Here is a 72,089-nt window from a genome sequence, read left to right as displayed (position 1 = left end):
TCTCTAATTCTTATTCTGACGGTCACCTAGCTTCATCTCACCTCTTTTACCAAAAAAGAAAACAACAAAACAAAAAAAAAATTGTAAATAGTGTAAATAGTCCCAGCGACAATGAGTCGAGATGACTACTCGATGATACCCACCCGCATCTTTCGTAGCAATCAGGGAATCAAAACACAAGTCGAAGGTAACCAACCCTCGAGGCGTGCCCCATTGTCACGGGAGATACGGGTTTAATGCTCTCACACGAGAGGGGGACTGGGAAGTCATTTTTAAGAACTACGCATGCGCATTTTTTTAAGTTACCACATGGATCGGAAAGATCGAAACGTGACATATATATATTCATTCGAACCTAATCCACTTTTAGGTTGTCAGGGTGATAATGATGACGTCATAGGATCAAAAAGTCAATACTCCTCACTGGAATTGATGACGTCATAGGTCAGGTTGTTATGGTGATAATGATGACGTCATAGGATCAAAAAGTCAATACTCCTCACTAGAACTGATGACGTCATAGGTCAGGTTGTTATGGTGATAGGGATGACGTCATAGGATCAAAAAGTCAATTCTCCTCACTAGAATTGATGACGTCATCATTGACGTCATAGGTCAGGTTGGGAGAATTCGAAAAAATCAGCCCTGAGTGAGCGGATACCACTACTCTCCAAGTAGTTGCATGGGCAAATGATGGGAGGCCGTTATGTTTGTACGGCGACCCAGCATATCCTTTAGGCATCCATTTACAAGCTCCATTTAGAAATGTTCCCCTCACCCCACAGATGGCAAGATTCAATGATCATATGAGTGAAGTCAGAGTAGCTGTAGAATGGATGTTTGGCTGCATTTCAAATTACTACAAGTTTGTTGAGTTCCAAAAACAGCTAAAGATTGGCCTTAGCCCTGTTGGCAAAATGTACCTGGTTTGTGGAATTCTTCAAAATGCCCACACATGCCTATATGGGAACATCATTTCGGATTATTTTGGTGTTGACTCCCCAGACCTTCTAACTTATTTCTGGTAAATATACACGAGTGTTGTTTACGATATTTGTGATGGTTAACGTTGTTCAAAGGTTATTTTCATTATAGATAACTGTGTTTGGATGTAAAGATACACTGAGACACTGCTGATAGCCAGGTCTTTTTAAGTAGTGAAAAATGTAATCATTGTTGTTTAAATTGTTTTATATATACATTGTGAGAAATAGTCTTAGCTTTCCACACCATTTTGTGCAATATAGTATTCAAGCAGTGTGGAATAAAAATAATTAAATATCATTGTCATTGTATTCTTTAATTGATGCATTCAACGATAAAACACCCTATAGGGTTCAAAAGTAAGCCTTAACGTTGCTGGCAAAAATGTCTTTTGTACCTAAGATTATTTAGGTTTTAACTTTAATATTGTTAGGGGTAGGAAAGAGAAAATTCATGTGTACCAATTTTACCAGAGGACTTTTAATAACAGCACTAACATAGCACAAGCTCACCATTAGCATTTACGTCCAAGACGAACATGACTAGCGTTAAACATAAAATCTCTTGACTTCTGCATTAAATAAATGGTGAGATTGGACTAACTGTGTCACTCACTATAGGTAAACTGACTAGAAAAAATACATGCATGTTTTAATTTTTCTTTGAAAATACAACAGCACACAATCCACATATCAAACTTTTATTACTAAAACATCCCCATTAACTGATTCCTTTTCAGTACCAGCTGTATAATGTTTTGAAATATGAAAATTGGAAGCCAAAATTTAAGGGCCTATAATTATGTAGTGTTCAGGATCAACAGGCCATGGTCACATTAAATTATGCATAACCAAGTAACAATTATAAATGACGAGAAAAAGTAATTTCAACTAAATGATGAGAGTTAAATCAAAAGAAACACTCCTTTAAGAGGATTATTTCACCCCAGTTTATGACTAAAACGAGCTCTCAAACAGTAAACAACATTTTCGAAGAGTAAACAATGTTGTACCTTCTCTCAAAAACAAAAGATAAAATTTTGTTATAATGGTACTAACCATAATGCAAACATCATTTCAAACTTTATTTTTAACAATGCATAAGCAAAAGTAAATTGAAGTTTAGTCTTTATCCTGTTTTGAAGTGAAAAGCTGAAGCTGTTGTTGCTGTTGTTGCATAATACTCATCATCTGCTGCATGAGCATCATTTGTTGTTGTTGCTGTTGCTTTCCTGGAGCTCATCAGATTTTGTTCTTTTTGAAGTTTGGCCCATTGTTTCCATTGCTCTTTTCCTTATATCAAGAGCCAATTCCTTTTCTGCACTGATTTTTTCTTTGGCACTTTCGGCTTCTGCATTAGCTTTCTTGTCGGACTCTTCACTTAAGTGAGTTAACTCTTCCAGTAGTAAATCGTATTCGCTTAGTTCGTCTTCGCTACCTTCGCCGGTACTTTTTAGTTCTTCGGCATTTTTCGCCTTATACCTTCTTAAAATCAGAGTAAATCTGTCTCTAACACCTCTCGAAGAGACAGAATGAAAGAGATCTTTGTGACCATTCAGATTTTTGGCGATAGCTTGCCAAACAGTGCCTCTTTCTCGATTTACAGACTTGAATTGAAAAATCCCTTGAGCGGCCATTTCTCTCATGAGTAAAACATCCTTTTCTTCTGTCCAGCTCATCACAACTCTAACAAAAAGGGACGAATTAATACTTAAGAGACTTCAAAAATTTTGTTTGCCACACAAATCAATTAATTTACTTACTTTTTCGGTGCACTTTCCATCGTTGAGGCGAGTTGAAGTTTACGTTCTCGACAAGACGGCAAACTGCTTGGTTTCACGTCCACAACGCGACGCCAGAACCCCAGGACGCGGGAATTTCACTCGGTACCAAGCCCTTATACCGAGCTCGACGTCCTAAACGAAGGCCGCGTCTTCATGCTAAATCAGTCTAATGTGGGAGAAAATAAGCCAGATATAGCCTCTTCTTGGAATGAGTAAGGATGAGGTGTTTATATCGTTTCAGAACTTGAAACTTCCAGCGAACCTTTCTTATGGTGATGATGATGATGATGATGATGATGATGATGATGATGAAAACTTTATTTAAAACACGGTAAAAATATTAATATGGCAATAGAAAACAAAGGAGAAATTTATCTTAAGTAAATTTTCTATTAACTGGTTTACATATTTGCCGTGTGGGAGTCCGATACAGAGAGCCATTTATCAATTCTTCTCTTGAAGTTGCGTAGAGATTTTGTAGTGCGGATATCCTCAGGAAGATCGTTCCAAAGAGAAGCTCCGCTATAACTGAAGCTACGCTTCAGGTAGTCAGTTCTTGGTTTCGGCAAGTACAATTTTTGACTTGCGTCACGAAGATCAAAGGGCAGAGTTCTCGGAGTGAACATGTTACAAAGATAATTTGGGGCGAGCTTATTAACGCATTTGTACATTAAATTTGCCTTTTGCTTCGTCCTTCTGACAGATAAGTTATCCCAGCTGAGAGAGTTGAGAAGATGGCTAGAGTTCGTATTATAACTTGATTTAGTAATTACTCTAGTAGCGTGATTTTGTAGTTTTTGTAGTTTCTCACACAGCTGTTGAGACAAGCCATCCCAAACAACACTGCAGTAGTCAAAATGTGGTTCGATAAGACCTTTATATATTTTAATAGCGGTATGCATTGAAATAAAAGGTCTGACTCGCTTAAGTGCAACGACACTGGAAGCGAACTTTTTTGAAGTTGCGTGTATGTGTTCCTTCCAGGATAGGTTTTCATCTATGTTCAGTCCGAGAGCTTTGCTATGATCTGTTTGGTTTATTTTGACGCCCTCTACATTAACATTTATTGTCTTGTCATTTGAAGACTGCATTTTTTGACGCGAGCTAATGACCATAAACTCAGTTTTTGCCACATTGAGGCTTAACTTGTTAGCTTTGAGCCAGAGATTAATGCTTTTCAGTTCAGTATTGATTTGGATCTCAAGACCAAGCATGTCAGATGCAGCAAAGGTAACATTCGTGTCATCAGCATACATTCTAGGGGAGCCTAAGCTTAAGCAATTTGGTAAGTCATTTATATAGATCAAAAAGAGTAGAGGGCCAATTATTTTTCCTTGGGGAACTCCACAGTTTAAAGGGCTTGTACTGGAGAGGTGATTGTTTACGTTGTATCGTTGTAGACGGTTTGCTAGGTAAGATTTAAACCATTTCAGTGCATCTTGATCCACCCCATACTTAGCAAGTTTTTGCAAGATGATTTCGTGATCTATAGTGTCAAAGGCTTTCTTTAAATCAATGAAAATTACACCATTGAGTAGACCTTTGTCAACATTGACACACCAGTTGTTGCTTGTCTCCAGCAAGGCAGTAAGCGTACTTTGTAGAGAACGAAAGCCAGACTGGCAACTGGTTAATAAATCATTTACATTTAGATAGTTATATATTTAATCATAGATAATTTTTTCAAAGATTTTGGCCACAGAGAACTGGTCTCCTTAACATGAACGTTGAAATTAAGATCTTTATCGATACTGACACCAAGAAGTAGCATTGTAATAGCAATAAAGGTGACAATGCCATTAAGTGAAACAGAGAGATCATCAGTGTCAGTTCCGAACCACATAGAGAGACATTTGTTTGGATTAGTTGTCATACCATTACTCTGAAACGAATCAGATGCTAGTGTCAAGCCACTTTGCAGGGAGGTCTGAATTTTACTTGGTTTTAATCTACGGAGAAAAAGTTGAGTGTCATCAAGAATAGCAAATTCATTGAGGAAGATGTTAAATCCCAAGGGTCCGAGAACAGACCCTTGAGGCACACCCTTATGAAGAGATAGCCAACTGAAGTAGGCATCACCAATCTTTACCCTAGAAATTTTATACAGTTCTCTGATAGGCCATACGCCTTGAGTTTGGATAACAATAAATCATGCAGAAGGCAGTCAAATGTCTTCGAGAGATCAATGCCTATCATGGCTACATGCTCTTTACTGTCCAAAGCGGTCCTTAACCCTTTAATTCCCAAGATCTGATTGTCAATGATCCACTCTAACTGCTACACATTTCCTTGTAATTTAGTTTTGAGAATTTGGTGTTAGAACAAGATAACAACTTTTTCGTGACAGCTTTAAGTATTCTCATCACCAGTCTGCTGGATAATGTACGGTTATCATAGGAAGAAGTTACATGTCAATCACCTCTGGGAGTTAAAGGGTTTATTCCTCAAGTAGACGTAGAAACGCAGTCTGGCAGCTATAAAGCTTGCGATACGCGGATAAGGTGATAAGTTATCCTGAAAATTGTCACAAAGTTGCATGAAGAGAATACGCTCGAAAACATTGTTAAATGCAACCAGCACAGTAATTGGTCGATAATTAGATTTAAGATTTTCATATCCCTTCTTGAAAAGTGTTTCATCTCCCATCTTGAAAGCGTGGTTTATCTCCTTGTGTGTAATGGGTAACGAGTGAGCTAGACGTTCTTCCACTCTATAAAAAGCATCCTCTTCGTTAAACGTGGAGGGCAAGGGCAGTCGTGATAACGCGTCAGCCACTGCATATGGCTTCGATGGAACAAATCTGATGCTGTAATTAAATGCTGACAGTATGATGGTCCAACGCTGAAGACGCATGGCTGCCAGTGAGGGAGTAGATGTCTTGGGACCAAACATTTGCTCTAACGGCTTATTATCAATGAGGATCGTGAAATGACGGCCGTAAAGATACAAGTGGAACCGTTTCAAGCCAAACATAATCGCCAAAGCCTGTTTGTCTATCTTCCCCGTAGTGTTTTTCGTGTTCGTTCAGAGTTTGTGACGCGTAGGCAATCGGGCGACGGTATCCCGTGGGATAACGTGCATCATAGCAGCACCCAAACCACATGAGAGGCGTCAACTGATGATTCCATCAGGAATTCTGCGCCTTCAATCTGCACGAGGATCTTCACAGCAGGTGCTGAAAGTCGTGACCTACGCGGCTCTTATTTCTGACTCTCTTCCGTGGCGAAAATGGACCCAAGATATTCATCTGCCGTGTTGTCCTGCAGTCCAGTCTCTGAATCCTGTTCTGTGTGATACACATGTTGTTTGCTCGCCATCTTTTTCGGTGGTGGTTTTGCATTGCGACACTCAGACTGTAAATGACCCGTTAAATGGCAGTTAAAACACTCAGAATCCTTGTATTTGCATTTGTCTGGGGTGTGGATGGTTGCCCAGTTTGCTGAGATTGTTTTCCACGCCCGCCGTGACGTCGACCCACCGAGCGACCGCATAACCACATGTTGTCGCGCTTGACCTGTTTGGGCGACTGCATCTTCCGCTGCTTCTTGAAAAGTGAAGTTCCCTGATAATAACTCTTCCACAAACTTTACGATACTTTACCCCGGTTTCTGATTTGCAGAATGAAATCGGTATCTCTGCGCGACTTTTAAGCGAATGGACTTGTAATGACCACGCAGCAGCGTTGCGAGTTGGTCAAAAGTCTTCATATTCGGCGCTTTGGGAATGACAAATCCTTTAAGACTCGATAAACACCACTTCCAATAGATGTTAAGAGTATTGTTCTTCGTTTAGATAGCTGAGAGATAGCTTTTTATATCTTCAGACTCAGCACTGAAGACATCAAAAGGAGGTCTTCCCACCATGTGGTTTGCGGTGGTTTGAGCTGATGTCGTAGATTTAACAACCGGATTTTTCCGTGATGCTCCGCCGGAGCCGGCGGTCGTCGGCGTTGGCTGTTCGTTCTCCAGTTTACCTCGTCGCCACTGTAGCGTATAACGTTGGAATAGACTAAGGCGTGAAGAAAAAATCGAGAGGTTCCTTTTCGTACAATATCCCAACTACCCTGAAACATGAAAACGAGGCTGACAAGCGACAGCGTGAAGACTTGCGTCATACACCACACTAACTTTAAGCAGTTTTTGTGGGATGGTCTCGAAAAATTCTTCAAATATTTTTTCTCCAAATTACTTTTGGGGCAAAGCCTGACTTCTGAATGAATTTCAACACAAATCAAACTGTTGCAAAATTACGATGCCGCAAATTTTAATGTTCTTGATCAGCATACAGACATATCTACGTGCCTTCATGTTATCGCGAGTTTACAGAATAACTTTGCAGCTAATAGCTTCGAGAAAAATAAGACTGAAAAAAAAAAGAATCAGCCACGACATGGTATTTTTTAAGGAAAAGAGCATTTGATTTTTGATTTTTGCAACAGATTAATTGATCAACCACATAAGCACAAGCGTTCATCATATGCCGATTCAGGAAGATACCCATGAGCCAATGGATACACGCATTACTAATTATGGAATTGAATCACTTCAAAAGATTCGATACAATTCTTCAGAAGACTAAAGGATACTTATCTCTACGGGAGCCTGGTTTTCGGAAGATATCTACACCCAATTTCAGTGAAGCAGAAGATTCTAATATGTACGTCGCTTAAACCTCTTCATTGTGCTTTTCATCTTCCGCCAATCCGTGATAATGCGAAATTCTTTTTTACGATCTCCATAAATCAACGAAGAGAGGAAGCCAGTAAGCCAAACAAATTAAGGCAGAAAAGGTGTATATTTCTCAAGAAACCTGGGAATTTTCGCTATAATTTTCATGCATCTTCTTTTCCTTATTCTCATTAATATCGTCATCAAATTTGTGCGCCCAAATTCTATAATGATATGAAGATCACCATCAGAGCTGTGTACCAAAAACGCAGCGACCTCAACAAACAGATTCTGCAGTGTCGCTCTGAACTTTGCAAATCTGCCCTGAAATCTGTCTAGAAAATCAAATTCAATAGCAACACCGACTTCGGAAGAGAGGACGGCATTGAAAAGTAGAAGAGAGCGAGAAGACATGGCAAAGCGGCCGACAAAGAGGGCACAGCAGTTGTTTCGCTATATGAAATATATGATAAAGATGTCGCTTTCACTAACCGAAACATTGTAAAAAAAACACGATTAACTACCTTATAGCGAGAGAAGAATTCCCGGCTAACGAAAATAATATGAGTATCACCACTTTTAAAACTTTGTCTTTACTGTTTAACTAAAAGCTACAATCCCACGAATCCTGGTAGACGTATCGTCTCTGCTTGTGGTTTTCCTAACGAACTAACTTCTAGCTATTTAGACAACAGTAGGGTAACTATCGTCAAATCTTTACCATCATACATTAAAGACAAGCAACACGCACTTGAAATTTTTCGCGATTTTAATTTCCTGGGATAAGACAAATTTATTTATACTATCATTCCCAATTACGAGGATCCTGGCTCTTGCACATTTCGCTCAACATTAGTTTTAAGAACAAGTCTCTGTAAGAATCAAACATCTTGGGAAATGAAAATTTTCAACCCTCCTTCAAATTTTGCATGCAGTTAGGCACTCAGGGGGGATGCACAAAAATGCCCTTTTAAAGGTCGCTGCATTCTTGTTGCCATGGTAACAACGGCTGCTTGTTCGAGGCTCGGAGCCTCATTTTCATACAAAAACGTCGCAAAAAAAGAGTGAAATGTTTATTTCTCTATCTCAAGCTAAATACAACATTACAAATTGGCACTTCTACCATACATAGTGACATCATTCGTCTTCCTTTTGATTTATTCAATTTTCCCTGAGAGTGAATGTGAACACACCAATAGATTATTCATCTCGGTATAGTTTCGGTCATTTTTGTTGTCGGGTAAAACAGGGAAAACGTTTATCTGAATGTCTCCAAAAATACACTGATTCTGGAACTGAAACTACCCACCTAGCTGGTTATAATATTTTAGTTTTTAAATATGTAAAAATCTCGGCGGGCCTGCCTCTACTTTTAATAGGGGCTATACGCGAAGAAAGCTCAAAATCAGATATTGCATAATTTGGTGATGTTTACATCTAATGTTCTCAACAACAAATGTTTCAGACAAATGAAACATGCACGGCTTTGGAAGAAATTTATCTTATGAGTAATATCCCAAAGAGAAATCTCGCCTCTGGTTGTCATCTTTTAAAAAAAATTGATCAAACTTCTTGGAGGACTACTCGACATAACTACAAACATATACCTCAAATCGTGTGCATAACATCCAGATTCCGAGTGCTGCACCTTCTTTCATGGGAATTTGAGCGATCTGAAGTCCTCTGAAGATACACTGATATACCTGTATGTCATTTGAAACAAGTTGAAGTCGGCTGATCTACACGAAACTATCCTCACACCGGTCATTTGTCATAAACATGTACGTTGTCACGATGGCGTGATGCTGTATTTCTCTATGAAGTTTCCATCGATCGCCCCAAAGAAGAAGAGAAATGGACATTTTTGGATATATCAGCAGATTTCCGCGCTTTCTAAGTAAAAACAACCAAAAAAAAAGAAGAAAACTTCAATTGAACGCTCGTAAACACTGAGAATCTAAGAGCAGAAATCGCAGCTTGTCAGCGGCAGTACTACATGTACAACCCAGTCGTCACAATAGCAATTTGTACTACTCGCGCGAAAATCATCATAAAGTGGAGATTTTGAAATACTCAGTATCCCTGCAGTACAGAAAACGGAACAGGGATTTCATCGCAATCAATTTCCAAAATTTTGCTTTTTTCAGGGAGTCTTTCACGTGCTCGAACGTTGTATTGGCTTTGAGCCTTGAGATTTATTTCCCTTGACAATAAAATGCTATAGAAAGTGCTTACAAAATTACAAAGGAACTATTTTTGATGTCGCTTGGACCGAGAAATACAGATTTGAAATAATTAATGCTGTCACTGATCAACCAAAGGGCACCATCTTCTCAGCTATTAGCTTAATGGTCTCCACAGACTAACGTTATTAAACCGAACGATCTCCTTTTTCCTCCTGGTGAGCCGGCCACCTCAGGGGAAAATTAAAGAGACCTTTGACTTCCTCTCGTGTAAATCACTGGGAGATTGCGTTATATTCATCTTTCTTTAAGCTTGTAAAAGATGTCCGGGAGAAAAGTATGGAAAATAATGGTGATGAAATCGTTGTTCTTTTTCCTGAAGGACATGAAGCAATCCGGATTACATATTAACCATGGGGAGTTTCGTTCAAGTGACAAGTTACAATTTGCGTGTCGATAATAAGTTGTTTGAAAGGTGGAATTATGACATTATGATTTCATTAAATCTTTTATTTCGAACTTTGTTATGATTTTTTTCTTTGTAAAGACATGGAAGGAAACATTGATTGACTCGATAGCACTGCGGCGGTGATAAGTCTCTCCTCGTCATATCTTATGCAAATTTTTTAACAGTTTTCTGACAGTTTTCAGATGATTTGAAATATCTTAGCTCCTGTCACAAGGAAATGATAACTGCCCTTATCTGCTCTTTGTAAGGAGATGCCTATGTCGTTCAAATTGATTTGGTTGCAACTGGGTTTTACCTGTAGTACTGTCGCTGACAAGTTACGATTTCTACTCTTAGATTCTCAGTGTTTACGAGCGTTCAATCAAGGTTTTCCTCTTTTTTTGATTTTTTTTTTGGTTGTTTTTACTTCAGAAAGCGGAAATCTGCTGACATATATGAAAAATATCCATTTCCTTTCTTCTTTGGAGGGACCGATAGAAACTTCATGGAGAAATACAGCGTCACGCCATCGTGATAACGTACATGTTTATGACAATTGATCGGTGTGAGGTTACTTTAGTGTAGATCAGCCGACTTCAACATGTTTTAAATGACATATAAGTATATCAGTGTATCTTCAGAGGACTTCGGGTTGCTCAAATTCCATTAAAGAAGGTGCAGTACTCGGAATCTGGATGATATGCACACGATTTGAGGTATATGTTTAAGGTTACGTCTAGTAGTCCTCCAATAAGTTTGATCAATTTTTTTTAAAAGATGACAACCAGAGGCGAGATTTCTCTTCGGGATATTGCTCATAAGATAACATCCTTCCAAAGCCGTGCATGTTTCATTTGTCTGAAACATTTGTTGTTGAGAACATTAGACGTAAACATCGCCAAATTATGCAATATCTGATTTAGAGCTTTTTTCGCGAATTGCCCCTATAAAAAGTAGAGGCAGGCCCGCAGAGATTTTTACATATTTAAAAACTAAAATATTATTATCCAGCTAGGTGGGTAGTTTCAGTTCCAAAATAGGTGTACTTTTGGAGAAATTCAGATAAACGTTTTCCCTGTTTTACCCGACAACAAAAATGACCGAAACTGTACCGAGATGAATAATATATTGGTGTGTTCACATTCACTCTCAGAGAAAATTGAATAAATCTAAGTGAAGACAAATGATTTCACTATGTATGGTAGAAGTGCCAATTTGTAATGTTGTATTTAGCTTGAGATAGAGAAATAAACATTTCACTCTTTTTTTGCAACGTTTTTGTATGAAAATGAGGCTCCGAGCCTCGAACAAGCAGTCGTTGTTACCATGGCAACAAGAGTACTGCGACCTTTAAAAAGGGCATTTTTGTCCCCCCTGACTGCCTAACTGCATGCAAAATTTGAAGGGGGGTTGAAAATTTTCATTTCCCAAGATGTTTGATTCTTACAGAGACTTGTTCTTAACACTCAACTATTTTTCATTCCGGAACAGAATGTTACCGAAGAAAAAGAAAGATCGAATTCTATTCACCCACTCAGTAAAAAACAGTCATAAAGAATGATCCGAAACTGGCTACTCTTCTTTCGCAACCTCTACTAAATCTCGACAAAAACATTGGGAAATTTTGGCTGAAAATTTTTCTAAATTCAGTGGGATATCTTTCTAAATTCCGTGAGTAATTTTTTACAAGTAAGTTTACGACGAGTCACATGGCATGTCATGTTGCCTGCCACAGTCTATTGTTCAGCCCACCTGGGTATCTCTAAAGAGGATACTGAAAATTAAGAAAAACGAAACCCAACAGAAAGTGAAATATTTATGTAATCATTTCTATAACGTCCAGACTCAAAATCATATTTTAATGTAAAGTTCTGTGCAAGAAACTCGAGAGCAAAAGTAAACAAACGTTCGTTGTTTTCGTTGCACCGTGATTTTTTTACATTGTACCATTTCGCAGTTCAAAGTACCATTCCTTTAAGTAACATTGTGTTTGGTTTCGTTTCGTTTCGTTTCGTGTAAAGAAGCATAAGCCACTTGTTTTGAGTGAAACATCAGGCAATCTAGAATCAACATTATCAGAGGTGTGATGTGAATATATCGAGTCCTGACCGAACAATTTGTCCGGTGTTCGCTTGTAAATTATTTCGAGCCCTGTTATTGAGTTTCTCCAACAACGCTTGGGCAAACAAATGTATCCCAAAATTTCTTATTCATTTCTTGATCACAAAGCACGAAAGCAAAATCCACACTTTAATTCAGGTTCCATGTACAAACGAACATAGATTATGCCGTTTTTATCTTCAAAGAGATTTGTGTGCTACAGAAGAACCTCGAAGAATAAGTAATTTAATCCGCTCTTAGCAAGAATCTGAACAGAAATTATGGAAAATATATATCGTGTACTTTTCACTAATCCGCGAGGATTATTGGGTTACTTTTAACTTTCACACAATAACTGATTTGGACGTAACTTAGATTTGAATATTCTGTTTAATGTTTTTAAGATTCATCATCATGGCAGTCCATTCTCGGAAATTATACACACCTATTTCAACCGACTAGACAATACACGCATATATGTGACTAAAACCTCTTTCGTTCGTCATCTTTCATAATATTAAATATCTATCTAATCGGTGCTGGTGCGAAATTTGTTTTTAGGATCTGAGAAAATCAGCTCAGAAAAAAGGCTAGCAATAGATATCTTTTTTATAAAAACTCTTTAATAGTTGAACTGATATATATAAGTTTCGTAAAGGACAATTGTAATTTTTTTTTAAAAATGACGTTATGAACGGCTTTTCAGCGTCACTTTTTGTATCCTGCTCACCTCACTAGCCATACCTTATCCACAAACCTGTGTTCCATCTCTTGGAGGTCTGTTTGAACTATTGGGAGCCATGATAATTTTGGGTGATAAGTCACTGAGTTGTTTTTTTAAAATGACGCCCTCTATAGTCGTATTCTTAGCATATTTGAAGACAGTGTTCGATAAGCAAGGTTACTCCTTAGAATCTCAGAACACACAAAATCGTTTATTTTTATAATTACTTTTATGCAGCAGAGATAACAATTATTTGGTTCTGGAGGAAAGGAAAACGGGTAAGGCCGTAAAATGACTTGACGGAACAAACAGATACGTGTATTTGAGGAAACCAACTCGAAGCACTCCCTTGGCGAACGAGAGAGTGGAAATCTATCAATAAATTCTGGATACCAAAAATCTGCGGCAAATGTATTTTAGAGAAACCGCGCGATAACCACGTAACCTTAAAGTTGCTCATTTAATAAAGAGGTAAAATTTCAGTTTAGCTAACCTAGCCAGGAAAAATGGTGCCAGCAATCATTTCATGCGTCGTCAAATAGTTAACAAAAAATTATCATCAAAATGTGTAATACTCAAGTAATTTCTGTTCTCCTCGGATTAAGCAAGTTCCCAATAATAACTGGGTATTAAGAGATTTTTAGAAAATTGTTTTCACGTATGCTGACTTTCAAGCCATGCCTATTGCAACAATGTTTTTATTATGTAAACGAAAATACTCAGTGACAAGTTTCAGGAAGTTGTTCTTTTAATTTTCTATCTCCTAATGAAGTTCCTCTTTTTCTAATATCACTTCCAACAGGTCGTGTAGATATAACTTATGCGCTAGGATTATTGGATCAATAATGACTTAGTTTTGATTTAAATTACTTTGAAAAAGTCTGCTCAATTTTTGAAGGTTGTCATCGTCATCTCCGGGGCGGTCGGATTTTCGGAAAGTACGCAAGTTCTTTTACAATGGAGCAGAAGATACAAATAGATACGAAGAGAGGTAAGTCCGCCTTTTATCACTGTACTTATTCTCTAACCAATCAGCGAACGTGCTCAATTGATTTTTCCATCTGCAATTTCGCTCTCTCTTTCTCTTCAAAGGTTATGAGGGAAAATATATGTTAACAAATTCTCTTTTATCAGTGTCATTGATTTAAAACTTCCGTGAACGTTATTTGTTAAGTTATTAATTTAAAATAACGCTGTAAACGGCTTTTAAACGCCGCCACGTATGTTCCGAAGAGATCAATACTTCAGGCACTGACAGTTTGATTTCAATTTTTTATTTCAACTCTCGGAGCCTTTTTATCTGTTTAATCTAAATTTATTATCCTCAAAGCAAAGGCTGTTATCAATTTCCGACTCATCAAGATTAACCTATTTTGAGATTCAGTTGTGATGGAGGAGGTCCATAAAGAAAGTGATAAAAGAGGCAGTTGGTATCACTGGTTATGAAACTATCGCTGAATACGATTGCGTGAAGAGAGATCCTGGTCCAACAAGGTAAATTTTGAAAGCACTTTGCTTATAGAAGTATTTCTAAGGGACTACCGTCGAAATTGTATTAAGCGGCACCGTATCAAGCAGTCACCCTATATGAAGCGGTCGGTTGCCAAAGTTCCGAATTTGTTTCCTCTCAGTCACTGGTATTTTCACCTCTATTAAGCGGTCTCAGTCACCCTTTACTGATTCCCAACGGCCTGATTGTGATGTCTTCCACTTGAACTGAACGGTCAGTTAAAGCCGAACCACTCAAATGAACTAATACTAATCTTTCAAGTAATTTTTAATCCATGTTTCTCTCCAAAAGTCAAAGTGAGAAGTATTTTCGAGCGAGATTCCGTACAATAAGTTTCAGTTATGCCATAAAGCGGCTTTGTTAGTTATCGTTTTTTGTAATGTACCAAATCTGTGGAACCAGGCGGTCAACCTGTATTCAACGGTCGCCCTTCCCCGTGGGTGACTGCTTACTACAGGTCAGACGTACTTTGAAGTAAGAGGAAGAAAAAAGGGGGTAGGGTGGGTAGGGGAAAAACAGGCATTGTTATATACCTAGACTTTCTTGGTCACGTGCCCCTGATTAAATTCAAATGTATCCCGACCTGGATACATTTGCGCAGTTGTTGCACGCGCGCCGAATACAAAAGCACATGATTGTTTAAGGGAAACTCTAAATATATAACAAAGCACTTAATGTATGGTCCCTCGGCAAACTAGTTAGTTTTGTTTTCCCTCGAGTCCTGATGCTTCTTCTGACTTCGTCTCGGGGAAACATCAGGACTCTCGGGAAAACAAAACTAACTGTTTCCCTCGGGAACATAAATTAAGTGTATAATGTTTCTTAAGGAAATTAAGGTCACAAAATTTTGGCCAGAGCACCCGACGTTGTTAGGGATGATAAATTGGAGCTTAAAGTGGATGAAAATTGTTTTTATACCACCCGAATTACCAAATTAGTTGTTGAAGTCCATGAAGATTGTCACTCGCGTTGTCCAACTACGTTCGTTGAAAAAGAAGTGCTTGATTCTTTTTCGATGATAAAGTCTCAAATTTATCGAGAGACGTGATTGATGGCACCTGTTCCCCCCTTACAGCTCTATTAGTCTCCGTAAGCATAGAATGTCACACATTCTCTTGCCTTGTAGACACTGGTGCGGCTGTCACAGCAATAAAGGCACATGTAGGGAATGAACATTTATATAGCGTTCACTCTAATTTTAAGAGCGTCTGCTTCCGGAATTATCACCTCGGTGGATGGATTTCCTCTGAAAATTTTACAGTTAAGTTTTCTTAGGTAAAACATGATCAAATTTGTCATTCAAACGAGGAATTTTCCTTGTAAAGCACATGTGATTGAAGGTTCAACATATGTGATTTTAAATAGAGACTTTCTCAAGAAATATTCTTCTAAGATTGACTTCGATTAAGTCTTCATTGAATTGTCTTCAGAAGAAATCCGCTTCCTCTTTATGGTTTTGAAGCTGATGATGTTCAGACCATGCGGATTTTTCATTTGTTACCCCGCCGGAATCTGAGGTAGTTCTTCCTACAGCTTTAAGTACTTTGCCAAAAAGTCCAAATACAACTGGGATAGTGGCTTTCAGGTTCACATTACCTGAAAAATACTCTATCTTCGGAGCCACAGAGTTAGTTTGTGTTTCAGACGATTTCCAGTTCGAATTATTAATCCTTCTGCTCAGCCAGTCAAAGTGTATCGTAGAACGAATTTTGGTAGTTTTGAAGAAGTTCACCCAAGCATAGCGAATTTTGAATTGAAACCATCCGAAAATATCCGCACCCCAACCGACCTAAGTAGTATTGAAGTAAACGTGATTATTGCGAGTGTCCCAGAACATGTCATTGATTCAGGCGATACCCATTTCGTTAAGCAAAGGCCTTATCTGACAGCGCCTGAAAATAGGGAGGAAATCTACCGCCAAGTAGACAATATGCTGCAAAAAGGAATAATGCAAGAATCTTTGAGTCATAATAAGAATAACAGTGGTGAAATGAGAATTTGCATTGATTCTCGCGCAAAGTCATGGTACAAGACTGCTTTCCATTGAGTGCCTTTAGTGGCTTAAACCTTTATCAGGAACAAAGTATTTTTCTACTCTTGATCTAAAATCGAGTTATTGGCAAATTGAGATGGATCCTTTATCTTGTGAGAAAAGACAGCGTTTGCTATTCAGAACGTCTTTAAGAATTTTACTCGTGCTTTTTGGACTTACAAATTCTGAAACAAGTTTCACTCGTTTGATGAGCCATATTTTAAGAGGTTGTATTTTGAAAGTCAATAGGGAAACATTTGACTCATCTGGAAGGAATTTTCAAGAGAGTAAGAGGAGGCAATTTAAAACTTAATCCGAAGAAGTGTTGCTTTGCGAAGCAGACAGTTGAGTGCCTAGATCACGTAGTTACACCTGATGGGGTGCAGCCAAACCCTGAGAAGGCGTGTGTTGTTCGTGAATTTCCTGTTCCCAAAAATCTGAAGGAATTAAGAACTTTCATTGGGTTAGCAAATTATTATAAGACCGAAGCTGGTTCAGATGCCTTTGACAAGCTGAAGCGCGCCTTGGTTTCTGCTCCAGTTTTGACGTACTCTAATTTTAAACAAGAATTTTTGTATGAAATTTTTATATATTCTTTGTTGATGCAAGCTCAACCGGAATTGGCTTTACTCTTGCTCAAAAGCAGAGTGATAGAGAAGTGGTCATTGCTTACAACGGTCGCGGTTTGAGCCAAGCTGAAAATAATTGTAGTCCAACTAAGCGCGAAGCACTTACTTTAGTAGAAGGAATTAAAAATCTCAGCCTTAATTGTTTGGTTGCAAATTTACGGTGATTGCTGAGCATAATTCGCTTAAGTGGCTCCTAAATGTTCTGGACGCAACAGGTCGTTTAGCGAGGTGGTCCTTGCCGCTTCAGCAATATGAGTTTGAGATTATTCACCGACTTGGTAAAGAGCACAGAAATAATGCTGGCTCATCTGGGCGTCCTTATGAATCAAGTCATGTTTTGAATTCACTTCGTAAAGAAGATCCCTAGGTGGCTAAAAGTAGAGAAGAGGCCTTGAGTGAAGTAAAATAATCGATTTCTTCGGAAATGCTGTAGTTCCTTTTGATGACAAATCGGCTCGAAACTTTCTCTTACAAGAGATAGCTTTTACATTGGTCGGGATGGTTTACTGTATCGTAATCAGAAACGCGGCAACTAAGATTAGTTTTCACGGCTTGAAGTTCCTCAGTCTCCAAAATTTGAAATGTTATCCAACATTCATGATCACGTCTCTGGCGGCCATTTTAGGATTCACAAAACTAAGTTAAGGTATTGATGGAAAGGAATATACAAGGATATTGAGCACTGGTGCAAGCCCTGCCAAGATTGCTCAATAAGAAAATCGCCAAGAAATTTTAAAAGAGCCCCTTACTTGCTATTCTCGTAGAAGGGCCGTTTGAAAGAGTTGGTGTTGATATCCTGGGACAACTTCCACCACTAAGGAAAAATTACAGATTTATCGTTGTTTTTAATGATTATCTTACTCGATGGGTAGAAGCTTTTTCAGTTCCTAGTGCTGAAGCGATCGTAGTCGCTCGGCTTTTGATTGATGAAATGATAGCTCTTTAAGTTTTGCAATCGGATAGAGAATAGAATTTTATTTCAAAATTAGTTGCTGAGTTTTTTAAGATTTTTTCAAATTCATAAGGTAAACAGATCGTGTTATCACTTTCAAACTGGTGGTCTGGTGGAAAGATTTAATTCGAACTGGGACGAATACATTCCGATGGTTTAGAACTTCTATTTGTGGAGCAATTGGAGTCAGCCCTTTCTACGAAGAAATCCGTTGAGAGCCCCCGCCTACCAATCGATGTCAAACTATCGCCTAGTGCATCCGAAGATCTTGCAAGCTATGTGCATGAAGCTTTGTAGAGAAGGTGGAATCGGTGCAGAATATAGCTAAAGAGAACCTGCAACGTTCTCAGCAGAAAATGAAGGATTATTATGATAAAAAGTCTAAAAGGCCAATTTTTCAACGCTAGTTTCTTTGGAATGAAAATAAGCCTTGTCTCGTGTCCTAAGGTCCCAGCTGTATCTCTCTGTCATTCTTTCCTATCGACACGGTTACATATGTAACGTTGGTATCAGGCGCAAGAGGAATGATCGTTTCTTTGCTTTGTTTGTTTTGCTTTCATCGCTTTTCTTTTGGTTATTGATGTTATGCAGCTACTGCTATTATACCTTTTGTGTGCGGTATTACTGCTTTAACCTTCGGACATGCGGCAAGGCTTGTTTTCAAACCAACACTGCATGGAAAGCTGTAAATGCCTAAGGGAGTGATATCAAGCTTGCCAAAGTCTAAGTCGTCCCATAAAAAACAGTACATAACAAACTAAGGCTCGCAAGACTCGCATACGGATTTCAAGATAATCAGAACATTCCTGATTTTAGTAGTTGCTAAACACTTCTAATTTTAGTATTTCATAAAAATAAGAATCACGATTCTGTTTCTACTTCAGCATTCCTTTCTAATCTTCGCACTTATGTCCAGAAACGCACGCAGTAACGAAAATGGCAGAAATGACGAAATTTCGTCAAACCGAGAGAATGTCCATGGAATTGACAATTTGGGCGAATTTTAGTCAAATTCGTCAAAGCAAAATCAACTTCGGGGAATGAGGATTTTGACGAATTTTTCGCCATTTTCGTTATTGCATTAATTTCTGTACATGTCTCAATCTTAGTGTCTTTGCATAAATACGGCAATCTCGGTAAACTGACGTGTGCTTGAGTCGTCTCGAATTTTTTTTCTTGTAGTGACACACCCAGTGCTCTAAGGTCACCGTAGAAAGAGGATGTCCTTAACTTGAATTCTTTTAATTAATTTTTTTTCTTTCAGAAATACACAGGTGATAGCAAGAATATAGCTATCGAAATATTAAGAGAAAAAAGAAGAGAGTTGAAGCTTTCGGAAGTTCAATTGAATTAGTAACTATGAATCTGTCTTGGAACAATTTTACGAAGGACACAACTACCTCGGCTCCTACCTTAAGTCAGGAAGTTGCTCGACGATTACTCCTGTTCTATATTATCCAAACCACTGCTTACATTGTGTTGTCCTCAGTTGCCCTCTTTGGTAATACCTTAGTTATTCTGGTTTTTGTCTTTGATAGGAGACTTTTAAAAAAATCCTACAACATTTTGATTCTGTCGTTGGCGGTCTCTGATGTACTAAGCGCGGTCATTGTGATCATGACTCATGTCGCCAACCATTATTTTCTCCCGTCAAACCCTGTTTATGGAGCGATCTTTTGTAAACTTATTGCGACCTTCTTCTTTCCATGGCAGCTCTTGTTTTTCTCGGTTTACATTTGTCTGCTGTTGTCGGTCGAGCGATGGATTGCCATCGTGAAGCCACACAAATATAGTAGTATTTTTAGAAGAAAAAAATGTTGCTGGATGCATTTTGGCGTCGTGGGTATGGTCGTGTCTACTAATGTCCTCGGCCATATTGGATATGGAATACAATCCCAACTCGGTTTTCCGGTGCAGAGTCAACATCATTGGCAAAGGCTCCTCGGCCAGGCTGTTTGTCGGTGTCTTCCAGGTGATGATGATGGTTTTCTTTCCTTGCCTTGTCATGATTGGCTTGTACATTCACATGATCGTTTCTGTAAATTCGTCAGTGGTTGCGTCAACGGAAAGCAAGGCTAAACTCCGTGGGAAGATGACCCGGATGGTCGCAATTGTTTGCTTTATTCTAATCATTTGCTATACTCCAAGTCGAATCTTTCTCTTCCTTGCATTTACCGGAAACGTCAACATATATAGTACGGTAAATGGTGTTCTCTCTCTGTTGACATTTTTCTCTAACTGCATCAACCCCTTTGTTTACGGATTCAGCAACGGAAACTTTCGCCAGAGGTACAAAAATGTTTTCTCTGGCTTGTGTTGAAGATATCCCTGATAGACTAACAGGGAAGGTCATAAAAGACAACAAATATAACTCAATTTCTGAGGCGCGAGAACATTAAAAAATGTGTTTGTAAGTTATGTTATTAGTTTTGTAATCAACAGTCAGTAAGTCAGCTAACTGTAAGCTAGTCAGCCAGGCAGGCGGTGAGATTTTTAGTCTGTTAGCCACACAGTCAGTACCTATCTGCCAGTCTGTCTGTGTCTTTCCGTTAGCCAACCAGCTAGGCAGTCAGCCCGTCAGTCAGCGAAACAACCAGTCAGCCAATGGGGTCTGTCAAATAATAAATTAGTAAGTAAATCAGTCAGTCAGTTAGACCGTTAGTCAGACGTTAAGTTATTTGGTAAGTTGTACCATTCCTGTCCTTTAGTCTCTCCTTGAAAGCAAATTAACATTTGTCCCTCATGCCTCTCAGAGTGTTTCTCTAAGCCATTTTCTGTGTGTTCTTTCTGCTCTGCTGTGGACCATTCATTTCCTAACACCAAAAAAGAGCTGTTAGTAGAACCTGACAGCAAAGCAATTCCTAGGCTGTTAACATGTAACTAAGGGATTGATTTTCTTGCTGATCTCACCATCATGGTCAGCTGAGCTGGTTTGTTATTTGTTTCCATGCTTTTTCACGCCTTATCGTAACAGTGTATTGTAATCGTGCTCTGTAAAATCGCATTGACTGTTCATTGTTAGTTTTCCGAAGAATGTTTTTTTTCCTTTCTTTTGTTTACCTTTTTTGTTTTAAATGTAATAAAAAGCAAGTCTAAAGAGACAAGTCTTTAACATTGATTTAAAAGTATTAAAATGTCTCATTTCGTAAATGCAGGGGTAGAGTGTTTCATAGTTTCGGTGCATGGTCTCCCAGTTTTATTTTTAGTCAAGACATTTGGTGGCTATGAAAGTAAACCTTTAGAAAATCTGACTTTACATGGATCGTTATCCTTAATGCTAATCAATTCACAAATATGTTTTGGAGCGATCCCATAAATTGCCTTAAATGTAAATTGAAGTAACCTTAAAATCTATCACAAATTTAACCGGTAGCCAATGCAAAATGTTTAGTACGGGATTGTTTTGGTAAATTGTATATAACTCTAGCTGCTGAATTTTGAAGCCTTGGTAATTTAGCTAAGCGTATTGCCGGAAGTCCACGTAGAATACTGTTACACTAATCTATGCGCCTTGTAATTAATGCATGAACAAGCGTTTGTGTCGCTTCATTACTTGAATATTTCCTTATGCATCTAACGTTTGTAAAATGAAAGTAAGCCGCTTTAAGAGTGTTATTTATATGTTCTTGAAGTCCCAAGTTACTGTCAATCCAAGTTCCAAGGTTTTTGACTGACTTCACAGATGGAACGCGAGCTTCCCAGACCTCGAGTGAATCTGCATGGACCTTGGACAGCTGCTGGTCCTACCTATCATGAAGAACTCTGTCTTGCTATCATTGATCTTAAATTTATCACTTAGCATCCACGTTCTGATTTCTTGTACATAAGGCTCCATAGCAGTAATGGCTTCATCTGTATTCAAGACGCTATCAAGCTTTAACGCAAGATGTAATAGCGTGTCGTCCGCATTGGTGTATACATTAGGCAGATGACAACGAGGTATTGAACCAGTAAGAACAAGAGGAAATCCTTCATTCACGACAAAGACTCGTTTGTCGTGGAAAATAGAAGAGAAAACGTCCGATAGAAACATTGCCACACAAGCAGTTATGCACGGTCTCCAACGAGTGAGAATCTATCTGGACGTGATTAAAAATTTATTTCAACGAACAGTTTGCTAAAGGCTACACAGGATGATATTTGGAAGTGTCGTGGTTCTATGGATATTTTGGAAATGGTTTTGGTTATCGTCTGTGACGGGCTGGAAATGGATGGGACGGACGAAGAGAAGAAGAAATTGACTGACAAGGTAAAAAAGAACATTTACGGAACTCAATTCAGTCTTAAGAGTTGTCATTAAATATAGTTTAACATTCAGTATTAAGGTGTTTTTATTCTAGATTGTACAGTTGTCAGTTGTAATCTGTGCTTAATTCTCAGAATGTAATCATTGTTACTATTTTAATTATATTAGGATCGTTTAATCTTATTTGTAATAAATTGACTATTAGGATTAACTTGTGTGTATTTTCTTGGAGTTGTCTACTGCGCGGTTTGTTGTTCACGTTAAAGAGGGCCTTTGGTTCGCCGCACTACCCTGGTGTGAACATGCTTTGGCCTCCAGCACAGTCCCATGAGACGTATCTCTCCTCTCCATGTGTGAAAGGCAGTTTTGGCCTATGTTTTTTGCTTAGGCAGTGTGGGACCAGACCTAACGCTTTACAGTTTTATATGAGAGCAATCAAATTATGAGTAACAAATGCTTAAAGGCATCAGATTGTTGATGAGTTGCTTATGCTGTACTTATGCTTATCTTAGCTTTGATATGTTGACAAGGTTCAAGTGAAGAGACACAAAGACCAAGCAACTATCAGTTCAGTCACACCTCCTCCCTCCAACCATTACCATACGACATTTTGAAATTCCGAATGTTGTTTAAAATTTGCTATACATTTGCATGATTTACATTTGCTGGTCATAACATGCTCGGGCTTCAAGTAGTATTCCTTGAGCCATTATTCTCCTCTCCACGTTGTTGTTGATGTTGTCTCTCGTCTTGGGAGGTGCTCGCAAACCCTCCTCCCACTTAGAGGCCGATGACCCAAAGTTGTGGCAGATCGATTTCAAACGTCCTCTTTTACACTCCCCTCGATGGATATGTCTTAGTTTAAGATGCGTCTTTTTAAGGAATACCACTGCGAGGGAGAGCTCGAAAAAACCTCTTTGTTCTGAGCTTTAATAGAGTAATCAAATCAGTCGACTGGAGAAGACAACGCAGTAGTAGGGAAAGCAGCAACTGTCGTATTTTTACCCCTTTTATGTGCTTGATAGTCTGCCAATTTTCATGAATAAAGTATAATGGTAAAATGCATCTGAAATATTATGTTGCGATGAGTGTTATCATTTACTATTGAAACAAGGATCTTTTTAAAAGTAATGCAATTAATCACCTTTAGTTTAATATTAATGAAACAATAATAGAAAAGGTTTGGGGAAAAAACATCCAAATAAAATTAGAGACAATGCTTGGAAGTGAGATCTTTATAGAATCATTTTTAGAACAACTGAGTCATTTGTTGGAGATTCATATCTTAATAAAGTCCTTAATGTTGAGTCATGTGGAGCGAAACATGGTTTTTACGCAGGGGAACGTAAATAAGTCAGCGGGAAAGTGAATAGTTTAATCATTGAGTCAGTCAACTATTGAGTCAGCATGTTAATGAGTCAGTCAGTGAGCCAATCAGCATCTAATCAGAGAGTAAGCAAGTTAGTGATTGAGTACGTCAATGGGTCAATGAGGTTGTAGTAATATCACGTGAAAAAGGGGGGCATTGAACATTGGTGACGATATTGGTTAAAATGAGAAGAAGGAGATGCATGAAAATTGGAGCGTAGACCCTTAGGAATAACTTTGGAATAAAGGCAACCGCAGATAAAATTGATGTGGGTACAAAACCTAGTTTTGGTGAAAATGAGGATGGCTAAACGGAATGCTAGATCTTTACTGTATAACGCGAATCACCATCAGAGCCATGTGCTGAAAACGTAACGAACTCAACGAACAAATTCTACCTTGCCGCTCTGAACTTTCCAAAATCTGTCCAGCTATTTTAGTACAATCTATTCGTGCCAAAATTCAGGATGCCAATAGTCCGTTTTACAGTTGATTGCTTGATTTCCAAGTCTTTGAACAAGAATGAACCCAAGGGTGACCTTGTTATGATACAAACCTTGCTGCTTTTCATATGTAAAAGACTTTGTTATCATGCTAACTAGAGACTGGTCTCTATCACAACATGGTCAACTTCAGCCTTACTCCAAATCAAAGGTTTGGCAACTAAGTACTCAACTGTAAAATGGCCTATTCTGAACTTTTTAACTATTTGCACCAAATTAAGGCCCAAAAACTCGACCAACTTATCGGTCCGCAAATTACTAATAACTCAACGCTTGAAAGCCTCAAAACTGTAGTTGCCATTCCAGAAAATTTTACACTTTCCGATTCAGAAAAATAAGTTCTCAGTAAGGAACCAAAAAGAACCGACGAGTTTTCAGTTAAGCAAGACGTTGCGAAATTCCCTCGCCGCGTTCAAGTGAAAGCCTTTTTTCACGACAAAGAAGATGATTCTAACACCTCGAAGTCTAAAGACGGCTCTATGAGCTTCTATCCCCACAATTTGGTTTCAAAGTTTATGTGATACCGAGCGCAATCAAGATGGATTGAATTCTGCTGCCAATGATATTGAAGCAAAAATCTCCCGTTTGGCGGTTCAAGCTGACTTGGACTTTCTTACTAATGTCACTACCAACAAATCGTGTACACTTTCCTAATGCGCGAGGATTATATTACACTTTTACACAAGAACCCACTTTTAAAAAATTACTTTAAAAAAATCTTCAATTTTTCCACAAGACTATGTGATATTTCTCTGCAAGGCGATCCGATTTTTGCAAATTATCCACTCAGTGGAGCTGCCGTTTAAGATACACAATTGTTTAATCGTTTCTTTAGTTCGTCTCTTACTGGTATGTTAATTGTCTAGCAAACTAGTGATCCTGCGAAATTCAGTTTTACAATCCAAGAAAATCAGCCTAGAAAAAGAGTCACTGTGTGTGTGCCTTTCAGGGAATAATGATGGTTTTCTTTCCTAGCTTTGTCATGATTGGTTTGTACATTCACATGATTGTTGCAGTGAATTTGTTAGCGGTTGCGTCAGCGGCAAGCAAGGCTAAACTGCGTGGGAAGATGACCCGGATGATAGCAATTTCGTGCCTCGTGTTAACATTTGTTACACCCTAAATCGATTGTTCCTCTTCCTTGCATTTGCTGGGAAAGCCAACCTGTCCACTACTGAAAACTTTTTTCTCGCTTTCTTGACATTTTTCACAAACTGCATCAACCCCTTAATCTACGGATTAAGCAACAAAAAATTTCGCCAAAGCTACAAAAATGTTTCCTCTGTCTTGTTTTGAATGAGTGCTTGATGAAACGACAGGAAGATCACAAAAGATGATGAGTAGAGTTCAGCCGACGGAATGAAGCTAAGTTAAGAGTCATGAATCGAAGACAGATAACATTGTTTTTGTTTAATTTTTATAGTCAATAATTAGTAAATAAGGTAAATCAGATGGCAAACCCGTCGGCCAGTCAGTATATCAGTCAAATGGCTAATCACTTAATCAGGCAGTCGGTATTTCTGTTTTCCGTTAGCCAGCCGGTCAATCTGTTAGCAATACAACCACCCAGCCCGACGATGGGAGTGAGTCAGTAAGTCTCACAACTAGGCAGTCTGTAAATTGGTCAGTCAATCAGTCAGCCTTTGAGCTAATGGTCATTGATCAAGCAAATTAGTCGGTAAATCTGCCAACTATTGAAGCAGATAGTCAGCTAGCAAGTGAATGAGTCAGTCAATCAGTCAGTCATTAAGTCAACTATTGAGTAAGAGAGTCGGCAAGTTTTTGAATGAGAGATTGAATGAGTCAGCGAGGCAGTCAGTCGATCAATCATTAAATCAATCCGTAAGTACGTCAGACGGCCAGTCAAAGCGTTAGCCAATCAATCAATAAGTTTTTTTGGAGTCAGTCAAATCCCCAGTGATAATGTGAGCTTTAATATTGCTGTCCAAAGGCTCTTACTGTGAGGAATTAAAATTTTGTCCCTGATGCATCATGGTTAGAGATCGCAGCTCTAGGCTATTGTCTGTGTGTTCTTTTTGCTCGGTTGGAAACCTTTCATTTCTTTACAAAAAAAAAAATGCTATTAACGAAACCTGACAGCTGAAATATGACTGATTTTATTCCTGACCTCATCATCATGGTTACTCTAGCTCGTTTGTTTGTTTGTTTGTTTGTTTGTTTGTTTTTTTCGTCAAGTGTCTATCTCGGAGAGCTAGAAGAAGTGGCTATAATATTTGAGGTAAGTATTGTTAGAGGAACACTCTTGTGCAGTTGACGCTTTCTTTATTTTCCTTTCTTAGAGCTTAAGAGCGTGTCCACGAGAGCACCGGGCAGTCGTGCTACATGCCATCTCACCGAATTCAATGAAACTTTGCCAGTTTAAAGGGTCTACCCCAAAACTCCAAAAGACAAACTGGTTTCTGTTTTGGTTTTTTCCGGGGGGAGATAGACCACCTCCCCGGTTTTTCTTGGTTTTCACCAAGGAAATCGCTTCAAAATAGGTAAAATGTATGAAACTCTTACTGCGATGGTATTTTACCAATTACTCTGAGGGTTTGCACACATATTTTAACATCCTTAGTTAATGTCCGCCGCAAGTATCAGTCAATTTGATGAACGGCTTGTCAATCAACAGAGGCAAATATGTGACTGTGTTTTTAGACTTTTCGATTCATCCAAATATTTGACAACTTTGAGATCAAATATCTCCCGTTGCCAGAAAGCTAAAACACTAATCTTAATTAACCTTTATAACCCATTATTTCATCTTTGAAAATCATCAAAAAAAAAAAAAGGTGAAAAATGTGAAAAACTTTCGAGATTTTTGGTAGGAATGGAAAATTTCACGTTTAGAGAGATGCATGTAGGCGAAAGATCGAAGAGAAAGTCGCAACGTTTCTTTCTTCAGTCGTTTATTACTTTGGAGATTTGCTAAAATCAGCAGATATGGCTTTTGTATGGAACAAAACATTCATTAGTTTATAGTTTGACTGTTCATCATCATCATTGCTCATTTTATGAGATTTGAAAGTCACATGCTGCGTGTTGTTTGATATTACTACAAGTTCTAGTGTGCTACAACTTCGGCTTTTACAGACGAGAAATTCGGCGCTCTCGCTTGAGAGCAAATATCAATAGTTCTATCAGACAAAAAACTGTGCTTCTATCCCGAAAATAAAATTAAAATAGTGTTGTCGTAGTCACTTACCGCCATCGAACTTTTCCATGTAGAACTCCGCTAGGCGAACATCTGTTGCGTGACCTGAAGACTCTCCACAGGCATCATTTAGGCGCGTTGTTCATGCCGTCCGCTAGATAACAATTTCAGATCTCTATGATTATTTGCCTGCTTCGATCGTAAAATATCTGCATATTTTTTTCAAGCATTCTATTACTATATATAAATCTACATCTCTTTAGATCGAGTGTTGCCGGCGTTTAATCGCGTGACTTGTAAAATTTATTAAGAATGAGCCAGCAGTAATTTGACCAGTAGGCTTCGTGCAAATTTCCCTTGATGAAATCCCAAGACATGGTCAGTTGTTTTCGTGAGCAAAGACAATAAATATGAAAGAAAAGTGAGATGAAAATGTCTCTTTTTTTTTCAGCTTAATAGCAGCTGTACCCTCTCCTGCAGTCTTCGTCTAAATTTTTGCAAGGTCCCTCATTATCTTCTGCCTTGTTCAGTCAGTTTCGACTTCTGAAGCTAGATCATTGGCATCGGCCTCTTCGTCCTCATTCATATTTACAGAGAGGGACCTCGTCAATAAACCAATTTTTGTTACGGTAGATAACTGGCCGAAGTATCGAGCGATTTGCTGCTGTATCGACCGGTCAGTTTTAGACATGTACAACATTTCTGGTTAGTGTCGTCTCTTAAACTCGATATTTGGGAAGTCACATTAGAGACGGTTGCCTTACTAATTTTCTCCCCTGTCCAGCACACGTCTAGGAGATCATTCTTTGCTTTCTGAGAAAAGGTGGCTGTTTTTTTGTGTTTTCCAGAGAGCCTGAATCTCACACCAAGTTGCGCGCGATATTTAAGGTATATCGTGAAATCGCGGCCTTCGTAATCTCCAAATAAGCCAATACGCAGCAGAATAAGCTTCAGTTCTCGGACGAAACGCAAGTTTGGGATACATCGACGTCCCTGAAATGTTTTTTTTAAGTTTTATACTCACGAATTTAGAGAAATGAGCTGTTGCCGTCCCTGGCCAGCGCGAGAAAAATAACATTTGGTTCTACAGTTAGTTGCAAATGAACAAGACAACTGCACCATCTTGACTCTATCAATGCGAGTGTTAGGTTGAATTGAAGGCTTTTTAGACACTCGATTTCTTATATGGCATCACTATGAAGACGTTATACAATTGATACACCTACACTATATAGGATTAACAATGTCTGTAACGCTGTTGCGAGAAGGAGGAAAATATTACCGGAAGTGTAAACTCTTTAAGAGTCTCAGAGACGTTTCAGAGATGCCTATCTTCGGCTGTCACAAAAAATTGACCCCCACTTAAATTTACTGGGAAAAATGAACTTACCAACTCCTTGTTAAAAAAAATTGGAATTCATTTGACCGATACGCCGTTTGTTCAATTTTGCCTTTTCCTCGGGCTACTATAAAATAGTTCATAAATTGATCAATGAATAAAATGTTTTGAAATACCGTTCGGAATTTGCCTTTTTTTCTGCGTGCAAATTAAGGGTAGATAAAGTTTTTAAAACATTTGACAAGAATTTCATGGGGTTCACCTCAACAATTTTCGTCGGAGTCAAGACGCGCCAAGCTAAGCGACATCGCCCTTCAGTAAAATAATTTTTCCACAGAGTAAATGCGGCGAGCGTGAGGAAACGCACATTTTTTTCATTATTGTGATCAAAGCCCAATGATTTACCTAAATTGGTACTTACGGTATCAATCCATTGATTATGACAGGGTGAGCTTAATTTTCCTGTCGAGGTCGACGTGACTTCACATTAAAAGCGCTTTTGACGGAACAAACTCGTCATCATCAGTGCGCGAATTGAGAAAGTAAAAACTTGTATTTATCTCCCACGCGTTTCGTCCGACAATAGTAGACTTCATCAAGGATTTTTTCGAGTAGGGTAAATAAGCTTGCTCATATACAAATAGTAAATAAGTTGTCTCTTTATTATTGAAGCCAGTGGATAGATTTCGCTAGGTGCGCCTACGGTGTTATACATGCGTGACATTTTCCGGACGTTACGTGTACGAGTACGTGATCCGTTTGAGGGTCACAGATTTAGAGTAAGTATTTGACTCCTCAACATCACGCAATGTCTCTAGCTTACAGAGGTCTTAGAACGTTTCATTGTATGGATTTACCTTTGCGTGATTGCCTTTGATTTCTCAACAGATGTTGTCGCAAACACAGTTTTTGGGAGTCACGAAACAAAAAAACTTATCAGGACCTAGTTTCATGTTCTAATGGAGATAAATAGCAAATAAAAACACATTCTCTTGAGAAATAAAGTTATAATTAACGGGGGTTCTCTGAAACAAATAGTGATGGAAAAGGATTTCAGTTCTGGTCAATATTGACTTTTCATAGCCTACTTCCAAATCTGAGGGAACGCGCTGAGGGAATAAAAAAATAAATGTGTGATAATGCAAGGAAGAGAATTAAAATACAAATAAAGAAAAAGGAGAAAACATAGGAACCCGTGTTGCAGCGTGCAGATATCTTTTGAGCCAGACCTACACACTTAAGCCTGACACCACCCAAAGAAACTCGAAAGAGTGCTGTATAAGAACTGGCTCGCACGTACACGCAGGAAAGGCCATGACAATCGGCAAAAATAATAGCAAATGCAGATGATATTTTCTGTCCAAAAGCAGGAAAATAAGATAACAGAAGGATTAGGAACTTTCTAGAAGTGTCTTCTTGAAAAAAAAAGATAAACAATTTTTTCTTCTCATAAAGGGTCACGCCGTCACGCTACAAATACCATTTCTACACGTGGAATTTCTTGATGGTGGAAAGTGGAAAAAACATTTTCCAGTCTTATTTACTGGAAACATGGCTCAGTTAATGAATTTATGGGGCTATTGATATTTCCTATCAAATAAGGGGGCAGAGTTTCCCGTCATCCGCGGTATGGAAAAGCCGAAATTGTTACACTTGGGAACTTGTACGTCAACAAGCACGCGACATGTGACTTTAAAATCTCCTCTCCTGTTATAGTTTCCTTACTGTAAACTGTGCGATAATAATAATAGACGATCAAATTATAAGCTAATGAATGTTTTGTTCTATACAAGAGCCCTATTTCCTGATTTTAGCAAATCCTCAAAGTAATAAACGACTGAAGAGAGAAACGCTACGATTTTCCCATTGATTTTTCGCCTACATGCATCTCTCTAAACGTGAAATTTTCCATTCCTACTAAAAATCTCGAAAGTTTTTCACATTTTTCACCTTTCTTGATCAATCATCTTGAGTAAAGAGCTAAAAAATGTAGGTTTATTTCGTCAAGTGACCGCCTAAAGCAAGAATTGCGTGACAGGTGTGGTTGAGAGAAACTTGTCATAGTCGCAGATTTTAAAAGACATCCAAGACAAAAATACGGTAGTGCCCAAAGATTTTTTGACGATTTTCAGAGATGAAATAATGGGTTATAAAGGTTACCATGATGATGAGGTCAGGAATAAAATCATTCATATTTCAGCTGTCAGGTTTCGTTGATAGCATTTGTTTTTTTTGTTTTTTTTGTAAAGAAATGAAAGGCCTTCCAACTGAGCAAAAAGAAGACACAGTCAATAGCCTAGAGCTGCGATCTCTAACTTTGATGCATCAGGGACAAAATTTTAACTCCTCACAGTAAGAGACTTTGGACAGCAATATCAAAACTCACCTAGTCACTGAGGATTTGACTGACTCCAAAAAAACTAATTGATTGATTGGCTAACGCTTTGACTGGCCGTCTAACGTACTTATGGATCGATTTAATGATTAATCGACTGACTGCCTCGCTGACTCATTCAATCTTTCATTCAAAAACTCGCCAACTCAATAGTTGACTTAATGACTGACTGATTGACTGACTCATTCACTTGCTAGCTGACTATCTGCTTCAATAGTTGGCAGTTTTACTGACTAATTTTTCTTGATCACTGACAATTAGCTCAAAGGCTGACTGATTGACTGACCAATTTACAGACTGCCTAGTCGTGAGACTTACTGACTCACTCCCATCGCCGGGCTGGGTGGTTGTATTGCTAACAGATTGACCGGCTGGCTAACGGAAAACAGAAATACCGACTGCCTGATATACTGACTGGCTGACGGGTTTGCTATCTGATTTACCTTATTTACTAATTATTGACTATACTAGTTATAGTTCTCACTAGAGCTGCCCCCGCCCTACAGTACCATCATCAATCAAATCAAAAATCGAAATCGAGATTTTTTTTGGTTACGATCAACCGAAAACACCTACATTCTCTCTTCTCCAGTCTTCCTCTATACTAGGACAAATCTCGTGTCAAAGACGCCGATCCTAAAAGTCCTCGCGCGCGTGTCTTTTTACTGGCAGCCCATGACCATTTGCGGGAAAAACGTTGATACCTTGCGGCCGTGCAAGCGATCAAATCGAGATTTTTTCTGGTTATGATCTACCGAAAATACCCACATTCCCTCTTCTCCAGTCTTCCTCTATATTACGCGGGGAGTCCTAAGGTGCCTCCTCGGGTTTTTGGCCCTCTGGGGCCAAAAACCCTGCGGGGGCAAAAAATTAAACAAAAACAATGTCATCTGTCTTCGATTCATGACTCTTAACTTGGCTTCTTCATTCCGTCGGCTTGAAAGTGATTAGCCAATTGACTGATATACTGACTGGCTGACGGGTTTGCTATCTGATTTACCTTATTTACTACTTATTAAGTATAAAAATAGTTAAATATTTGGATTAATCGAAAAGTCTAAAAACACAGTCGCATATTAGCCTCTGTTGATTGACAAGCTGTTCATCAAATTGACTGATACTTGCAGCGGACATTAACTAAGGATGTAAAAATATGTGTGCAATCCCACAGAGTAATTGGTTGAATACCATCGCAGTGAGAACTTCATACGTTTTACCCATTTTAAAGCGATTTCCTTGGTGAAAACTTAGAAAAACCAGGGGGGTGGTCTATCTCCCCCCGGAAAAATCAAAACAGAGACCAGTTTGTCTTTTGAAATTTACACCTTTAGTTGCTTTCAAGAAAGAGGTGTTAAAGGTTCTAAATTATAGAAAAATGTAGAATTACTTACTCTAATTACAAAATATGATTGCCAAAGAAATAGGAAATGATCAACTAGCTTATGATATTTCTTACTGAATAGTTTTTGCCTCTACACTATTTCTATTCATTTTCCAACACTTAAATAATTTTAAAAACACATATACAGAAAATTCTTGCTTGATGCCAATTTTGCCTTTTCACAAATATTACCTTATGACTCTCTGAAGAGTTTAAATAAACTTCATATCATATCATATGGTGCCTTGTTTTATCAAAATAAGCTCACTCATCAGTTCCATTCCAGTCCCCTAACGCACGACAGCAGTGCAGTAATTAAACTGAGGGTTTTACAGACCACTACAATGCAGCTATGTTGGACGCCTACGTATAATACTTGTCGAGCCAAAATAATTTATGTTTCATCACGTACCTAGTTTAGTTCAGACAAAATCTTGGCTGCATTCGTCATTCGCCTTTTAAAGCGTTTTCTTATGTTCTTATGCTTATTTCTTGTCTTATGTTTGGGCTTCTGCAAAGTGGAAACCATGACTAGAGTATTGCAGAATTATATGGAAACAATAATTAAAGTATCGTTAAAAAATTGAAAAAAGGCATCTGATTGTTTATTGAATTCATCCATGCTGCGCTTATATTTTTCTACGCTTGGTTCGTGTTGAAAGAACTCAAGTGAAAAAACTTTTAAAAAGTTTGAGCCACTTGAGGTTTATATTTCTCTATTCCATCATTGTAACACGAAATTCGTATACTGGAATTTTGCTTTAAAACTTACCCCGTTTGAGAATAATCCAAAAATGAAACAATTTCTTCGCTGGTTATAACATGCTTGGGCTTCAAGCAGTGTTCCTTCAAGCACAGTTCTCCTCTCCAGTTGCGAGAAGCTGTTGTCTCTCGTTCCGGGAGGTGCTCGCACAACCTCCTCGCGTATGAAAACCACGTGGGGAAGCCGATGACCTATACTTGTGGCACGTTGAATTGGGAAGTTTCTGTTCCACTCTCCTTTGCATAGGTACGTCTTAGTGTTCGGGTATGTATATTACTTTTTGTTACGTTTTTAAGGAATGCATCTGCAAGTGAGAGCTCGAGAGAACCTCTTCATTGTTGGCTTTACTCAAGTTATTTAAGCAGTCATTTTTTGGAAACGCATTAGCAGAGAGAGCAACTATTTTTGTCTTGTTCCCCTTAAAATCTTCAACAATAGCGTTTGGCCATGGTTGAAATAATTTTTTTACCGTGGATGATATCAAATAAGAAGCCGGTTAATCGCAGTTGGAATGAATTTTTAAAAAAAGATCACGGAAAAAAAAATTAAAAAATTATATTTTCAACAACGAGCATGAATTGAGAATCGGAAATTTTAGGAACGGTGATGGAAAATCAGGAACGAGGAAGAGAATGAAATATGTGAGAAATTGAGATTAGGAAATGAGGAATTGGGAATGAAATATAGCCAATGGGGAATCGAGAATGGGGAAAGGAAAGGAAGAATTTGGAAGGGACAATCGGAAAAATTGGGAATCGGGAATGGGGATTCGTAAACACAAACCGAAAAGGGAGAGTGGGATATGGGAAAGGAAGAAATTCGAATGTGGAATCCAAAAAGGAGAATAGGGAATGAGGAATCGAAAACGAAAAATCACGATTGAGAACTCGCGAATAGGAAGTCGAGGAGGGAGAAACTAAGCAACTCTTACAAAGAATTTCAGAGACATTATTAAGCTGGCCTTAAGATTCCGCAGATGTTTTGGTCAGCACCACATATCAGGCAGGGCTAAGTTGGGCTAAGGGCTAAGTCACACTCTGAGGACGAGGCTGTAATATTTCGCATGAATAGAAATAAAGGTGGACAACATCTTCAACAACTTCGTGGCTCGTGACGGTCACGGTTGCGTCTGGAACCACTAGTATTTATGCAATTTAGTACTTGAAATCTCTCGAATTCATCATCTGTTTAGCGTAACTCAGTTTTCCTGGTTTTCATTCTTCATGTACTGCGGTGCAAATGATTACATTTTTTTTTCATTTTCCACTCGGCACCAAACTTTTCCCTCCCTCTGATGGGATCTCCTTCCACATGGCTAATGTTCTTTTCACGGAGACGGAAAAACCCTGGGGACGAAGTTTTAATACGTGACCGGATGTAGTCGTTCATGTAACGAGTGTTGTTGGAGATAGGGATTCATTAAGGAGAGATAATGTGACGCTTTCTTCCCAACGTAATATTTATAGCTGTGTGCAGTAGGGTTGATGACGTTCGATAGTGCCGATATAAAGTGTTGATTGCAGAATGAACTTCGTAAATCTGAAGCTATTTTTAGTTTCTCAAAGAGGTAAGTGACGTTTTAACGCGATCGAATCAAAATAACATTTCGATATTATTAAATGATGGCGAATCGAGAAGTAGGTAATTCTTTAAAAACAGAATATTTGTTTGTTTCGTGGATGGATTTGTGCTTTGGTGGCTGGTTAGAATATATTTTACAGATTAAACGGTGACTGTAGTAGTTATAATGCTTAAGATTTAATATTTTGAGGTTCAGTGTTCTCCCAGTTTGAAAATCATTGGATTTCCTACTTATTGGCATCACATTTTCTGTTTTGGGATGCATCCAATTCGATGACATTATGATCGCAGTATCTCCGTTAATTCCGCCAGAAATCACGTCGTGAAAGATTATCAGATAGAATGGAATCGACGAATGATGAGGAAAGCTCTGATCTTATCAGTTGTGACGAATTAGACAACAGCCAACTGGACCGATTAAGCGTTCAAGTCTCTTCGTTGGAAAAACTGGTTGATTACTGTGCGGAGGAATTCAGTAAGTTAGTTTTCATGCTAGTCGTTTCGAAACCCTCTCGTTATTTCTGAAAACTGTATGTTTGTTGTCACAGTCGGGCTTATGGAAAATCCGATATTCATGCTGCATTTCACAAAGCTTTGTAATCCATTGTTTTTGTTGATATACGGTGGGTGTTCTTGTGTGTGTATTTATCATCCACACACAGTTGTTAATTTTTTTTCGTAGATTTTCATTATCCTCACAAACACTTGGGAATTTGTTATGTAAGAAAGAATATGTTAAGCTTTTTCGAAGTTCAGTGCTTCAATGCCTCTGTTTAGGTACAGTTTTTTATTAATTATACATGGTATTTCTAGCGTTGCTCAGCTTTTGATGAAAAGACTGTTTTCAGCACACAGGCTATCTCTCATCTCATTATTAATACTCTCCGTCACGAACGAGGAGATTTGATATTGTCGTCGTACTTAAAGGTTGTTTTAAACTCGGGGTGGGAACTTTAAGCTCTGTATTGTTTTGTTAAATTTACCATTTTGTTGTTTCTAAAGGATTTTAAGTTGTGTTTGTGACGAAAATTAACTTATTAGTTGTAAATGCTTGTACAGCTTGCCTCATCCAGGCCGATGTTTGTCAGTGTTAATTATTTGAGAAAGACAATATCATTTTCAAGGAAATTGTTTAAGACTTGATAGGTGTTAAAGGACAAGTCTTCCTTCCTGTAATGGTAAAAAAACCCTTCTTTGACATAATCTTATTAGTTCAGGAACATGTTGGTGTAAACATTGCTTAAGAAAAAAAAAGGATGAAAAGGCAAGTGATAGGAAGTTGTGCCTTGTCTGCTATTAGATGCCTTTGTATGGTTTGAGATACAGCGGAAACAGGAAAGAAAACCTTGAGATTTCTGGAGAAAAAATCAAAGCACTCCATTAGCTGTTAACCTTTAATTCCCCTGAGTGACCAAAACTGAATTTTTCTGTTCAATGTCAATCCAACTCCAAGCAAACAAATGATAAGAATAAAGAAAGTGACAATTACTGGTTGATATAACGCCAGATTCTCTGAACTAACAAAATTTTTATTAAAAGAAATGAAAAGATTTGTTAACCATGATTCAGTACTTCCTAAGAGACATTAATATCAAAATTTGGTTACTGTATTGAGGGGGGGGGGGGGGGGCATTGTGTAGATACATGTATAAAAATCGGAAACTGTGATGATCTTTTTGGTGACAGGAAATAATTTTATGCTTGCTTTCATGGCAGTGGGCGGGTGCACAATCTGCATTCATTTGCACTGTGTTGCCAGAAAGTACCATATATTTCCAACCAAGTAACAAGCTACAGTATCTTTGGAAGCCAACTACCAGGCAGTTTATAGAGGTATTTATGATACTCAGCTTTCAAATACTTATCTTTTAATATCAGAACTCTTTGTTATGTTTTAGGTGGAGATGTACCAGAGCCTTTTCTTTCAAATGCTGTGTTCATGACACACAAATGGTTTATTTCATCAGAGGAATTACTTAGAAAGTTCATGCAAAGGTATGGTCACTAAAAATTTGTCCCTGTTTTATTTCAACATAAATAAGTATAAGCCAGTTGGTAATTCATGTTACTTCTGTACAGATGGCATTAATAATTGTGAAAATTTGTGATTTTGAATTGATATTGATTTTTGGTGGCTTTTTTTCGGAGAAGTGATGATTAGATCAAGCAAGTAGAAGGGATGTCCATCTACATGTACATGTAATATGTCACCTAACTTTAATTACTAAAAAATGTATCTTTAAAAATGTGTCTTTAATTATTCAACTGTTACAGGTACTCAGATCATTCACTTGTGAATAGTGAACACATCAGGAAATTTAAAAGAAGTATCTGCTCTGCTGTTGGGTAAATATACACCACCCTCCACATTTGTACAAACATTTGTAGATATACCTGACATTTACATGTTGGTGTTAGAGAATGTGAACATGATATATACTTATGTAGTTGTAGTTTGATAAGGTTTCATATATTATAGGGCTGTTGTGATCTTAATTTTGCAACATTTCCTGTGACAAACTTTTCTTAACCTTCACATACTACTGAAAATGCTTATGAGGAGGTGTAGCTCTGACATAACAATGTCAATTCCCTCAGGCATTGGTTCTTCAATACACATACATCCCTTATTCCCTTATTTTATAATGAAAATGCTTGTATATGAATTATAGATTTTGGATATCAAATTACTGCTCTGACTTCAAAAAAGATGAAGAACTCACTTTACTAGTAAAGGAATTTATGGAGGAAGTGGAATGCGAGGAAGAGAAGAAAATCATTCATCTGTCCAACATGTAAATATCAACTTTTTTAAATATTTTTTGTTAAAGTTGATTGTAGTTACTCTGAGAATTTTGATAGAAAAGTGACATTTAAGTATTTGAAAAGTTTAGAAAGGTACAGTGTTGGTCACAATATTTCAGGTAAATTTAATTTTCTTTTCGTAAATTTAAAGTCATATTAACTTCAATGACAAATTGCAACACAGTGTTGATAGTCGCAGTCTGATACAAATTGAGATAAATTTGAGAAAAGTGTTGTTGGGTCATTAATTGGTTTCCCAATTTTTCTCCATTTCTATCATTTGTTTTGAGTTTTGTTCCATTTTAATTTTGTCTACAAACAAATTAAACGACATGAACAGTGTCATGCAAGCCAGAATGCAAAACTCATAAGTGTTGTATTTTGGTTTTTTTACGCTAATAGATGTGCTGAGGAGCTGAGAAATCGCACCCTGAGTGCTGAACATCCACCATTGGATCAACGAAAAAGTTCTTTGGCATTCAAGGACTTATCAGCCCACACTATTGCAGAGCAGTTGACTTACCTTGAATATAGAATGCTACGCAGAATACCAGTAAGCATTGTGGATATTGCAAGTTTCTTTGTTTCCATATATTTGGTATGCCTGAAAAAAAGGTTTTACTTTACTTGACAATAATTAGTCCAGTAAAAATAAATAAATGAAGGTCTACACCCTGAAAGAATACTACTTTCCATCAATTGTAAACAAAAAGGGACAACTACAAGGGTATGGATGTAACTTTCTGTTTTTTTTTTTTTGTGTACAAGTTCACCTGTGGACTGTGCCATGTTTTTAAACAGTTTAAACTACACTTGCTTTGTTAGTGTGTTGATTGAAGAGCAGATGTAATCAGCATTTTATTAATTTAAATTTAATCATTTTTAATTAGTTTTCAGAGTGGAAGACTTATGTTTGCACTGGGAAGTTAATGAATACGACTTACCTTGAGAGATATGTGGCACTATTCAATGGTGTATCAAGATGGGTGCAGGCCATGGTTCTGAACTGTGTTACACCTCAGGAGAGAGCTATATGTATGGAGAAATTCCAACAAACAGCTAGGGTGAGACATAGGGAATAATGCATGGGCACATGTAAATAGGGAATTTCTTTTCAAGTTGAACATGAGAAGAGAAATTATATAATATCTACAAGCAACCATGTATTATTTTGTTTATTATATAAACACAATAGCCCTTTACAGACATGAAAAGTCAATTTTATTAATGAATAATAAAAAAAGAGGATATTACTTGGTGGTGAGGAGATATGTATTATATGCTTGAGTGGCACAAGCAATATCTCACAAATGAGTGCAACAAACAGGTGAGATGTTATTTGTGCTACGAGAACATGACCTTCATATCTTTGAGCTAACATGTAATTTTCTTTTTATTATATAGACAATAAATATACATGGTAGAGATTGAAAAGCTGGCTTTGAAACAAATACTGGGTATCAATAGAAACAAAATACCCAGGGGGCCCAAATTTTGCAAAGATTTATGTGTAACACTGCCAGTTAGGCCAAAATACATGTGAACTGGTTTCATAAGTGTTATGAAAATTTGATTACTGACTCTTACTTAAATAGTAAAATAATTTTATTTTCAGCCTCACTTCGAACCTTTGAACATTGTTCAGCATGAACAGAACAAAAAGTTTCCTTTGTCTCACTGCAACTTTCTAGAAATTCCTTGACAGTCTTAAGATCATCTAGTGCTTTCTTTTTTGGTGTTTTTGTTCTCTTGTTGTTCGGAAAATGAATTTACATGGTCTTAGCTTACCACAACAAATCTTGCAACTATTCAATATTTCAAAAAACAAAAAACCCAAGTTCATTCAACAAAGTATAAAAAGGCAGGAATTGTAACGTTTTTGCTCCATATCACCACTGGTGTCACATATGAAAAATATGCCACTTGGTTCCTGGACTTAGTGGTCAGATTGATTCTGCATTGGTGATAGGTTCAAGGTAGAAAAATGCATTGAATCATTACAAAACAAACAATGGGCTTTACTTTCAATTTACAAAATTCTCAGGTAATGACTTTTTGCCTTACAGACAGAAGAAATCTTTTCAGGTGCATAGCCAAAGTCGGCCTGTGGACAATCTTTCAGTTGTCAATTATTGGATTTTGGATTTTCTTCCCCTTTTAGGAAATTTTGAACATCACTGTCTGTAAATGACATACATTTTCCAGTGATTTAGCAACCATAATCCCAGAAACTTTTCACAAAGGACCTTGTATTGAGAATGGTAAAGGTTTTGCCATTCATTCACTAACGTGACAGAGTGGCGCAAAAGGCGAGTCACGTGTCAGTAGCAGATTGGTGATTACAAACACATGTGGAAAATTATCATATTTTTTTACTTGTGTTATTATGGCTTTTCTCAGGGCTGGAAATCCTTGTACAACACTGCAGTTTATATAATTAAAACTTAAACTTTGAGATGATACAGCCAAAGTCATTATGTGGAACATGCGCCTAATTTTCATCTGTTTCGGTTCAATAATGTACACTGACTAGCACCTCCTCTACAAAATATGTAGGGGATATTTGATATGATTTTACTTTTATTAGTTTGAGAATTTGTTCATGCACTCAAAAAGCTAGAATTGCTCTCAGCTGCACCTCAAGCTACTCTTACGCATTTTTCGTGCTCTCCAAACTTCCTGTGTGCATCCATAACTCTATATACGTACAGCTGAAAGCATGAGCAAATTCTGTTATAACAGAGCGACAACAAGGATCTGCGTGAAGAAGCCTTTCATTGTGATAGAGTGCAAAATTCTCACAACGCCAAAAAAAATAAATGAACGTCCCTATTGGCTGGTCAAAACTTTGGTTCGAGCAAGAACATTTGATCCAGTTAACTGATAACTCTGAATGAAAAGCTCAAAATTTATGGGGAAAATGGTGAAAATCAAAGCCAAAATTTGCTGCAGCTGGTCTTCCAACAAATTTGCGAAACATGCAACTTGCGAGTTTTTTCAGCTTTATTTTTGTTGCTTGTTGGATCAGGACCTAAAAGGTCAATGCCAATAGAAAAATTGGGCAGTTCTTTGCTGGTTTCTTCCATATTTCAAAGAGAAGGAAAACTGCACTGCAGTGTAACAGTATGGAAACTTTGAAGCCAAGTAAAAAAATGCTCACATCATCTTATTTATGCACGGGCGTGCCTAAATAAAATTTTGTTCATAGCGGGTCAATAGGACTTATATAGGGCAAACACGTGCACTATGTTATAAATTATTATTATTGTTATTATTGGAGATATGAATATACAAGTATGAACCTCAAATTAACTATCAACCTGCGTCTCACAATGTACATGTTGTTCATTGTAATTCTTGCTATTCTTTTCTTTTTCTTAATGATACCTGTATCCAAAAATACTATAGAAGGTATTCTTTATCATATTCCGGTGTAAAGGGTTTTGAGTTTGATGGTAATGCATTTGTCTTAAAATGAACATGACCAAAATATAAAACACAATTAAGAAGAAGAATGAAAAAAAAGGTGAAGTCTGTACTTGAGCCAAGTGGTCCACCCAGCTGGAGCTAATCCTGGTTTCCTCACCGGGAGTGGGTATCACTAGGGGATAGTATCACTATCCCCCTGGATGGGATGCCAGTCCATTGCAAGGTTACCCCCCAGTATTTGCCCAGATCTCCCAAGAAATTTACCGATGCCCTTTATACTTTCTTAAAAAGGGCTGTGCTCATTCATTGTGGTAAAGTACATTCATAATAAAGTATTATTAATTGTCTCATAATGTGGTTACTTATGATGTGAATCATGATGTTTCGACTGCACACTGCTGGTCTGATGAAGGACTCCTGGGCTGATAGGATCCTGGGCTTAGAGTAAAGTGTTTTGCCCAAGAATACAACATATTAAACTGGCTAGGTCTTGAACCTTCACCTCTTGACTTAGAGTCCAGTGCACCAACCATAAGGCCTCCGCATCTCCCACTAAGGATATAGTGTGTTGTGAAAATATCAACCTGCTTATTATTTAAGTGGTGTGAAATATGTACTGATAAGTGATTTTTTTGTTTGTTAACTTTCATATCTCTAAACTTGAAGCATTTAAAGGAACTCCAGAATTTTAATGGCTTAATGGCAGTGGCAGGTGGACTAACAAACACAGCATTATCTCGCTTACGGCAAACTCAAGAGTTACTCTCACAAGACTGTAAAGAGGTACTGCTCAATCTGTGTTGAATGAAGAATTTATCAGTTTAGAAAATAACTAAATTCTTACTTGGTAGAGGTGATGGATGTTTGCTGCACTGTTTTTGCTTATTGTGTCTTTCTTTACTTTAGTACCTTAAGCTGTTAATGGAGTTATTGTCTTCAGATGGAAACTATGCATCCTACAGGAAAACTTTAAACACGTCTACTGGATTCCACATCCCTATTTTGTAAGCACCTATTGATTCATATGTTTACAGTTCTATTACTTAGCTACACTTATAACATACCATTGTGAGTTTAAAAATTGACTTACTGAGATTACTGAACTTGATTTATAGTATACTATGATTTATATTACAGTGTAGTTAGTGAAGTGGCTCACTCAAAGCATTCTTTTCTTTTCTTTTTTCTTTTTTTTTTCTTTTTTTTTTCTTTTTTTTTTCTTTTTTTTTTTTTTACTCATATCCATATCATTGCTGCAACTTAATCCAGAGGTGAGTTTCAACAGTGGTTCATTTCTTTTTCATGTCATTGATTTTACACAACTTGCTTATAAAATGCCTGCAGATAAAAAGATATGCATACTGTATGTACTTATAATGTTAGATAACTGACAAAACTAACGTTTTGCACTTTCCGTAGGCATTCAGTTGAAGGATCTCATCGCACTGCAAGTTGTTTTACCTGACAGTGTTGATGGACACCTTCTTAATTTGCAAAAGATGGTGCGTCTGTCACACATCATGTCACATGTGCTGCTGGTTCAAAACACTGCACCATCAGTACAACCAAATTCAGAACTTATTAAAATGCTGCGGGTATGTTGGCCATTCATAATAACAATACTGACAGTGCATTATTTGTTCTGTGCAAAGTGGCTGGACACAGGTGAAAGGTACTTTGCTCAATGAGTTGTCAGAAGGGTTGGCAATACATTTGAAATCAAGTTATATAAGACAAGTCATGATACAAGCCAAGAGGCCAATCATACTTTAGCTTATCCCAGTATCATAAAGCGGCAAGGAGTATTGGTAATTTCATCATGGATTCATCACAGGGCTACAGCCTTGGCTTTAAGTTTCCTTAGCAGCCTTTTATATTATTCTTGAGTAAAGTGAGACTCAGAAATACAACTCAGCAACCTTACCTGGACCTTTCTGTACAGAATCCAGGGAATGTATCATTTGGCTGCAGTTAATAAGTTAAACAAAGGCAAATATGGACTGTTCAGGTAAACATGTAAGCTATCTGGACATTAAGGTCTTGGAACTAGATTAAAGGAGAATCTTGAAATTGTGGCTTGCAATAAATTGCCTTTTAATCCAAGAACAGATTTCCAGTAACTTCTCTTACCTATTGTGCACCCCTGGAGCAACTGTGCTACTTTGCACTTTGTTTTTAGGTGTCATTGCAACCCAGAGTCACTGAGGAAGAGTTATATGAATTATCACTTGCTAGAGAACCAAAGAACCACACTCATTCTGTAAGTGCAGTTATGACAACATTTGGTGTCTTTGTCTTCTTTAGATTCTATAGATTGTTCCAACATTCTTTACCTAACTTCCTCAACAACAAATTGATATACAAATGTTGTACCACTCACCGCAAATGATCAAACTCGTCATTGTATCTCTCAGTGATACAATGCTAAGTAGCAAGGTTGGTAGAACTCCAAGCAAGAGGACAAAAGGTAATAGCAAAGCCTTCAGAGAACATTTCATTCAAAGAGGTTTTGTTTTACCTTAAAGAGCTGTGGCAGTCTCGGAAGTGTAGAGTCAAATACTGAACAAGGTGTGATGTTTGCTGATTGGGCAGCTGGACTATTGAACACAACGCCTGACCCTCAGACAACTGAGAGACATGTCTCATCCATGGTGGAGGTACGTACAACTGTAATTACAGTCAAATCGGTTCATGTAAAACAAACTGAATTCACTGTATGTAGCGGCTAAGAACCCAGGAGAAAATTAATTGCACTGACGTAACTTTTCTTGAAACCATCCATCAGAAGGTTTGTGTTAATCTTAAGAATTCAAATTCTGAAAACATGTACGTTGCCTTTTCGCCATCACTTTGCGTTATCACATATAACTGTACGTGTAAAGTTCACTTATGAAACAAGGGTAAGCTCAGTCTATTGAAACTCCTAAAGCAAAATAAACCCAAATGAGCTTTGTTTCTTAAAATAACCATTTTTCTCTCCGGCAACCGGGTACCTGTATGTTTTTCACTCCAAATACTAAAAGTACCTAACAGTATCCCCTCAGTTTCCTGTATGAGGATGCCATTTTAAATGTCTGCTTTGATCATAGCCTTGGACCATCCTCAAATGTTCATGAGTTTGAGAAGGTCTGACGTCAGGACAGAGAGAATTGAATAGTGGGTGGATATCATCATCATTGTCAATTCTGACTTATTCTTTATAGGCTGTCTTCAAAATTTATGACACAAACAAAGATGGTTCAATATCAGTAGAGGAGTTTGATGCCATAGCTACCAATTTTCCCTTTATTGATTCATTTGGAGTTCTGGACATTAACAGGTAATAATTTAACACAACCCACACGCACTTTAAACACAAGTGTGTTTCTGATACACGCACGGACAGACAGAGCAAGACCATGTACTGTTAACTTTTTTTTCTTAATTATGAAGTGTAACATCTTATGGTAAAACTATTTTACTAATTTGGTTGCACCACTCACTTACTCACGCACGAAAGATAATGGAAGGCTAAATTAATATGTTGCCTGAATGAAGCAAACATAAACGCTGAGAAAATCATAGTACGCAAATTGTAGTGTCTCTACTAGAATTATATATCGACTCAATGCAGCAATTGAGACTCTGAACTTAGTTTGAACTTGGGTGCTTCGAGACTTATCATGCCGATTGGTTAATTTCAAATGGCTCAATTTTAAAAATTACCTTCCAAATTGTTATCTTTTAGTGACGGTGTTATCAGTCGAGACGAGATGAAGAACTACTTCATGAAAGCAAACTGTCACGAACTAAGCAAGGGCTTCTCACACAACTTTCAAGAAACGACGTACTTCACACCAACCTTTTGTGACCATTGTGCTGGCATGGTAAGGAATTTCTGTGCAACAATATAATGGAACCAAAAATTTTTTTTTCTATTTTTGCCATATGAAGTGTTATTGATTAAAGGTCCATTCGTTATTAATACCACCCATTCGCCCATCCTCTCATCTAACCTCGCAAGCAAGCACACGAGAAAAAGGGCCAAACCTCCAAAGCCCATCCCAGTTTTGATGACATGGAGCGACTGGGAGTATTTTTACTTCACTTGGATGGGATCCCAGTGTATCCGTTTGCTGGTACTTAAACTCCTGAGTTGAGGGAGCCAAATGAAGTGTCTTTCCAAACAATAATACTGTGACTCTAGTAAGGGTTTGAACCTTGTACAATTCGTTGCAGAGTCCATTGAGTTGAACATTAGTTCACTCTGTGTCTTCCTCAGTATTTCATGTCATGTTCATTCTATTTTCTCCAGCTGTGGGGAGTCATCAAGCAAGGATATAGATGTAAAGGTAAGTTGACATGCAACACGATGCTTAGCACAATGTCTAGAAAGTGAAACAAAATATACTCTATAAACAAAATGTAAAGGCATTAAATCAATGAAAAATTTTTGGTTTCTTCTCAGTTTGTCATATCAATTGTCACAAAAATTGTAAAGGAGAAATAGTTAGAGGATGTCGTCAAAAACCTTCGTCACAATTGAATGGTAGGTCACAACTAAAAGTTTTGTTTAATTAAACACCTATAGGATACGAAACGTTACCAAATGATGGCTAGCACGCCAACAAATGGTTTTGTGTTGTTTGTATACGGAAATATGAGTGCGCTGTTTCGGGGTGTTTTTTATTAGATTAAGATCCAATCAATCTCAGTTTATTGGTTGATTTTTTTAGCTCTTTGGGTGTTCAGATTTGACCCCAAACTTTCTATTGTGAGAGTGATTATCGTGGACTAAGACTTGAACCAATTCCAGGGTCAGTTGTGCTTAGTAAGTTTATGGTTGTAATGACAATCAATTAATTTCACCCACTTTCATTGTCTGGACACCAAAAGTTGATTGACTTCTGATAATTGTTACTAAGTGTAAAAGTGGTCTTTTAATCTGCTCATTATTTTTTTGACATTGATTTGTTGCCAACTTTTTCAGGAATCGATGGTAAATCTCTTCATAAGTCAGAGACCTTACGAATAACGAAATGGAAAAACAAAATGAAGCTTCAAAAACACTTATCTGAGGATTCACTTAAGTCTGTTAACGGCGAGTGTGTTAATGTCCCAGTAGATCAGTACAAAAAGCTTCTTAATGCTCAACAGGTAAGTAGATGATTAAGCAGTAGAGGATTGTCTTTTTCGTGTTCAAGAAGACGAGAAGAGAAATTTCGTATCTCCAAGCAGCCATGTATTTATCATACAGAGAATATCTTCTTTGTCACTTAAGGGCAATATTGTTACAAGTTGTATTCCCAGGACCTTGTTATTTATAAGTTTTTTTCTCGCAATGTGTCTTTTTTGTCGAATTAATATTTGTTTGTAAAATTTTTCAGGAAAATGAAGCACTCGTGGCGGAGAATGACCGACTTCAAAAGGACTTAGAAACCACTACGCACAAGTTAAACTTGTTACAAAATCATTTGAACTCTTTGAGGCAAAATACTGTGACCTTTATTTTGGATCAAATGGACGCTCTACAAATGCAAAAGGATACAGAGGTATAGCGAAGGAATCATACGTGAATAGCAATGATTGACCGACACATCGACCCGTTAGTCAATGTAGTTGTGCAGTAATGAAAGAATGCATGATACAGTTAGAGAAAGGCTGAAGTCACTGGAGATATTTGGAAACATTTAACAAGGCGATTTAGTTGGCATGACTTTCGCATATCATTGCGAAAAGTTTCAAGTCTTCTAAGGTGGATTTCTCTTTTTCCCTCTAGTTGTATTATACAAACTCCGCGATGTTATGACCCCGTCCCGTCCCGTCCCGCCCCGTCCCGTCCTTGTCCCGTCCCGTCTTAACCCGTCCTTGGTTATGCTCGATTTCTTCCTCAGTCACTGGAAGGTTTGACTCCTGATTTTGTTAAAAACGCTTTTCTAACTAAATGTTCCTCACTTTTTTGTAAGGAAAATTCATGAATAGAAAAAAATCCGTTTTAATCAAGGGATATTAAGGATTTCTGTGAAGAAAACAAAGCAAAGTCTTAATATTTACAAAGATGCTATAACCAAGTGCTTATGTTTCTCTGAGTGAGGCCCAGTCTTCGTTGCACCATCCAAGTTAATTATTAGCACATTCCTGAGTCCAAACTTAACTCGAGGATTGGACAAACATAAGGGCCTTCATACTTATTTCGAGTTTGTTAGTAACGGAAAGCACTGTGCTTTAAACATTGTCAGTAGGCGTTTAGCATTATTAGACACGTGACCCATGAATTCAAAATGCGTATCATCCGCATCTTACAAATCACCTGCGCAAGTCAGTTACATTCAGCGGTTACTGTAGTGAAAAAGCAACATACATCATACTCGAGAGGTTATGATTGTGTGTATGCTGTATCTTACTAATGCTGATGACATTTTTCTCTTTCATTTAATTCTTCCCTATCATAGAATTACCAATAAAATTCCATAAAAGAAGACGTAAAGTAATTAACAGCCGGGATAGGTCTTTATTCTGTTGTTTATTACAGTTAAAATTTTTTAAAACGCTCATTTTTTCGGAATAGAAATATATTGTAAATTACAGTGAAATTCTTAAACGATCAATTATTCGTAGAGGCTTGGCTTTTTTAGTTACCAGATATATTTAAAAGGTGTATAAGATCGATTAGGTTGTTTCTAGACAAGGAAACATTAAGTTATATATTAAGTTTTGTGATTTAAATTATTTGCTGATTTAATAAACATCGATATTAACATTATTCCGTCTGAGTTACTTAATAACAAAAGGAGCTATCAAAGGAAGCTACAATGGATCCTTTACTGATTGGAAACCAACAGGGCCCTTTCAGTGTAATTTTAGTGGAGTTGATGCAATTAATAATTAATAAGTCGAGCTTCAGCTGGTGATTCGGTCCATGGCGTTATTCGAGGTGTTCATTGAATATGGTATCAGTTTAATACAGGTTTCTCTGTATATAAAATGGAAGGCATCTTGCAGAGAAATACCAACGTGAAAGAGAATTTGAAACTCTTAAAACATGAAAAGAAGGATTATTTCACAGTCTTCACTCAGCCTGTTTTCGTTAACCTAATATTAATTACGTTTTATTTATCTTCTTCCTTCTTTTTGGGCGTAGCAGCCTTTTTTGCAAATTTGTGCGTCGATTTTGTTTTGACTTCGCTCGAAGAATCGCAAGAAGGGACGTGATCCATGGCCAATCAGAGCGCGCGCTTTTCTGTAATTACTAAAACCCCACGAAAAACATTCGCTAGTTTTCCGCTCAATCAAGCCTCCGTCTCCGTGCGCTCAGCTTTTTAGGTCCAGCGAGCAGTGAAAACGAAAAGTTAAAACTATTTACCTCGTGCAGTAGGGCTACTCATATTTCTTTCCCGTGACAATTGAAATGTCATTCAGAGATATGGGAGCGAGTAAGTACGTTGAAAACTTTCCCAACAAGGTAAGCTCGTGACTTTAAAGTGATAAAGGTCTCGTCGCATGCGATTATCTATCACGAAACACAGAGTGAGTAGGGTGGTCGATCAGAACGGAGTTTTTTTTTTCTTGAAGAACTGTAAAATGTAGAACACCTATTTGCATTAAGGGAACTGTATGTAACGGGAATTGAAGAGGTGCAGAGTGGAGAGAAAGATTACGGCTAACTTTACTGTTCCGTGTCTTTTTACGGCCTTTTCCAGGACTTTTTTGTCTTTATGTCCTCTGATTGAGATGTTAATAATGTGAAAACAGAAATTCAATCAAGTATTTCTCTTTATGATGTTCTCAGTAAAATCGTAGTCGCCCATTTCCCAAGTCTAGTTAATTGATGATGCAGAATTCCATGAGTCATAATAAGCCCGAGATTTAAGATCTTTGGTCTAAAAGGACGACAGGTTCAGTATCTTTTAACAGAACGATCAAGGGGGTTCAACTTAAGTTTCACTGGCAATAAAATGGTTTTCGTCAATTCTCGAAAAGAAAAATCAATATTTCAACAAAAAAAAAAGTCAATTTCATCAAGGAAATAAATCATAAAATAACGTTTAGTTTATTCGATTACATCAAAATGCTTCACCCCATTCCTAACCATCATCCTTACGGTTCCAGTTTCAGTGACTTTGTTCATTGTTATCACCATTAAGCGGGTAAAATTTTACTTCTGCACTCTCCAAACCCAACTCTGTAGCCATTTCCTTGACAATATCCCGTCATAATCACTTCATCTCCATCCTGTAGGAACTTCCGTGTAATTCCTTCTCCCAGATCCACGGGTTTAGTACCTTTCCAGGAAAGCTCTAGCATTGAGCCATAGGAGTCAGGGGTCTGGAAACAAAACAACTTCATGATTGAAAAAGTTACTCTATGAAACGTGTCAAGGCGAGTGATTTGATAACATAAAAATCCACGTACTGGTTATAAAATAAGAGAGAAATTCAGTACGGTAGTAAGAAGAACTTCACCATTAAACCAGAACGACGTTTGTGTGACAAAATTACGACGTAATTTCAGCCTTTATCATTCAGACTGACTACTCTCCTCTGACTTGATGATGACGTTATTTGACGTTAATTTTAAGAAAACAAAGTCAAATTTACATCTATCAGTTATCTTACCGACTGCAAATATATGAATATCATACGTTTACCATACAGTCATCTCACCGTTCCACTGATTGTGCCAGAGCCCATCAGGTCTCCAGGTCGAACATTGCATCCAGTCACTGTATGATGAACTAACTGTTGTTTAGGTGTCCAATACATATGCTGAGACAATGGCAAACTTTTAGTATAAGGTTGATAATTCAAAATAAAGAAACAAACAAACAAACAAACGAACATACAAAAATGAGAAACCTATCTCACTGAGTTGTAAACGGGAACAGGGAGAAGGGTATCACTTCTTTACGGAATTCTTGACATTTTTCTATTTGAGAGTTCGTTAACCTTAACCATGCACATGTTTGCCATGAATTCAATACATATATGCATGTTTAGATTTTTAGGCGAAACATTCATACTCGTTAACTATCAAAGCTAGCGCCATGGTTTATTTTATGTCTAGGAAAAAAGTGCGCATGAAAGGAGATCAGGCCGTCATTCTTTTTATTTATCCTCTGCCCAATTGGAGACTAGGCTAACTTCAGCTGTGCTTCGAAGAGCCGACTGACTAAAGAACGTGGATGGGAAAGTTATCTTAGTGATACTTTCCGCGATTTCTTTACAATGCAAAATTAAAGATCTTCCCGAAATTTAAACACGCGAAATTAAATCCCCTCCCGAAAATTTACATCACAGAAAAAAAAATGAGCAACATGAAATCGCAACAACAGAAAGACAGGCATCGACAAAAAACTAATAATTAACTGGTCTTACTGGTGTGTTCTATTTTGTATCTTCTGTTGTGAAATGACGTTAATTTGTGTGTATTTCGCATATGGAGTAGGAAATGTAGCAGTCATCTTACTAGTCATCTGAATCGCTAGATTCGTACGAACTCCCTCGACTATCTTTCGTGCAGTCGTCAAAAGTTAAGGTATTTTGAAAAGTAAAATGAGGTCGAGAACGCTTGAATCGCGAAATGTAATGCCCCACTTTCATATTTGCGTGTTGAAATCGCACAAATAAAATCCGACGCAGAAGTGTCTTGCCAAAATCGCGAAATCAGGTATTCATTATGAAACTCTCACCTAAACAAACCTATCGACCAATGAGAGCGTGTGTTGTATCTATGTTATCTGAAAGTTAAAAACTAACCTTGAAATTCGAGGAACAGATTGTCACAGGTGCTTTAGCGTTTTCACCTTGAAAACAAAAGCGCATCCAGGCTTTTGAGGAATTGTCAAGATATTCCCATTACAAATATAGCCAATCATGTAATAATGAATCTAAAATATAACTATAATTTTTCCATGAATGGGCCTTCTGTGCCATTAAGAATAGCCCAAGGGTAGAGGTTCACAGTTAAGAGTCACTACTCATATTTTGATGCGATATCTTAAAACGTCATTTTAAGAGACTCTTTAAGGTGGCCAATTTACATTGTCAACTAGTACGTTGTTAACTCCAAACGATCTTATTATTATTGAATAGTTCTACATACATTGTAAAGCAACTTGCAAATTGATGTCAAAAGTGTAAGGGTCTGTGTGCTGAAGATAAGGTAGAGGAGCTGGATCCTAAAAACGAAAACCAGTAAAATAACATTGAGAAGCACCAACAGTTCATTCCTCAAAACAAGGTTCTCAGCTATAAAACCTAACAAGAAATCACTCTTCACCTTTTCTTGCTAATTTGGGAATATACATTGTGTATGTATTGTGACCAAAATGTTATATTCTGACATTTCTGTTTCAAGTCGTCTGAATTTTATTTCTGATGTGAATATATCAAATGTTTAGGGGCCATCATAATAAAATAAAATAAAAAAAGAGGTCTAAAAACAAAGTTAAACATCATGAAGACTGCCTTTAGAATCTGTACTCTGTATTAAAAAAATTAGGGTTCAAGCAGCACTTCAGCCCTTATAGCTTCTCTTTTCGAGGGAAATCACAAGCATTTCAGCCCTTATCACTTCTCTTTTCAAGGAAGTATCATGAGTCAGCTACCTGAATTGAATTGGCCAAAGCAAATTCTTGAAGAGCATCCATTGTCACCACCCAAGGTGAGATGCTTGTTGCAAAATTCTTGGCTAAAAATGGGCCCAATGGTACATATTCCCACTTCTGTATGTCACGAGCTGCAATGGATATATGATAACAAAACACATAGAAGATTAGTGATGATGATATGCTTCAATTTGTCTCTATCTAGCACGTTAAACCTACTTTGAGTTTAGCTTCTACTTTTTCCTTACACCATCACCCTTGAATCAAGATCACCAATGCAAGGGTTCCTGAGTGCCAAACTTATTCCCCGTGACAGTTCCATAGGAGACATAAAGAGAACAGTGCTGCACTATAAATACTAATGTTGGGGTGTAACAGGTTAAAGAAGTGCTGAGGATGTGCTGAGTTCTAATATAATTTACATTAGAAAGTCATTACTTACAGTTTCTTCCTTGATACCCATCTTTGATTTTTTAATTAAAACAGAGCAGGTCACTGTACCAATACAGGAACAACTGTCAATTCTACACACAATTAACCTATGTTCTATTCTTTTGTGTTCTCTATGTTTAGAAAGACTGAATAAATCAACACTTGGTACAGATTAAGTTCACCATCATTGGTGGGAATCTTGCCATAGCTCATACATAAGAACAGTCAGCCCTCAAAACAATTACATCTCAGGTCTACTGTTTACTATAAGAGGTATGCTTTGACCTTAAAGCACAAGTGGCTCTACATGGCTACAGTATTAGTTTATTTTCCTCACTGACAACAAATGCATAAGTTTCATAAAAAAAAATTAAGTCTGGTGTGTCTTTACATACCACTCCAGTCATTCATCACAACCATTCCAAATATGTGGTCCTCAGCCTATGTAACATTTAAAAACATTTCATGTGATTGGCTCTGCACTATTGCATATCAATTAAAGCAGCTTTAAAAAGTTTGATTGTCAATATATGATTACTCTACATGTCACCAAAATGCAATCTCCATTATCGTGCAGCTGAATGTTTGAACATTAGCTCTTAGTTTCAAGCAAGTTAGATTGAAAGTCAAATTTTTTTAATGTTAGGCTTGAAAACTGACCATTATATACCCTTATAGACCACTAAACAAGGGTTCAGGTGATTCTTCATTTTAGCCCATAAAACATGGTGAATAAGACATCCACAAAACATTTTCACAAACAATACCTTATCCATAGCAATAGGCTCACCAAGATTGTTTCCAGGTCCACAGAAGAATGCCTGTTATAAAAAATTTTCACCCTTAATAGTGCTTGATACTGATACAATGAAATATTTGACCGTATGCTGTACATAGTACATTATACAAACCATTTCCAGCTCAAAGTCAAGTAATTTACATGGACCAAAAACAGGAGGTTTGGCTGTGAACATAGAAAGAACCAGAATGCCAGTTAATGGTAGAAAATGATACTGTATGTCAGTGGCCAGGATACTGATATCCAAAATCAGAAAATGAATGACTCTGTGTCATCCAGAATCCTCTTCAACAAAATGACCTGTTTAATGTGTTTTTAATCAAAGAATGCTATTTTCAATTGCCACTCAATTGTCACAAACACATCAAAATGTTGAGAAAAATGAGAGGAGACAATATTATTACTGTAGCTTGTTTTCTTCTCTTTGCACCATTCTCACTTTTGAACCCTTAGAAAAATGAATCAAGACACATTATAACTGAAGCGAGCATGCTTCATATTCTTATTGTGCACACTCATGATGTCAGCAAACATCATCAAACTCAAGAAGCTAGAGTTTCTCTCGGCTACACCTCGAGCAACTCTTACACATCTTTTGTGCTCTCCAAACTTCCTGCATGCTTCATATCTCAATGAACGCATGCTGATGTATGAACCAATTGTTAAATAGCAAATAAATGAGATGAAAATCAGAGATCACTTGCTTTCCTTTTAGAGATAAAAGAACATCTTCTGTTTGTGTTCATGGATATGCAAGAGGTTTTTTGCCAAAGTCCAGGCTTTTTAATTCAGCCACTTCTTCAATAGAAGACCACATCCATGTAAGTGATTCATAAGAGTTTTCACTTAAAAAGAGGCCAAGAGAGCAGATGTACATGCTTATAATGTGAGTAATAATCATGCTCACCATTTGTAAAAGTGGTCCATAGCCAGTGTATCAGGGCAACCCTAAAAGCCAAAATGGTGGAACAGTGGAATGGTGGAAAATGACCCCAAATCCTAAGACATGGAACAACGGAAAATGACCCCAAATCCTAAAACACGGAACAGTGGAAAATGACTATTTTTGCACAATAAACAGTCATTTTTGCAGATTTGTTTGTCTTATAAGGGCCTTTTTCATGAGATTGTACAGTTTGGGAAATTGAGCTTACTGTATTGCTTTTCTTTTAAAGCTACTAATCATGTTACAATGTTCATTTCTAGCATGATTAAAGAATGGGATGTGCAAATCAGTTATTTTCTGACACTTTGATGTTTATTGACTGTCATTTTTATTTTACCCAAGCTAAAGTTTCCTGTTAGCAAATGACTGAAAAAAATGGGGTAAAATCCAAGGGAAATCAGGTCTTGTTCAAGTAAGCAGGGGTTTTGAATTTATCAGGTTTGAGTTAGTGGGGTTCTGCTGATCAGGATCTACTCTCACTATGCAAATTAAACGAATCGGTGAAATAGCCTCTTTTTCATCCAGAAAGTTTATTTCTACCACTGATCTGTATGCTGTAAATTTCATAATAGGATAGTGGTGTTTTGGGCACCTAGTTGTGAAGAAATTCTTCAAATTCTTCTTGATGGCTACTGTCTGTTAACTTTCTTTTGTCTTTTCACACAATGAGAAATTCCCATGCACATGACCCCCTGCTAACCTCTCTTCACCTAGTGTTACTCAAGCCCTAAAACTTATTCATGGATGAAGAAACATTCATATTGAAGGGCTTGTAATAAGGGCTTGCTCACATGCTAGTCTAAGTTTGGAGCTGGAGCTGAATGTTGTTATATTTTGAGAAGCTTGACAACATTCCTGTGGTGTTCACACATTTACTAGCATATGGTACATTACTATTTCTTAAATCAATGCAGGCATGACCACGAAATGTATCAAGGTCACAATTGTTTATTGTGATGTGGTATGTCAAGTTGGTTTTCACATGCTGTGCAACTTTTTATGCGGTGACTAAAACTCTGGCAAATTTAGCATAATAAAAGGCAATTAACCAGGTTTTTTAACACAAAAAGGCAGCCCTCTTTCATGCATAATGGTTCACTATCATTCATACCACTCGCTAAAAGAAAAAAATTAATAATTAATTAATAACTTAATTTTAGTCATGCCCATCATCATCATGGGGATGAATGTGCCAAACACTTTCATGTCTTTGTACAAACATGTTTTAGGATTTGGAGTCATTTTCTGCCACTCCACCATTCCACCATTCCGGCTTTTAGGGTTGCCATCCATCACACATGCACACCTTGCTCAACTTGTCTTTCTTTAAATGACAATAGTGACTTCCCAAGCTTTTTAAACTGTTTTAAGCCATTTTGATCAACCTCACAACATTGATCAACCAAATTGACAAAAAATTTTTTCCATATGAGGCATGAAATAACCTCTGAACAACCCATCCAATCTGAAATATTGCTGCAGACAGGTCATTAGACTCACTACAAGACCTCTGTTACAAAGGCCAGGAGGAGATGAAAGGTGTGTTCATTGAACACTACCTAGTGTACATTTTAATGGCCTCTTGTGGTCAATAATCCTTGGAGCAGAGCTTCGGCAAGAATTTAAAAAAATTTTTTTTGTAAATACTCAGTAAATATAGCATCATATACTTCACTTACTATCATCTGGCCTAGTCTGACCAACAGGACGTCTCACAGGAGTACCTGATACTACAACTGACGATGCTCTGCCATGATATCCAACTGGCAGATGAACCCTGTGATATTGACACCAAACATTGTAGTATGTAATGTTATACTGATACAAATAACTTTCTAGGAAAATTTTCATCTGACTTTATATTGAGTGATATTGACCACTTGTAATAGTTATCAATTGCTTACATGTAGCTAGTTTTAAAATTTAAGAGAATAAATATGTCACCACATCATTTTTACCATATCTTTCAAATAATTTATAAATAAGTATAATCATAACTAATAACAATCAATAACAACAAATTAATTTAAATAAAATATTGTAGCATGGAGTTTAATTTATAATCATGACAGCTTGCTGGTTATACAATAAAACTTTGAAAAACCATCTACAAGTTTATAGTCTTAGGTTCAACCTGGATCAAAAATTGTTATTCAAAGTTAGACCTAAAAACACTTCCATGAACTAAGTTAAGGCTCATATCTTTCCAAAAAAGATGTATCTATATGCTAGAAATCAAAAGTGTACATCACAAGCTAAATTAAGCCACATTAAGTCTTCAAACATTTATTTAGAATTTCACTTGAACTCAATCTCAATTCTAATGGAAGAGTGTTTGACATTTAAGAGCCGAAAAAAGCACTTTCTCTTCTTTCATAAACTTAATAAGGACAACTTCCATCCAGGTTCAGTTGTTCCTAGTGTACAAATACTTTCATTGTAACTCAGACATACATTTTTATCAGGGCCCATTATCATTGACATAGTCATCATCATCATTCTAATTATCTATGAAAATTGTCAATAAATTACAACTTATAACACACCCAAATTCTTACAACATTTATTGAAAATAGAATATCATTTTTTCAAATGTATACAATTTAAAACCTGATAAAAAGCTGTTGGATATTTCATTTTTGGAGGTATCCTTTCTTGTTGTTTTTACATTTCAGTTTTGAAACAAAAAATACAAACAGTTAGCCAAAGATCTTTTCTTATGCAAGATAAAAAAAATTTGCACCTTACTTTTGACAAGCTCAATTCTAAGTAGAAGCTCTATAACTATAACATACTAACCAGTTTGGCATCAGAGCCTTATCCTTTCCTCTAAACATTGTACCAATATTTGTTGCATGATTTTTAGAGGAATAAAAGTCAGTGTAGTCACCTATATTGACATAAAAATTTAAAACATGAAAATATTCCTATTAGAAAACAATTTCTATACTGATTTAGTATACTATACTACAGGAAGTATACTATGAAGAAACCAGGCATTTGAGAGAGCTTTTTCTCCCTTTTTTTAAAATATATCTGAAACAGAAAAACTGAACCATTTTTGGAATTTTTGCCTTTTAATTTACTAATAGTGGGACTTTAAGTGCTAATGTGCCACTAACCCCCAAAATTTGTTTTCAACATAATAAATTTCCTTGTCTTATATTCTGATAACAAGGTCCAAAATATTAAGGTCACATCTATTATCCTTATTTTTCAAATGAATTTTCAAAGATCCAAAATTGGCCACCTTCATGTTCACAACCAAGAAATAGGGGGAATAGGGCAGGTTGGCTCAAGACATCAACCTGGGACCAATTTAACATTAATAATACCATTTATTGAGAAAGCAGTCACACTTTAACCAAGGAAAGAACCATAGAATTGTGCATGAAGGGTGTGTTGTGGAAGACTGCAGTGATACAGCTTCCTTAGAGGATAGTTCACTCTTCATACCTTCCTGTATTCTGAAGACAACCACCTTGAAGCAAAAAAATGCAGAAGAAAATAGGTCAACTTCTCTTAATCATGTTGACAGGCCAGTGCAACTCTTGCCATTCCCAAGCAATTTTAAATCCTCTGCCTTCAAAGTTTATGTGTAAGTCTGGCCAGGATATTTTTGTTTTCAATATCATGATTGGGGTGGCTCCTTAAATATTGCTCCCGAGTGCCATTGGTTTTGAATAAAGTGCCATTTCTCCATCACTGTGCTCTTGAGGTTAGGTAAAGCCAAACAATTGTGATATTGTGTTACAAAAGGCAATATTTTCTTCTGTGTGCTTTTTTCTTTGTTTTTGAGTGACCTTCCTCTCCCAGTGAAATGAACTTCAGAGACATACTTGTCCAAAATTTCATTTAGATATCCTTTATTCTTCAAGAATATTTTGAAAATCTGTATGCTCCTATTAAATGTAGAGCATGAGAAATTTGTCCTTGGAAAGTGTAGCACTTCACCTTTTATGGATGCTTTCCTTTATGCCAGAAGGATATTGGAATAAAAAATTTTGTATCAGAAGGTCTCCTTCTCTTTGTAATGTGTTTGTTTGTCCAGGGTTGATTCTCTGATAGTCTCTAAGTCTTTGCACACTTTTGTGTGGAAAAATGTTATTTCTGAGGTAGATTTATTAGATGTTAATTTTTCATCTGTCAGTTTTTCATTTGATGGGCTCCTGATGCACTGCTTGTGTGAACCCTTACCAAGGTGGGTGCTATAGGACAGATATGGACCATGTACTGATGTGATATCGCATAATCTAGGGTTTACACAGATTCTGAAATTTTTTTAAAAAGATTAAGATATTGGAATCTATGTGTAGTTTTGCAGACCTAAAAAAGTTTGGAAAAAAAGTATTTTATTTCCAAGGTGCAACATTTATTGCTGAGTGAAATCATTGTCACCTTGTCAAATTCCATGCAACTTTTAGCAGAGCTTAAAATGCAAAATGTTCAATCACAGGATCTGGAGAACTCCACACCACCTCCTGACATTACCCATGCCTGTCCACATGTCATGCAGATATTGTGTGTTCATAGTGCCTCAAGGTTACCATTTGGTTTTCATTTTTTGTCCAGCTTTAATTGTATCAATCAAGTATTTAATCACTTTCTCAGATTTGGAAATGGAGAAATGACTCATATCCTTGAGTCTGTAAAATAAACTTGTACTTTAAAAAAGTGTGCAAGAAGTATTGAATTTTATGTACAAAAATGTGTACAGGAAATAACTGCTGTGGATTGAGTGCAGTACCTCAGCATTTCCCATGCAAAAGGATTGAGTTTTGCAATGAGTAAATTTACAATTGCTATGCGATACCTATGGGCACCTTATTCCCACAGTTTTCTTATGTAGCATATTACTTCATATCATCTGCATACGAAAAGAAAGGCAAGTATACATCAGCCACTCCTCTGGGAAACCTATGGGTAGGTTTTTTCCATAGTTTTTCCATGGAATGTGAGAATCCCGCATTATTTCCATACTGAAGAAAAGCAAGTAAAATACCCATTGGTATGGAATACATATGGGCATCCCATTCCCATAGTTTTCCATACAAAACTCAGCCTGCATGAGCATAAAAACCTATACAGCTTCCATTACAGTTTCCATATCTTACATTTCACAAAACTGGACACCATATCAGTTCCAGATCATGGTCTGGCCAGATATGGGCTGTTATTTACTATGTCAAACCCATACTTTTACTTTGGTAAGAGAATCAATCTTTTATCCATCTATTTTAGTCTATGTTTTCTTTTGTGATTTGTACCAGCTTTTTTTATTTGGGTTATGTTTCACCCTTGTTTTTTATTTCTGAGGAGGCAGAGAATGCACTCAAACAAGATTCAACTTCTCTATTGCCTGCTTGTGCTCTCAAAGTTACAAGAAGCTTGTCTCCCCAGTTCAGTTTAGATTTCAATTCTCCAGCTAAATTGTTTACATCAACTGCATCTAAATTGATTGAATAAATGGCCAGTGATTATACATGATTTCAAAGTTCTATTACATTTATCTTTCTATCTTTCTAGAGAAAGTCTTGCAATGCTTCTGTGGTGAAATTTCATCAGTGCTCCTACAAGGTTGTGCTCTGCTTTTTCTCTGATCAAGTTTAGATATTTGAATTAAAATCTTCATCCATCATGATGTCTGCCCTTGCATCATAACTTAGGCTTATTGGATAGACTTCTTTCTCCGTAGTGTCAGGAATTCCTTGACTCCATTTCACTGAGGCTTTGCTTTCGGAACATCTTTGATTTCCCCTATCTCTGTGTCGTATTCCAATAGATAAGAAGCTTTGGATGTTTCAGAGTGATAAAGTCACTGTCTGTGTTTGAGAAACTGTCCGAGTTTGAGTCTCTAGATGACATGGCTTTCTTTGGTACTTTATGGAAGGTCCTTGATATTTAGAGAAAGGGAGCCCATCTTTAAGTTTTTTACTGCATCCTTGAAGTGTGAATGACACAACAATCTTCCTCAAACCAGTTCCAAAGATACATGGTCATGAACATAAAAAATTGAGCTTTAACTGCTTGTAGAATTGCAAGGTTTTATTAGATTGTAATACTTCTTTCACTGTGTTGGTGGGTGAAACAAGGACATTTCTTTTATCTAAAAAACTTTTTTGAGGTTAGTGGCACCTAAATGCATGAAAATAAGTTTTTCCTTTTACTTTACAGATTTAAGAGGGATGAGAGATTGGTGAAACCCATTCAAAGAGAGAGTAGTTTATCTATATTTCTGGAACTACTTGTACAGTAAAAGATTTCAATTATCATAAATGTAAGAGGATTAACTACGATTAAATTTGTCTCAAGTGTCTTCCTCTCTTTTTTAAAACTTACCAATATTTGCAGGAAGATGCATGGTAACACAGTCTTGCTTAAAAAGGCACCTAAGGATTATCAAAGAATGTTAGGAAATATTACTAGTGCCATTTACAGGGTTTGAGCCAGGCTGCACCATTGTGCAAATCCCGCACTGCAATTGAAATTGTCCCTTAATAAAATGGCCAATGGGACAATTTGTCCCCTTAAAAATTTATGGAAAAAACTCAAAAGGAAGCACACACAAAGAGTTTTATTTCAATACAGAAATTGCAAGCTAAAACAGAACATGGAAAGTATATTTTATCACCCGTTTAAAGTTCATTCTAAAGTCATGTTTCAGTCATGCTCTATTATCCCCTAAAACTTTTGCTAAGAGGACAAATTGTCCCCTAGTGATCAAATCCTAAGTCAAACCCTACATTTATTCCAAGCCTGCTACAAATTACAAAGGGCAAATGTTCAAAATGGTCCATAACAGACAATACTCGTTAACATGACTATATGAATACCACACAGTGATCTACATACTGGATGATATAATCTAGAGTTCTTAGACAAAAAGTACCACATAGTCCATAAAAAATTAAGTAATTCATGACTGAAATTTACATGTCACCTGGATTGCCGCTTTGAGTCATCTCTAAGAACTCCCTATAAAAAAGTTAGAAAAACTGGTATGAAGACCTAGGATTCTTATTAACAAAATACAAGTTACAGCATGAATCATTTACTTCCCATTTCAAGCTGAGAATAATTAAATCATAGCCAAAATATAGGACCTAACACCCCTATCAACCTAGCTCACTTTCTACTTTTATTACTGAACAAGAAAACTTCTTTCATAAATGTAACTGCAGCAATAAAGCTATAGAATGCATGGCTTCTTATTCGCACCACATTCAATCACAGTAGAGTCATCCCTAATTCCTCACTGGCTGCCAATGAGTTGGTCCTCTCTGGCCCAGTCTTTATCTTGCTTCATTATTGTAATGAAGGTTGTAGATTGTTTAACCTATAACCATAGTAAACTAATCCACAGTAAAAAGTATTTACATTTTATTGATCAATAATTTACAATCATTTTATAACAAATGATGTGAGGAAGCACTTCTGACATGTACAATGAATTGATCATGCACTCTTTCCAACAAAAAGGTGCAATTATTATTGACAATAGAAGTATGTTACAGGATTGCTAAGCTGTGTACTTACCTCACTGCTGCACAAAATACGTTGCAATGTGTCCCTTGTTTCTTTCCATGCCTTTTTCCCAAGACCCATGAAGCCATTCAGCACTTGCTGCAGATAACATTGCAAGTTTGACATTACGTGCAAGTTGTCTTGCACATCAACTAAAATTTGTTTTCTGGTTTGATTAAGGAGTCTCCACAAATCTTGACTTTTTGTTTAAACCCTTTAATTACCCAGATCTAAAAATAAAATTCTCTTAACTGACTGCAAATATGAGCAAATATGACAAACTGAGGGTGAATCATACAGCATTTAGCTATAACTATAATTAATTTAGTGGATTGTTTTGCCTTGTCAGTTCATTAGATTTCCATAAATATACAAAAGAATAATTCATTAGCAAATATCAGCGGGCAAGGTAGCTTAAGGAAGCCAATACGGCTTATGCAACTGACCACTATGCAGGAGACACCTCCCACGCCCCACCCCCTATCCCAAGCCCTCTTTTTGTAATCGAAGGGAGCCTTGGTGTAATATGTATTTACAGCTGTAGGTTTTCTAAAATTTGAAACAAATGGCTTACATGTTCATTATCTTACTTAAAAATACTGCCTATTCTGTAAAAATCACCAGAATGAGTCTTACTGAACCAACAGCCAACCTGTAAACTGAGATGTGTTCCCCATAATATAAATTGGACTTTAAAAGCGAGTTATTTCTTACCCCTTGAAGAGACGATTTTTTCTGGGACATTATCGGACCAGTAAAGAGATCGGCAATCTCGGTGAGGTCCAGCACATAGTCCCCTATGGCAACACCCACACGATGCCGTGGCTGAAAATAATAAGATTAACATAGATGAAATCTGACATGCAAGTGCGCGGCCGTAGAGGAAACACCTCTCGATCTATACTCCCTCACATCATCTGACGTGGAAAATACTCCATAAGGAATATTCTGAATGGGAAAATGGTTATCATGAGAAACTTGAATAAAGGACATTTTGCAATATGATTCACCCAAACCACGTTGCAAGGTACGTGTAATTCCAAATAAAATCATGGGAGAGCGTAGACTGGGCCCTACAGTAGCTTTCAGTCTTTCCTCCCCCACCCCAGGTTCAGAACAGGTAACAGGTTCGTACAGGTAAATCGTTAGTAAAACTAAGGTAAAACGCACGATCAGCCTGTAATCCTCTATTAGTTCTTCGATTATTTGAAATTAGACGAATAAACATCTGTGCCATGACTCAGATATTATCCATATAGCGCGCCTGAAATATAACAATGTTGATTGTATCACCCAGAGGTGATCTTGTTACGTCACTTCCTTTTGTCGTTTCGTGATTAAGATCACGTGATCATGGTGGTGTCTGATTTCTCCGTCTGGCACTGGAGAGGCTGTTGTTGTGTTTCGTACGCAGGTATACCCATAAAATGGACAAAATCGCTCTGCAATCCGCCTGTTTAATTCTTATAACAGTCCTGGGAAATGGTAAGTGAAACTAGAGCCGTTGATTTTGTCCTTTCACTCGGGTTTACCGTTTGCATTTAGCTTAATTTGCAAAACGGAAAAGAAGACGAGACAGTGTTTGTCTGATGAAAAAAGCAACAGGAATACATCTCTTGTCTATTATATTCAAATGTTAAAGTTATTGGGCCAAATGTTACATATGTTTGTACAACATTGTTGATCTTCGCTGGGTAGCGTTTGTGGTGGCGTTTTCTGATTTTCTCTCAAAATGTTTGTGTTTATATAGCGCAGCTTTAATAAGATCTCTTACGCACATGCAGTGATACAAGGTTCCTATTGATAGGACGACTTGTACGAATATTAGCTAGGAAACGTTGAGACTTTTCTTGTTGAGGAAGGAAATTAAGTCTCTCTTTCTCTTTGGACTTCAGAAGATACAGAAGGTAGCTTAATATTTTGAAACTTGCATTTTGATTACAAATATTCCTTTAACTAAAGCGCAGCAAAAGGCGACGGGCTACGACTGAATATTTTAAAAGCTTAGAATTGTCGGGTTAATCTGCGCCGCGCGCCAGAGGTTCTTCTTCTCGTTAACTTGGACAGTTCCAATTCCAGAAATTTTTAACTTTTAGAAAATGACTGTAAACATAAATCTTCTGATGTTACCCCCAGTAATGTCAAATGACGATATAGCTGCGGTGAAACCCAAATTGCCTCAGTTGGCTATGTGAAATTTCCTTTAGATGTCATTGAGGAAATGGTTATTCAAAGGTGCTCATCCAGTCGCATTAGGAAATTGTGCACTAGTATTGGTGAGGCTATCCTCTGGTGCTCAGTTAAAAAGCAAATAAGCATTCGAATTACCCACTTAACTGCCAGAAAGCCATGACATTAATTCAAGACCTCAACTTATGAATAAGTTAAGTGAACACAGCACTGAAATACCATGTCTGGGTTTGGTTCTTCTCAAGTTTTACATAAGTAAAACACTTATTTATTAAAATACTGCTCTATCAGGATCAATGCCTCTGATATTAGGGGAAATTTATCTAGCTCTGTTGCCAAACTACAATCCATTGTGTACAATTCTGGTGTTTTTTGTAGTGGTCCTTTTCTTATTTTACCCCTTGGCCCATGCAATAGCCTTAAGCTATAATCATCAGCCTTTATTTTCTCTTCCCATTTAAGTTCAGGTTACATAAGCTCATTCTTCAAAAATGTACATCTATAGAACACAGAAGTAACAGATTGTGTTTGTATCTTCATTGTAGTTAGAAGCACGACTATTACTTGTCATTGTACAAATTGTGACAACAAAACCTGCAGTACTGGGGGGGCATGTATGGTGATTGCTACTCGATATTCAACAGGAGTGATTGAGCACTATAAAGGATGTAGTACTGACGAACATCGTTTTGTATGTCCTATGGAAGATGAACCAGTTGATCCAGATGAGAATGTATACTGCTGTAGGACAGATATGTGCAACTTTGTAGCAATAACTCTGCCAACATTAACACCTTCCACAGTCTACAAACAAAAAGGTATTTTCCCATAATTGATATATTTTAGATATATTTGTGTTAGAGATAGAACTTTTGCAGTGATTCTCCTAAATTGCAAAGTACATAGCATTTGTGTCTCATATTATATACAAAAGGCCAAAAAACTATGCACATCCTTAGTCAACCAAAAACAAGGCTTGGTTTTTAAGTCTTTTGAAAGGCATAAAAAGAGTGTTTATCCCTGAAGGCATAGCAGCCTATCAATTTCTAAGAATGGGTGCATTCCTTCAGTCTTCCTGGCTGTGTTATTGGATTTAGTAAAATAAAAATGTTGGTAGGAAAAAGATGTGACTAAAGCATCTTTAGTCTTCTGTGGTGGACATAAATATGTCTCTCAGATAAGGAATTTTCTAGTTCAAAATGTTCTGATAGAAAATGTATTGTTTGGTAAGTTTATTATATTTATCTCTTTTGTTACATCTTGCTTCAAAGCTGTTTTTCTGTTCCTGTAAAATATACATTTTCTAAACAAGCCCCTAGTAAGTACAGTTGTTGGGATTAACTGTGTAACTTGCCATGATGTGTTTTGTCTCAGCTTTTTTTTTATTGAGGAATCACCCCAAAGCACTTTATACAGATGAAGTTTAATGGTGTGAAACCATGATTGCTTGTTACTTTTGTTCAGTTATGCTATTTTACAATATTTACTTAAATTTGTTTAGACTCAGATGATCAGAGTGGCAATAAGCTGAGCACAGTAGGGGTGGCAGCAGCCATTGCTGGCCCTATGTGTGTGATTTGTGCTCTAATCATGCTGTTCATTTGCTGGCACCAAAAAAGGCAAATGAAGAAACAGGGAGAGTTTCGGGAAGCAGAAGCAGCACTTCAGCCGGTGGAGGATGAAGCATTGATTCCTCCAGGGCAAACTCTGAAAGAATTAATGGATATGTCAACAGGTATAATATTATTCAATGTCCATTCAGTACTTCACAGCTTCTTAATGTTCAGTTTTGCATCAACTTGGCAAGCACTTTGATATTTCTATAAAATAATTTGTGCTCTTTTGACAATAATCATCTGTAGAATAAAAGTTATAATAAGAAAAAGAAAACACAAACAGAGGACAATTAATGATAATCAAAAATAATGATGATGTTCATGACACAGCACAAATCAACAAATCAATTAAGTGTGTATTGCAATCGTTAAGAAATATTAAAAAGATTAAACATAACATAAAGAAGATGAAGCATCCATGTGCGAAGATATGAGATAGCAACTTAAACAAAAATGACAAAGCTTAATGCAATTAAGGTGGCACCAGAGGTTAACTTGACCCTTTTTAGGTGCTCTTTTTTCTCAACTATTAAAGATTTTAATTTAAGCAGCCATTTGCAAAATTTCACATTAGACCAACTTTTTTTCTACAACCACCATTTTATCAATGAAGGTTGCCAAAAGGCAACTTTTTGAAGAGTGAACTCAGAGCTCTGAATAGTGTTTTCAGTAATTTTCTTTAGTTGACCTTTCTAACACATCCATTTCATAATTGACCATTTGATAATGAATTACCAAGCACTCTTTTACCATGGATGCAACTTGTGAAAGAGCTCTACAGTAGCTGACTACTTATATTTTCCAAGCAATGAAAAAAATGAAAGTTTTTTCATTATTTTTTGGGGTGCCTGACAACTTAAAGCGAACTAATATAAACCACACACTCTATTCAGTCACTGCATATGAGTATAGCCGCAAATGCTAATCACACGTATTTCAAACTTTACTAGAACAAACTTGACACATTGTTGAATACGTGTGATTAGCGTTTGCGGCTATATTTTGTAAAAGATGAATGTGACCAAACCAAAGACGAAAACATGAAACCCAGAGCTAGATATGTAACGGTAATTTTCGCAAACTAGACAACTAACCAAATAAATTATGCGCAACCAATATATATACGATATGCAAATAAATATAACAAGTACAAAACTGGTAACTGACAAAGGACACTAATGGAAGACGAGAAAATAAACACCTAACACGAAACTATGAAACACCAACACTAACAAAAAATGATAGTACAAATTCTTGTGCCTACAATGAGATTGAAACTTGTGAAAAGTAATATTCTGGACAAAGGGTCTGTTCCACATGTTTCATTCAGATTTCTAGCAGCATCTATGCCTTTCTTGTCCTCTCACCAACAAGCCTGGTTTTTACTAGCAACACAAGCAAAAATGTACCCACAACATCTCCTATTCCACTGTCAAATCAGCCTTGGGGCAAGCACAAGAAAAAGGAAAATTCCGATCTTTGAGTTTCTGCTTGTGCTTGCATTGGTGGTGAAAACCAGGCTTCAGAGTCCATCATAAAAAAAATTGATGTGCTACCCCAGGATGACAACTTCAGACTGATTTGTGGTTTCTTGAGGTGTTGTTGCTGTGAAATCCATATGTTCCTGGGAATGGAACCTCTGATTGTTGCAAGAAAAATAGGTTATGAATTTGGACAACGCAGCCAAATTTGGTACCATTTTTGTGTGATTTTTGCTGCAAACCTCATTGCAAATGTTAAATAATATGGCTACCCACTATTTTGATGTGAAATTGTGTGAAAAATAATGGGAGTTTTTTTGCACACAAAATTGATCGCTTGTGTACCAATATTTCTTAGCTGAGCCAAACAATTATGTTAAAATTGGCAAATAGATGTATCCAATTAAAACTAAATTTAGAGTGAAGAAACTAAAGAAAACTTTTCACCAGAGTGTGCCAATTTTTGCTGGTGAATGTGGACATGATGAGATGAAGAAGAGCAGGTTTATAATGTTTAGCAGTGTATGTAACATCTTCTGAAACATTTGTCCATTATAAAAGGTTAAATTCCCTTTTGACAGTTACTGATTCCTCTCAACTCTATTGCCACAGCAACCCACTTAAATTCCTTACATTCCACAAGTTTCACAAGTACCATCTATGATGAATTCTGTATTATGTTTGCAAATTTAGGTTCTTATGGCTAAATTCTTAAACTGCTCCAATGCTGTAGAACTGAACGAAAAATGGCCAACTAGCCTCTGGCACCAATTTAATACAAGTTCTTATACTTAATGTTACCTTTTTATAATTCAAACATCACTGTAATTAAAGGGTTTAGTGCATTCCAAGTCAAAAATTACCAAATGTTAATCTGGCTTTAAACTTAGTCATATTGCTAAGTAAATGATTAGATCACACCGTGATGAAGGAAAGAACCAGTCAAAGGGTGTAAGAGAAATGAGAGTTATTTACCACTGGATTACTTATTGCATCATTTTCTAACAGTAACTTTGTGAAAGAACTAGTTTGGAGTCTTGAGAAATTAAGCAAACGACTAACTTGTTGGGGTTGATTTTGCAGGAAGTGGCTCTGGATTGCCTTTATTGGTTCAGCGTACCATCGCAAGACAAATCCATTTGGTGGGACTCATTGGTAAAGGCCGTTTTGGGGAGGTTTACCGAGGGGTGTGGAGAGGACAGAGTGTTGCAGTTAAAATCTTTTCATCTAGGGATGAGTGCTCATGGTTCCGTGAAGCAGAGATCTATCAGACAACCATGTTGCGACATGAAAACCTTTTAGGTACTTTGTAAAAGTACAATTATATTTGTATGAACATACATGTACATGTAAACATTTCAAAGGGGACTTGTTGTCAAGCAAGAGCCACTAATAAATTGTAGCTCAAGTTTTAAAGCATTTGGAGATGAGGTCTGTTGATCTGACTACACTGTTAATGTGACTTTCTGTCTTAAGCTCTGTTTCCTGTCTTTCTTTCTCAATTGATTGTTTTAATGACTCACAGTTCTACATTGTTTTTCCTCCCATGGACCAACTTAGTGTCTGACTTTCATTATTCATTTTGACTCAATATGTTTTAGATAATGGTGGCCTAGTGGTCTGCTTACTGCACTACTGATTGATACATGCAGAACCTCCTATCTCCTAGGAGCATGAGCAAATTGTCATTCAGAGAGACTTGATGAATGTCTTTCCTCCACTAGAATTCACCTATTTATTTAACATATTATGCATTCCCTTATCTTTGTAACAATTTCTTTGTACATCTAGATCAGTCTGTTTATGATCTCGCTTTTCTCTGAAATGTTACTTTTCCTTCACAGGTTTTGTAGCTGCTGACAACAAAGATAATGGTGCCTGGACACAGCTTTGGTTGGTTACAGATTATTTAGAAAAAGGCTCTTTGTATGACTATCTTCAACTTGTTACTCTGGATGTTGAATCTATGCTGATGTTAGCAGTTTCAATAGCCAGTGGACTTGCTCATCTCCACATTGAGATTGTTGGCACCCAAGGAAAGCCAGCTATTGCACATCGTGACTTAAAAAGTAAAAACATTCTGGTTAAAAGAAATGGTAAGGGGAAAATCTTAAGAACAATTTGTGTTGTGTGGGAGAAGTGTCAATAACTGTCTTGGTGACTTAGAATTTAAAGTGTTACAAGTACCTGAAGTTGTTTTGCACTTATACTACAATGTACACTAAAATCAGAGCTTTATCATGTATCATGTTTACCTAGCCTTTTCTCTTTTTTTTTTTTTGCATTTCATTGTTTGTACCAAAATGTTCGTGACCTTTGGATAGGTTTTGATTTTTCTGCAGCCTAAGTTACAGTTTTAAGGCAATCTACTGCAAAAATCACGAAGTATTGTTTCATCATTAGACAGTATTAAAGTATAAATTTTATATTGTTCTTTTCTGTAGGGACATGTTGCATAGGTGATTTGGGTCTTGCTGTTCGCCATAGTTCTGTTACTGACACAGTTGATGTTCCTCCTGGGAACAGAGTTGGAACAAAGCGCTACATGCCACCTGAATTTTTAGATGACAATATGCATGTGCGGCACTTTGACGCATACAAGCGAGGTGACATGTATGCATTTGGTCTTGTGTTATGGGAAATTGCAAGGAAGTGTGTGTGTGGTGGAATATGTGATGAATATCAGCTGCCCTACTATGACAGAGTTCCTTGTGATCCCAGCATCGAAGATATGAGAAAGGTGGTCTGTGTGGATAGGTACCGCCCTGCCTTTCCAAATAGGTGGATACAAGATCAGGTTTGTATTTTATCACTTCCTCTCAGTTGTTTGATTATTTCCTGTCATACCAGCTTCAGTTGTGTACATGTATTTCCATCAGGTAAAAGGTATAACAACATTAAAACTTGTAGTTTCTGTTCCTCAGTTTTCTTAACTTTGAATAGTTACTTTCAACTTCTGTGCTGTGAAACAGTTTAATCACAACAACACAGCAGTCAAATGGTGATGCATGCAAAGGTAGATTCAAGCAGCACAGATAATTTGAAATTGCAAACACAGCCTTTTTTGTGGAGAACTGATGTGTGACTTAATTTTTTTCTGGTTTCTAAGGAAAGTTTCCAAGTTTTTCAGACTAATACTTATATACACTGTTATTCTGCACTTTCCCCTCTTTAGGGTAATTTACACTCTCATACTTTTTTTTGCACATTGCATGGTAATGTGATGAAGTCACCCTTGATCTTTGCCGTGCTGTTAGTAGTTTGTGTGTGGTTTGTTTTTTTTTGTTTTTTTTTTCTGTATTCATGGTACAGTTGCTAGTAAACACAGAGGGAAATGTGTGAAAAGAGAGGAACCAAGCCAAACAAGATATTTATGATGATTGCAGGCCTATGTTTATTGTGGACTGTAAAAAATAAGAGCTGCAGTGGTGGAGGAGGGTTCTGCCATTTGTCTGTTGACTTCATCACCGTAACAAATCGTTTGTGTTCAAAACTATTGGGATAAATCACAATAAAAAAAAGCAATTTTTCTACGTGTTTCCTAAGTATTGGAATAGTTAGAAACTTAACCTTTTCTTCTTCACTATACACTAGACAGGTACAACTTATTGTTTTAAGACTCTTGCACATGTGCATTGTTTGACCGCTGAGTTACATCCAGCAATTTTTGCTATTTAAAAAGGTTATTGAAGTGAATAGAATTGAGTAATCAGATTTGGTAGCAAAATTCCACCACCGGTCTCCTCATTCACTGTTACAATGTCAAACTGCATTACAAGTATAAAGCATTTCCAAAATTCAGAAAGGAAATTGATACGTAACCTCAAGAATGTAATGTTTTAATTTTTTTCTGTTGTTAGACACTACAGTCTATGTCCAAGTTGATGAAAGAATGTTGGTATGCTAATAGTGCTGCAAGACTTACAGCTCTGCGTGTTAAAAAGACTCTTACAGCACTGTGTCAGTTACATGATGTTGATATTATGGTGTAGAGGGATCCATCAAGAAAAATCTTGTACCACAAGTCTTAGGTGTGTTTATCACTTGAGGACGTTGACAATAGGAGGAACTCTCTGATATCCTCCGGGGCAATGTGTAGGTCCTGTAATGGGATAGCACACGACCATATGTAAACGTCCTCCCTCACACAACTTGTCTACCAACACACTATTGGCATGGCTCTCATAAAGTTTGCAGTTCAAACAGCAATGCTACATGACAGAGATAAGGTATGATTTCTTTGTAACCAAGAAGTATTCCCGTTTTTGTCTTGTATTTATGTCCTTGGCATTGTCTAACCGTCCGTGGCACAAAGTGTTGGTACTCATCAGAAACAATGATCCTGACTTCTTTTTATGTAAGAACCTGAATACAAAGATATGCTGGAATTGAAAAACCGTTGAAAAAGACTTGCATTTTGATAACAACTTTACAACTATGTAACGGACAGGTTCTCCTTCTTGGTCGTTTTTATATGTTTCAAATGGGAATTCAGAATAGAGCTGAATAGTTTTTAAATCGTTAACATTCCATATCCAATTATTCAAGGGTGGATACTTTGCTGTGAGGGCTAAACTTTCACAAACTAATCCTCAAAATATTGAATACCATGCATAAGATAGCTGCTCTGCTGTTACTAACTCCAAGATGAAGCGTGTTTGTTGCATTCAAATTGCGATACAATTGTTTAAGGTGGTTCTCACGTTTAAAAAAAGTGTATTTTTAAACAAATTTTTATCTTCGTAAACTGGTGGTATAAGGTAAGTACATGAATGTTCATAATAAATACATTGTGACTGTAATGCACCAAAGAAAAATGTGAAGAGAAACAATTTTAGAATCCACGAAATCTTCCTTGATATCCGTTCTTTAGAACGCTGTACTGTACCTTGTGAATAGTTGTAAATAAAGCAAATGCTTCGCGTGCAAGGGGCATGGGAGAAACTGAAGGGTGTAAACTGCAGTGAACAGAGTCAGAGTGTAATCAGTAAAAACTTCATTAAACTGTTAGCCTGTCTTATTGTGATGTGCTGTTTCTATAGATAAGAAAAATAATTTTTACTCACCCTGTCCCCTTATACCCCTCATTCATTTTCTGAACTCCAAATTGCATTGATCATTCCATTCGTGGATTATGAACAATTGCATAGGAAGTTCAGTGATTTACCCATTTTTACCTATGATTTATCGGAGGACAGAGGCTTACATGACGCCACCAATTCCTGCGTTTTGCCCATTTGTTACCTTATTCATATTTAATTTCGCGTTTTTTGCTATTATGAAAAAACCGCAAAATTTTATACCCCCGAATACCAATGCACGCAGAATTTAAACGCGAGAAATATAGAAAAATATAGAAAATAGAAAATGTAGAAAATGCAAATCCCAGACAGAATATAAATGGACAAATACACAATTTATCAACTGGTTTTACTGGTAAGTTCGATTGTGTGCCTTGTGTATATGTCTCGTGTAATGCTAATCATCTTCATTTAAATCTCGAGACTCGTACAAATTCCTGAGAATATCTTTCGTGC

General features: G+C 37.1%; 4 protein-coding genes across 4 annotated transcripts in view; 3 read left to right on the top strand and 1 right to left on the bottom strand.

The window, feature by feature from the left end:
• Positions 1 to 7, top strand: part of LOC136277590 (uncharacterized) — a 4,209-nt gene extending 4,202 nt beyond the window's left edge. Inside the window, exon 2 of the mRNA XM_066159964.1 lies at positions 1 to 7. This exon is cut by the window's left edge and continues 3,875 nt beyond it. Coding sequence (XP_066016061.1) covers positions 1 to 7 — 7 coding nt within the window.
• A 34,543-nt stretch (positions 8 to 34,550) lies between these two features.
• On the top strand, positions 34,551 to 47,703 carry LOC131784173 (ras guanyl-releasing protein 3). Its single transcript, XM_066160721.1, has 19 exons — positions 34,551 to 34,731; positions 35,058 to 35,220; positions 36,644 to 36,740; positions 37,020 to 37,091; positions 37,418 to 37,540; positions 37,953 to 38,103; positions 38,441 to 38,614; positions 41,646 to 41,762; positions 41,886 to 41,983; positions 42,249 to 42,250; positions 42,399 to 42,574; positions 43,159 to 43,239; positions 43,505 to 43,636; positions 44,183 to 44,298; positions 44,707 to 44,845; positions 45,274 to 45,310; positions 45,427 to 45,507; positions 45,949 to 46,115; positions 46,346 to 47,703. Exons 2-19 carry the CDS (start codon positions 35,088 to 35,090, stop codon positions 46,514 to 46,516), a joined length of 2,067 nt encoding a protein of 688 aa, XP_066016818.1. The 5' UTR covers positions 34,551 to 34,731; positions 35,058 to 35,087; the 3' UTR covers positions 46,517 to 47,703.
• A 1,284-nt stretch (positions 47,704 to 48,987) lies between these two features.
• Positions 48,988 to 62,308, bottom strand: LOC131784157 (fumarylacetoacetase). The gene is made up of 15 exons (XM_059100954.2): positions 62,178 to 62,308; positions 61,980 to 62,090; positions 61,278 to 61,364; positions 60,682 to 60,716; positions 60,081 to 60,130; positions 56,541 to 56,631; positions 55,421 to 55,518; positions 52,908 to 52,960; positions 52,764 to 52,817; positions 52,392 to 52,437; positions 51,565 to 51,695; positions 51,060 to 51,135; positions 50,714 to 50,760; positions 49,622 to 49,723; positions 48,988 to 49,283 (listed from the first exon to the last, which is right to left on the bottom strand). The coding sequence occupies exons 1-15, from the start codon at positions 62,256 to 62,258 to the stop codon at positions 49,098 to 49,100; spliced, it is 1,248 nt and encodes a 415-aa protein (XP_058956937.1). The 5' UTR covers positions 62,259 to 62,308; the 3' UTR covers positions 48,988 to 49,097.
• Positions 62,309 to 62,623: 315 nt separating this feature from the next.
• On the top strand, positions 62,624 to 71,572 carry LOC131784159 (TGF-beta receptor type-1-like). The gene is made up of 7 exons (XM_059100956.2): positions 62,624 to 62,750; positions 64,001 to 64,273; positions 64,957 to 65,190; positions 67,636 to 67,854; positions 68,397 to 68,648; positions 68,997 to 69,349; positions 70,413 to 71,572. Exons 1-7 carry the CDS (start codon positions 62,693 to 62,695, stop codon positions 70,542 to 70,544), a joined length of 1,521 nt encoding a protein of 506 aa, XP_058956939.1. The 5' UTR covers positions 62,624 to 62,692; the 3' UTR covers positions 70,545 to 71,572.
• The last annotated feature ends 517 nt before the right edge of the window (positions 71,573 to 72,089 follow it).

This window comes from Pocillopora verrucosa, chromosome 13, assembly GCF_036669915.1.
Source record: "Pocillopora verrucosa isolate sample1 chromosome 13, ASM3666991v2, whole genome shotgun sequence".
NCBI classification, from domain to species: Eukaryota; Metazoa; Cnidaria; class Anthozoa; order Scleractinia; family Pocilloporidae; genus Pocillopora; species Pocillopora verrucosa.
This window is presented reverse-complemented; position numbering and strand designations above follow the sequence as displayed.

Bases quoted from the DNA above. Each gene is read 5' to 3' on its own strand.
- LOC131784173 (XM_066160721.1), top strand. From the start codon at position 35,088: ATGGAATCGACGAATGATGAGGAAAGCTCTGATCTTATCAGTTGTGAC. The intron at 37,092-37,417 runs GTAAATATACAC...TATGAATTATAG, and splicing joins AGTATCTGCTCTGCTGTTGG to ATTTTGGATATCAAATTACT. The intron at 45,311-45,426 runs GTAAGTTGACAT...GTTTCTTCTCAG, and splicing joins GCAAGGATATAGATGTAAAG to TTTGTCATATCAATTGTCAC.
- LOC131784157 (XM_059100954.2), bottom strand. From the start codon at position 62,258: ATGTCCTTTATTCAAGTTTCTCATGATAACCATTTTCCCATTCAGAAT. The intron at 62,091-62,177 runs GTGAGGGAGTAT...TATTATTTTCAG, and splicing joins TATTTTCCACGTCAGATGAT to CCACGGCATCGTGTGGGTGT. The intron at 49,284-49,621 runs GTGAGATGACTG...TTTTGTTTCCAG, and splicing joins CTGGCACAATCAGTGGAACG to ACCCCTGACTCCTATGGCTC.
- LOC131784159 (XM_059100956.2), top strand. From the start codon at position 62,693: ATGGACAAAATCGCTCTGCAATCCGCCTGTTTAATTCTTATAACAGTC. The intron at 67,855-68,396 runs GTACTTTGTAAA...TTTCCTTCACAG, and splicing joins GCGACATGAAAACCTTTTAG to GTTTTGTAGCTGCTGACAAC. The intron at 69,350-70,412 runs GTTTGTATTTTA...TTCTGTTGTTAG, and splicing joins ATAGGTGGATACAAGATCAG to ACACTACAGTCTATGTCCAA.